Below are 72,089 nucleotides of genomic sequence, written 5' to 3'. Positions count from 1 at the left end.
CATACTCGCCTAGCCGTTTGTCGTCGAGCGGAAGCCATGGACAAAATTCCGGCCGAAACTCGCGTGGTCTACGATCTCCTTCGCGCGGATTTTGACGCCGCCCTCGCCAAGTCCTTGTCAGATCGCAACGAGGAATTAGTCACTGCCTTCACCAAGTTGGACAGCAAGTTGGATCAGCTGTCGGGGCGCATCGACGACGTCAAGCTCGCCATCGGCGTCGATCTTGACGAGCTTCGGGGGGAGATTGGGGCCAATTCGTCTTCTCCATCGGCTCCGGTGTCCCCGAGAGAGCCGCAACCAGGGTTCCAATCAGCAGCGACCAGCGTGGGTCTGAATGGGGCGGATGGATTCTGGCCAGATTTGGAGCAGAGAAATTCGGGCCCGAGGTATGCCCCACCCCCAGCCAGAGGTACACCGTTAGAGGCAGTTCAATCGAGGCAATTGGTTCTAGCTCCTGAAAATTTTCGCTCCCTACTGCCTGATACTCTGAATTTTGGCCCCCGTATGGAGTTACCACATTTTGATGGCTCTAATCCCAAGCTGTGGCAATCACGCTGTGAAGATTATTTCAAATTGTGGGGTATTCCATCCAGTCAGTGGATATCATTTGCTTCTGCTCAATTTGAGGGTCCTACAGCTCGCTGGCTTGAGTCTGTCCAACGCCGTGCTCCTAATGTCAATTGGTCTAACTTCTGTTCATTGCTTCAGTCTCGTTTTGGGCGAAACAAGCATCAGAACTTAGTTCATCAGATGTTTCACATTCGGCAAACTAGCTCTGTTGAGGATTATGTTGAGCGCTTCTCTGAATTATATGATCAGTTGACAGCCTATGAACCGAATCCTAGTGTTGTTCATTATGTTACACGGTTTATGGAAGGGTTGGTACCATCAGTTCGCTTATTGGTTGGGATTCAGCAACCCACTGACTTGGATTCAGCATATGCCCTTGCACTTTTATCTGAAGAATTGGGTGACTCTTCTCTGATTCAGCATTCTGTTCCTGCTAACACCAAACGTTTTGTGGCACCGATTCCCTCTCGTGTGCCTCATACTAGTTTTGGTTCTCAAACATCTGTTGACAAGAAAAGTACTGATGTGGTTCGATCAACTGCTCATGTTGATGATCGTTGGGCAGCATTACGCGCTTACAGGAAATCCAAGGGGCTTTGTTTCATTTGTGGTGAACGTTGGGTTCGGGAACATAAGTGCAAATAGGAAGTGCAATTGCATGTCGTGCAAGAAATGATGGATTATGTTCAGACTATGCCATCTGAGTTCAGTGATACTGAAGAGGAAATCGATGGTGAAGCTAATGCTATCTGTTTGTCAGCTGCAGCAATGGGAGACACATCAGTTCCTGCAACTTGTACGATGAAATTGAAAGTTAAGATGCAGGGCCTGTCTTTGGTTTTCTTAGTTGACTCTGGAAGTACTCACTCTTTCGTTGACTGTACTGTTGCTTCCAAACTCCAAGGAATTTCTCAAATCCCAGTTCGTATGGTTAAGGTGGCTAATGGTGGTTTGATTCCTTGTACACAACAGTTACAACAAGGCTGCTGGAGCTATGCTGAACACACTTTCATGACCAATTTTAAGGTTTTTCCTTTGGGATCTTATGATGGCATTTTAGGACTTGATTGGTTAGCTGCTCACAGTTCTATGCAAGTTGATTGGGCAGAACATTGGATATCTTTCCAGTTGAATGATACTTTGGTCACCTTGTTGGGACAGGATGCTGCTTCTCCATATTGTGCTATCATAGAAGTCTCTGCATTATCAGTTTCTGAAAATCACAGAACAGCCTGACCTTCCTGTTGAGATTAAAGACTTATTGATTCAGTTTGCTCCTGTCTTTGAAGCTCCAAAAGGATTGCCCCCAAGAAGGAAATATGACCACACCATACCTCTCATTCCTGGTGCTCAACCAGTATCCATTCTTCCATACAGACTTGCACCAGCTTTGAAGGACGAAATGGAGAAACAAGTATCTGAAATGTTGCAGTCCGGTATTATAAGACACAGCAATAGTGCCTTTTCCTCGCCCATGCTTTTAGTTCAGAAGAAAGATAAAACATGGAGACCAGTATTTGATTACAGGCACTTGAATGCAATCACTGTTAAAAGAAAGTTCCCTATCCCAGTTATTGATGAACTTTTGGATGAACTTGCAGGTTCTGGGTGGTTTTCTAAACTTGATTTGAGATCAGGATATCATCAGATTAGGTTAGCCCCTGGAGAAGAACATAAAACTGCATTCCAGACTCATTTTGGGCACTTTGAGTTTCTGGTCCTTTCCCAAGGATTGACTGGTGGACGTAACACTTTCATGTTTGCTATGAATGATACCTTATCACCCTGTTTGAGGAAAAATGCAGTTGTTTTCTTTGATGACATCTTGGTCTTCAGTGCATCTTATGCTTTGCATCTGCAACACTTGGCAGAAGTGTTGAAACTATTAATGCAACACCAATGGCATGTCAAATTGTCTAAATGCTCTTTTGCTCAGACACAAATTTCTTACTTGGGACACGTCATTAGTAAGCAAGGGGTTTCTACTGATCCAGCAAAAATTTCTGCTATCCAGGATTGGCCTGTTCCTGAAACTGCTAAAGAAGTTAGAGGTTTTCTGGGTTTGGCTGGCTACTATAGGAAATTTATTCGTCACTATGGCATTGTGAGCAAACCTTTAACCAATCTATTGAAAAAAGGGGTGCCATTTCATTGGACAACAAATGAACAACAGGCTTTTCTAGTGCTTAAGCAGGCTTTAGTGTCAGCTCCTGTTTTGGCCCTACCTGACTTTTCATCCACCTTTGTGATCGAGACAGATGCGCTTACGCGCACACATGCAGTTTTAATTAATTAAATGAGCAGGCAACAAAGGCAATTACAAATCTTGGGGCAGGAGGTAGTGAGAGCAACTCAAATATACACTACTAGAGGGATCGTCAAGATGTAGGGGATGGAGGTGTCTCACTTGGTTTCAAAATAAGATGCACACAAGACAACCACATAAATATAGCAGTGCATAGTACTGACGAAATAGGACATCTTTTTGCCAACATGTATAATTCAGAGCAGCAATAGCGAGCAAAGGAAGATGAGAGGGAGATGGAGAAGCTTAGTGATACGCTTCTCATACGGAGCAAACCCAGCGACCTCCCTGATCAAGTTCCTGATGAAATGCACCCTCTTGGTACCTTTCTACAAACCAAAATGGTAACCAGTCAGAACGATGAGAATGAAAAACTTAAACAGGAGTAAACATCACAATAATATGAATTCTTACTACCACAAAGGATCTATTGCACTTGAGAATGAAGGAATTGTCACATATTCAACAAATTCAGAATCTAAACTGAATTTCATCTACAAAATAAACTAGAATGCCTCAAATCCAGTCTGCTAAGAGTATTTATTTATCTACACTACATAGTCAAAGAAATTTCAAAAGAAAGCCCATGTTGTGAAATCCAGGCAGCTATATGAAATATGTTGTTGGCACACAAGATTGACAATATCTACTTCAGAGTTCTGCAGAAACTCTAAAGCCGACATACTCAAGTCGAAAATAGTCTGGAAGTGCAGACAGAGATGTCAAATGTGAATCAAATCAAATCAGCCTTCCATACAGTAAAACAAACAAACAGCTCTGTATTGTGATCTACTAGTATTAACAAATAGTGAAAATCTCACATCAATGATCTTAGAGGTGTATGTGATACAGTAAAACAAACAAACAAACAACTCTGTGTTGTGATGTACTACTAGAAATATACTTGAAGCAAATAAAACTGACTTGTAACTAAGGATATTCCATGGATAGGAGAGATGCACCGAGTTAACATGATGGGAATGTAGTGAAATTTTGGACAAGAATGACAGTAGGTCAAAAGTGATATAGCAGAAATGTTTGTGGATGGATATATTTTTCTCAGATCCGTATTGAGCAAGTGTAGGAGGTAGGAATTAAGCCAATGTACATAAATTGACACAATTTGCCAACATCTAGCAGTATAAGAACATCAACATATTTTGGAGCATGACCATTATTCTTTTTGAGGATTACTGCAGCATTATAGAAACGGGATTACCTGGTGATAGATGGCATTGTTGCCAGAAGCAGAGCACATGCATAAATTATTGGAATTAAAGTCCTAGGTTTGTTCTTCCTCAGCCACATCAAGGATCCTAACGCAGCAAGGGAGAGGGTCATCACCTGCAGAAGTACAAAAGTAAGTCTTCTAAAATTAGGATAATATAAACAAGGAACCTGACATTATATTTTTCACACTATATAGTAGCATTACAAGATTGGCATTTGCTTCAAGTCCTTGGAATATGTACTCCCAAGTAAAGCCCTCGTGCCCCGATCGAGAGAGGTGTCAGCCGATGCAGGACTGAATCAGCAAAAGCCCAGCCTGAAACCCCAAACATGTCCAATAGATCAATGGTAATCAATATAAGGTTAAATTGCAGCTGGAAATAAATCGAAGTATTGCATCCGTGACAAGAATAACAAACAGGCTAAGCTGACAATATCAGGATGACAAGCTTCAACTTGTACTGTGATTTTTGGACAAACAGAACTGCATAACAGGGAAGATAACTAGTACAAACCATGAAAATTTGAGATGCCATTTACAACCTTTCAATAACTCATGGAATTTCGAAGACAAAAAAATCCTGCTGAATGGCATACAACCCTCGGCAACCAGTTTGCTCTCAAAACTGGTACATGGATTTTAGATAAAGTAAAAAGACTAGTTGAGTGGTCACTCCAAAGAACATATGAATTGTATAAGTCAAGTAGTTGGCAAGAGCACATTGATCAAACAACTAAAAAGTTTCTCAAGCAATGACAGACCAATGAATGGTGGATTGTTTGGGCATGTCAATCATGGTGCTAATAATCCACGACTAGTTACTCACCTTTACAAGTGCTGCTCCCAGATGAACAACAGCTGCTTTTACACTAGTGCCAATCGTGTCATACTCTGACCTGCAAAAGGTAGTATGGGAAACTTATTACTGCTTGTACACCAGTGTTTAATGCAGCAGATCAATACCTCATTTATGGTTCTTATTTCGACGTGTCGCACACGATAGTATGTGAAAGTTATTAGTGGACTACACCCCTTAAACATTGGTACTTATCTTTTAACAATCACACACTAACAACTTTCAGTTCTCTAATCTTGTGTGCTGTGAAATTTTCTTCCAATGTGCATCAGTGATATCAATTTTGATAAGTCGTGAACCAAACAGTTCAGAATCCTTTGACGAACATGGACTACATTGTGAGATTTTGTTGCAATGTGCATCGGTTGAAGATCAAACCTGGACGTCTCCAAGGCTGGTGCCGACGGCGAGGTAGGAGCCCTCGCGTGTCCAGTGCACGGCACAGACGCTGTCCCTCGGCCCCAGATCGCACAGCTTGGTGACCTGGACGACGGTGCCATTAGCAATCTGACCTGAGCGTGATCCATGGATGCAACAAGAAGATGCAAGAAAGAAAGAAAGAAACGCACCTTGCTGCTGGATGCGGACCAGAGGTAGACATAGGTGCCGAGGCCGGCGGCGAGCATGTTCTGCGAGGACCAGTCGACGAGGTTCAGGTAGAAGTCGTCCTGCAGGGACGGCGCGTCCAGCACCTGCACGCCGGCGATGACCACACACCAGTTAGTAGTAGATCGGAGATCGGAGAATTCGGTGCGCGCGAGGTGTTTGCGGGAATGGGCGGGCGGGCGGATCGAACCTTGTGGGGCATCTTGGGGACCTTGCAGGGCGCCTTCTTGGGGGTGGGGGAGCCGGCACCGCCGGCGCAGTCCAGCTTCTCGGCGAAGGGGGAGAAGGGCGCGGAGGAGCGATCCGTCTTGAAGCGGAAGAGGTTGTGGGAGCCTGCCTGTCGCCGCCGGGGGAGGCGTCGCCCCCGAAGAGCTCCGCGTGGAGGAGGCGTGAGTAGGCGCTGCCGTCGTCCCTGGAGCCAGAGCCAGGGGAGGGGCGGTCGCCGAGCGCGAAGTTCATGGAAGCTTCACGAAGGTAGGGTTTGGGGAAAGGGCGATGAGGATTGGTGCGACCGCGCTCTGGAAGGTAGGAGGTGGCAGCTGCGATCTGGAAGGGACGAGCGCGGATCCGACCGCGGCCGTGGGAGAGAAGGGGAGGGGACGGGTTGTCGGCGATCGGGGTTGGGGGAGAGGTCGGAGAACGGCGGCGGCTGGGTGGTTGGGGATCGAAAGATTGAGATGGAGGAGGAGCGAGGGTGGTGGCTGTGGGACGAGAGAGGGAGAGTGGATCAGGGAAGTTAGGGTTTGGTGAGAGGGTGACGGGGTGAGGGCTGCCATTGGATCAAGAAGCATCCGACGGTGGTTGATGCATGATCCGCGTGATATGCCTATGGACCAATCAGAGCGCACCAAATAATTTGAAGATTTTTTTTACCATATAAATTGGTCATGACTGATTACATACAAATTTTTCATTTCATTTTTCAATGCTCAAAATGTGTTCTTTTGTGAAAGACCTATCAAATATTTGTTCAAATGATGTCATATTTTGCACAATTTTACATCTTAGATTAGCAAACAACATTGACAAAGGGAGTTTTTATTTATTTTGCATGAAAAAACAATTTTTCATTTTTTGAGTGCCCAAAATAAGTTTTTTTGTGAAGGACTTGCCATATATATGTTGCAAAATTGTACCAAATCAATTTTCTAAAATACTAGGCCATATATAATGCACAATTGACCAAATGGTTAGGTGTCAAAAGTTTCGATGCACCTCTCATGAAAAAGACAAATTTCCGCTGATTCAGCTAGAAGCGGGTCAAATTTGAACTGCAGCTGCCTCATAGTTTGCTATTTATTTTTTCCAAAAATCATTTCTAGGTACATAAGTATCTACTTAATCAGAGAAACACCAAAAAAATTCCAAGATTCAACCACTGGCTAGGAACGGCCATTCCCGCCGTTTTGACCGCATTTTGAAACGGGCATAAAAAATTCAAAAAAATCAAAAAATTGGGAAACCTTCATTGTGTCATTATATGTGGCCAAGTTCCTAGGAAAAATAACAAACTTGTAATACGACAATTATTTTAAAAAAGTGTTCTCAGAAACGAGCTATCACGTGTGGAGATCAATGGCTTTAAAACGAAATGATCAATCTTATGGCCACATTCATGGCATAGTTTGTTCAAATGATCTCATACTGTGCACAAGGGTGCATATTGGAATGGCAAACAATGTTGCCTAAGGAAGTTTTCATTTTCTTTGGACGAAAAAACCATTTTCCATTTTCCGAGTGCCCAAAAGGAGGTTTTTTTGTGAAGGACCTCCCAAATAATTGTTGCAAAATTGGACCAAATCAATTTTTTAAAATACTAGGACATATTTAATGCACAATTGACAAAATGGTTGGGTGTAAAAAGTTTTGATCCACCTCTCGTGAAAAAGACAAATTTCCACCGGTTCAGGTGGAAGCGGGTCAAATTTGAACTCAACTGCCTCATAGTTTGCTATTTATTTTTTCCAGAAATCATTTCCAGGTACATAAGTATCTATTTAATCAGAGAAACACCAAAAAATTCCAAGATTCAACCACTAGCTAAGAACGGTCATTCCCGCCGTTTTGACCGCATTTTGAAACGGGCATAAAAAATTCAAAAAAATCAAAAAAATTGGGAAACCTTAGCATTTGTGTTATTATATGTGGCCAAGTTCCCAGGAAAAATAACAAACTTGTAATATGACAATTATTTTAAAAAAGTGTTCTCAGAAACGAGCTATCACGTGTGGAGATCAATGGCTTTCAAGCCAAATGATCAATCTTATGGCCACATTCATGGCATAGTTTGTTCAAATGATCTCATATTGTGCACAAGGGTGCATATTGGAATGGCAAACAATGTTGCCTAAGGAAGTTTTCATTTTCTTTGGATGAAAAATCAATTTTCCATTTTCCGAGTGCCCAAAAGGAGGTTTTTTTGTGAAGGACCTCCCAAATAATTGTTGCAAAATTTGACCAAATCAATTTCCTAAAATACTAGGCCATATATAATGCACAATTGACAAAATGGTTGGGTGTAAAAAGTTTTTATCTACCTCTCGTGAAAAAGACAAATTTCCGCCGATTTAGTTGGAAGCGGGTCAAATTTGAACTGCAGCTGCCTCATAGTTTGCTATTTATTTTTTCCAAAAATCAGTTCTAGTTACATAAGTACCTATTTAATCATAAATACATGGTTTGGTGGCAGTACGTCGAGGTTTGGGCGGTGGCTGAGGGCCCCAACTCTAGAGCGCGTAAACTCGCATGCCCGCCGCGTGGTCACTGCGTGACCGTGGCGTTGCCATGTGTTCTGGGCGGCCTAGGCATGTCTAGTGGGTTGGGCACTCCCCAGGTAGGTGCTTGGAAGAAAATTACAACATAAGATTCTCACGAGGAGACCGATCGAAGCTCAAACATGAATTAGCAGCCAAGTGTTTGATTAGCGGTAAGGGAAATGTACATGGCTAATGGGCGTGAGTTTTGGCTGAGGATGATCAGTTACTAACAAGACCGTCTTCACAAATTTTCAGCTCAAAAGGAGGAGCCTAGGTGGTACTTACTTTGCAAAGTACCACACTGGACATAAATATGAATGTTGAAGCTGGGCTCAAAATAATGAATGGATTGAGTTGGCATTCGGTGGAGGATGGTTATTTGGGCATAGGAAAGCACTGTAGAAAATGGATACTATTTGGACATGCCAAAGTGGTACTTCCTTCACAAAGTGCTGCTCTGAACAGAATAGGAAAATGAATATTGTTGAATTATTTTTGAACTAGGCAAGGAAGGTTTTTGACATATTTGATGAAGATATGATCCAAACAATTTATGAGAATTTTTTGGGAATTTTTGGAATAACAGAAATATAGGTTGCTTCACAACCTAGGGCAAAAATTGACACATGGACATGACACATAGGCAAAACTGATGAGATGGCGCCTAGTCATCGCAACCCACCACAATTTACAAGGCTATGACCATCTATAATGGTCGTTAACAACTGGAAATAAGGCAGCGCACTAGCGCTGTTTGCTTTATGACCATTTCGTGTAAGGAAATTACGACCTTTCTGACCAAAATGGTCGCAATGGTTTAGGGTTTGGAGCCCCCCAAACAGCTTTTGACCAATTGATCTCAAATGGTCATAGATCTATGACCAATTCTTCCAGGGTCACTGACAGAAGGTCACTAGTTGGCATATTTCTTGTAGTGTCATCCGGACCTCATGGAGGACTTCGTGGAAAACCAAAACCCCATCCAGAATAAATCGGCCTTGTATGAAGGCGGATTGGTTCGGGTGGGTAATCGCGTCAGCAAGCAGGGTCACCCTATTGGCGTACCCTTTGGCCAGGATCCGGAATATCACATTAATCACTGTGATTGGCCGAAACTGGCGGATGTCGGAGGCGCCCGAGACCTTGGGGATGAGGGTCACAATGCCATAGTTGAGACGCTGAAGATCCATAGCGCCCGAGTAGAATTCCTCAAACAGGGCCATGACCTCCGACTTGATGGTCGTCCAGAACATCTTAAAGAACGTTACGGGCAAACCATCCGGTCCCGGAGCCGAGGAGGGGTTCATCCCTTTAACAGTCGCGAGAAGCTCGTCCTCGGAAAAGGGGGCCACTAAAGCAGCATTGGCCGCATCAGAGACCAATTGAGCACCCGACCAAATGTCGGGGGCGAGACTAGCCCCACCCCGAGGGGTGGGGTAAATAGGGCTTTATAGAAGCCATCTACATGGGCACGGATGGCCGAGGGGCGAACGAGAGGCGTATCTCCATCCCAAAGGCAGTGGATGGAGTTTTGGCGCCGGCGGCCGTTCGCCACCGCCTGGAAATAGGCGGTGTTGGCATCACCCGAAGTACCCACCGCTGGGTACCACGCAAACGCCAGTAGGCCTCTTCATCAGTGTAGATGGTTGAGAGCTGGTCTTCAAGGTCATATCGCAACATCCACTCATCTGGGGAGATTCCGGACGTGTCAGCACAGGCGTCCAGAGCTTGGATAGCCAGCAGGAGGGCCTTTTTTCGCTCTCGGAGATCCCGGCCAAGGTTGGCACCCCAACCCTTCATGAATTGGCGGGCGATCTTGGCACAGAAGTGCCACGAGTCAACCGCAGACATGGCGCGATGAGGGGAAGAGCGGGCAAAGATCCAGCGAGCTGCGAACGCCACCCGGAAGCCGGCCTGGTTGAGCCAGAAGAGCTCGAACCGAAAACGCGGCGGGGTGGGGGGCGCTCGTCGACGGTGGAGAGGAGGAGGGGGACATGGTCAGACCCGATCCGGGTAATCGCCCGAAGCGCGGCCAGGGGGCAACATAATTCCCATTCCGGGGAAACTAGGACGCGATCCAAGACGGGTCATGTCAGGTCAGCCTGACGGTTTGTCCAAGTGAACCTGGCACCCGTCCGATCCAGCTCACAGAGACCTAGCTCCGCGATCCAGTCATTGAATAACTGCATCCGGGGGAGGTTAATCCGGTCATTATTCTTCTCATCCGGGGATCGGATGAGGTTAAAGTCTCCGCCCACAACAACTGGGAGGAGGGAGTTGGAGATCTTCAGATGAAGCTCCTCCAGGAAGGCCGGGGAGCGGCGATGGTCCGCTGGACCGTAGACAATCACGACCTGCCATTTGAAGTTGAGAGCCCGCTCGAAGATCTCCATACTAACGAAGAATTCACCCCGGTCCATGCCACCAACCTCAAAGGTGGCATCCTTTACCCCTAACAGGATGCCGCCGGAGTGGCCTGTGGTCCCACTAGAAGGGAGCCAATGCCAAGTGAAAAGGTGAGAACTAAGACACTCGAGCTCGTGGAGGGAGAACTCAGTGCGCATGGTTTCCTGGATGGCAATGATGTCGATGTGTTCGTCTCGCATGTATTTGAAGAGTTGGCGGTGGCGGCCATCATGGCCGAAGCCGTGGATGTTCCAGAAAAGGGCCCGCATCTAAGCCCCCATAGGGGGGCTGCTTGACCCCAGGACACGGGAGGCGCTTTACGCGCGGAGAGCAGCAGTGCGAGAGCGGATGCGGCTCTGAATCACTCTATCGGCCACCGGAGGGACCAGACCCGCGGGGGTCGCGGTCGAATCCTCGGTAGGCCGGAGCAAGCGCGCCCGAGTCTCAGCCAGCTCGCCATCTAAGATATCGCGAGCCCTAATGGCCGCGATCTGTTCTAAGGGGGGACCAACCTCCCCTCTGAAAACGATGGCCGAGTCAGTGGCCACCTTGGCGAGGTGGCCAAGAGGGACGGCCTCAAGCGCGGAAAAGGAACAACTGGAAGAACTGGGGGGGGGGACAGGATCCACACCTGACTCGAGGTTCCGGACCGCCGCCCGAAGCTCCGCACGCTCAGCGATGGACAGAGCCGGGAGTCAGCCGGACGGGTCGCATCGAGGCGGGCGCTGCAGCAGGACACCGTCACCGGCGTCGATGTGGAGCGGGGCCACCTGGCGTACGCCACCGTCGGTGGAGGGTGGGCGGAGGTCGGAGTGGTCACGACCACGACCACTGTCGCGGTCGGGGAGGTAGGCGGAGCGATGTGAGCGTCGGGGGCCACCGGCGAGGGGAGCGGGGCGACGAGCTCCAGGATGTCGCCAGCCGCAACGCCCGTGGGTGGGAGGGACGGAGCCGGCGCGCCGACGGGGGCGCACCCGCCGCCACCCGTGGGGACCGGGGAGGTCGAACCAGGGGGGCGGGGGGTCTGGGACCGACGGCGAGGCGCGGAGGGCGGAATCGGCGGAGGGGGAGCGCGGCGACGAAGGCGGCATGACGAGCAGGCCCACACTGGAGATGTCACTGGCCGATGCGGACGGAGGCGAAGGGGGCGCGACCGGCGTGGAGGCCAGGTGGAGCGCCACCGCGAGGTCAGCGGCCGACACGTGGGTGCGCCCCGCCCCTAAGCCGCCACGGCCTGAAGGTGGGTTGACGGGCTCGCGGGATGGGGAGCAGGAGTGCTCAAACAAGTCCTCGTCATCCTCAGGGTCCTCGAGGCGTGAGTGGCGGGACCGGCGGTGGCGGGAGTCATCGGCGTCGGCTGGGCCGCCCCCCAAGTGGTTGTCGTCGATGAAGCGGGGGCGGCCGATGTGGTTCGGAGGCTCGGGGCGGATCTTGAGGTCGTAGTCGTCGTCGTTGAAGAAGACCCGAATCGTAGCGTGGAGCTTGGAGGAGTCCAGGCACTTCACCTTGACCCGGACCTCCTCCTCCTTGCGAATAGAGAGCTCATCGACCACCACCACCTTGCCCAGGATCTTGGACATGCTGCGAATGATTTGCTCAGACCGGGCCACGTCCGGCAGGCCTGCGATGAGGAGCCAAGCCGTGTCGAGGACCGCCATGGCCTTGGGATCCCACTTCAGCTCTGAAATGTTCACCACAATCCCGTTGAGGGCCAAGGTGATGTTGTCGCTGCGGGTATAGAAGCCCATGCTCACAGCGTCGGGGAAGATCACCGTGAAGGTGTTGGCAGCAGTGGAGGTCACCTGCCAATCCCACGTGCATCTGCACAAGTGGTTGAGCTCGGCCTCAATCAGCTCCGGGGTGGTGACGGCCTCGCCAACGACAGTCACGAGAGCCAAGAGCGAGGGGGAGGGAGGGGGAATCTCCGGGACTTCGATGTGGAAGAAGCCCATGTCCTCGATGACATGCCCGTACATCATGATCTCCTCCGTCACCGGGCGGTCCGTGTAGAGAATTGCGGGGTGTCCGGCGTCCTTGCAGAGGTAGCACATCGGAGGGTTGGGGCAGGCCACCTAGAAGTGCCCGGACAGGCCGCAGTTAAAGCACGACGGACCGTCCGAGGCGGGAGTGGAGCCCGGAGTTGGGGCTGTCGCGCCGGCGGAGGGAGCGGCTGCCGGGGGGGCCCTTCTTCTTCTTCTTGGCGCCCCCAGTTCCCGTTTGCCCCATTGGGCGGCGGGTGGCCGGGGCGGCGGTGACGGCGGAGAGGGACTGCTGCCGGGGAGATGGAGACCGGTCCCGACGGCGAGACGGGAAGGGAGACCGCCGCCGGGAGGATTGCCGGGACCCCCTAGCCGGAGATCGGCCGCGCTCCCGCGAGTCAGCCCGAGGGGGCGAGCGGCGCGCCGGGGACCGGGAGCGGCGGTCGTCCCGGGCAGGGGACCGACGGGCGGAGCGGGGGGGGGCGGCGGGCGTCACGTGCCGGAGAGCGACGAGCTGGGCGGGAGTCAAGCTCCTGACGGAGGTCGGCCTCCCTCCGGAGAGCATCCGGCGATGGACAAGGATGCGCACGGCGCTTGGGGCAGCCCGCCCCGTCACCCCACTCACGGGTCATGGTCGGTGAGGTAGGAGGGGAGGGCGAGTGGGAGCCGGCAGGGCCGACGAGCCGGGGATGGCGACGGGTAGGGCAGCGTCGGGAGGAACAGGGGGCGACGCGGGTGAGATTGGCTGGCGAGGAAACCCTAGAGGCAGCCAAATGGACCGTCTCATCGGGTCGAGGCCCACCCGGGGGCGAGGCTGGGCCGCGGGGGGGGGGAGGAGGCCCAGAGGCCCGGGCCAGCACAAGTCCAGCGGCTTGCGAGACCCGCGGCGGCCCAGGAGCCGAAGCCCGTGGGGAAGCGCTGGGCAGGCGGCCCACAGGGCGTCCCACCACGAGCGCGGCCCGGTAGGACCAGCCAGGGGAAACCAAGCGAGGGGCGAGGATTTCCCCAGGCGTCGTCGCGGAGGTCGCCGGCGGGGCATGGCGGGGGCGGCGGGGCCAGGACGGGGCGGGCAGGGCGCCGGGACGCAGAGGCATGGCGGCGCCGAAGGCTGAGATGAACGGGCGAAAAGGAGACCACCTGTAGACCACCGACAAGAGCGCCATCGAGGGCGTCGCCGGGGCGCCGGCCGGAGCAGGGGAGGACGGAGCCGACATTGAGGATCTCCAGGAAGCGCGCGAGAGGCCGCGGTCAGCCCGACCGGCGACGCCCCACCCACCAGAGCGGCGACCCCGAGGGCGAGAGCCCGAGCCCAAGGACGTGCCTTTTGCACTCGCCGCCCGTAGGCTGGCGCTGGCGCCGGGCGTCCCCGCGGGCAGCCGGACTCCCACCCCTGGGAGTCGAGCCACCAGCAGGAACAGACAGAGGCGGCCGAGCCGGAGCCTTGGGGGGAGGGGGGGCGCGGTCGCGGCAGACGACGAGGCGCCCCACGGCGAGGTCGGCGGCTTCCGCGAGGTCGGCCCAGACCACGCGCGACGAGGCGGCGGGGGGAGTCGGCGGCGGAGCGGCCGGGGAGGGCGCCGGCGGGCGGATGGGGGCCGAGGAAGGGGATGGGAGCTGAGCCCGCGGCGGAGCCGCCGGGTCGCCCAGCGTGTCGCCAGAGCTCGAGGGATCCATCCCTAGGAGAGATTCGTCTTTAAGGCTGGTAAAGCACTAAGAGTGCACTGTTAAATAGCCATTGATGGAGATGTGTATGGTGTGTGATGCACACTGAATATTTCCCTCGCCTACCTTCTTGTTCTGACGCACCTACCTTTCGTCTTCTCACCGACAGACTGAATCTGGTGCATCTCGACGCGACATTTTTGAGCTCCAAATCTTGTATCTCCTTGTGTGGAGTGTCACAAGAACGTGAGTAACCAGAACAAAACGTCATCTGAATATTGGACCAGTCATCCATCGTTGTGAATCACAGTAAATGTGGGTGGGCTAGTTGTGGGCCACTAGATCATAGAAAAACAGGGAAATGTGCAAGATGAAATACAAAATCACAATTAGGGGTATTATTTGCAAAGGTCAGCCCCCACCTTTAGTGATGACCAACGCCACACTACATATACGACACTTGTCACATGATGAGATTTCTCCCCATATGGGTGAATTTGTGCTTTTTTCGTAAATTCATCTTTGGCACCAAATTGCAAAAAAACAAAGAGAGAAATATGCTGATAAAATACAAAATCACAATTAAGGAGTGACCTTTGCATCACCCCCACATCCTTTAGTGGTGACAAGTGATTCACTACCTATACGACAGTTGTCACATGGTTGGATTTATCCCCACATGGGTGGTTTGTGCTTTTTTTTCAGACAAAAATATCTCTTAAACTGAAAGTCGAAATTACAAATTGTTGTGTTCCTCATATTGAGATCTACGGAACTACTTCCTCTGTCCCATAATATAAGATCTTATTACATCCAACATATTGGACATAATAAGATTTATATTATGGGATAAAGAGAGTAAATAGGAGGTTAATAGATTCGAAAACTGTTTTTGCAAGCAAATTTGTGCTTCTAGCTAGGTCGTCCGCTCGGGCGACTCGAGGGTGAAACCCTAGCGCCGCCTCCAACCTCCTGTCCTCTCGCCCCCCGCCGGATTTGGCCCGCGCAGTGGTAGGCGGCGGCAGGGCTTCCCTGCGCGCCATCTGCTGGCTTCACCCCGTCACCCCAGCCCCCAAGGTCGCAGCTTTCGGTTCTTCCCCGACCCCTTCCCAGCAGCGACGCCCTCCCCTGCTGCTGGCCCGCCGCGGTGCCTACCATGGCCGTCGGAGCTGACCTGGGCCTGTCTGCTCCTCAACTGGCTCCTACTACTGCTCCACCCGCCAGATCTGGTGTTGGTGGAGGCCCCGGTGGCGGCGGGTTGTTCGATCCAGCCACCTCGCGTCGGGACAGGGATGTGACCCTGCTCCCGCTCACGTCGTAGCATCTGCCCCTGTGTCGCCGGATCCCTGGCGGGTGCTGGCCAATTTTCCGGCCGAATCTGCGTTGGGAGGCGATTGAGGCGCCTCCTCTTTCTCCATGGTGCTTGATGGTGGCTGCAGAAGTGCTCCTGGTGGTGGTGGCGGCGGTGGGTGTGGTGCCTAGCTGTGGATGGGATGTGCGTGGTGGGTGGATGTCGGGGCAGCTGCCCGAGACTTGGTGGACGGCGTCGACTTTGCGTCCAGCGGTGTCGGAGGGTGGTGTACTGTGACCTTGGCCACGCGGGCGGCGACGTTGTAGTGTTCGTGCGTCATGGTGTGCTTGGCTCCCCACGGCCCTGTGAACCGATGCATCAATGACCGCTGTCCTTTCTCAGTTCTGTGCCCTTCTCGTCAAATCCGGTCCCGTCGACCTCTTCGGCTTGAGAGTCGGGCGTTGCAGAGGGCGACCAAGGGAAACCCTTGGCTTGCGGCGGAGGGCACGATGTTGGCGACGCCTTTGGCGTCGGTTCCCTCCTTTGAGGCCTGGTCAAGGTCCCCTCCTACCTCCTACCCTCACACTCTGCTTTGGGTGAAAACTTTGTTCCCGTTGTGGACGATGACGTCATTGCTCGTCGCTACCCTTCTTGGAGGCGTCATCTTGGGGGACACAGGTGTGAGGTGGGCACTCTGCTACTGGGATTGGGACAGCTGATGGCGTTTCATGCTCTTCTTCGTCTTCGCTGGCTATACGATCTTCTACGCCGGTCTTCGCCATACAGTGTCGCGTTTCTGCTTACGCTTGTGTGACCTGCAACGCTTCGATCCCCTTCTCGTGCCAACTCAATCATCGTCGTTCATCCAAGCTCATGGTGTGCGCTTTGCCTTCCGACGGTCCGACGCCCTTCGAGCCAGGGCGAGAGGGTAGTGGCCCTCTTCGGAGGCAGACAGATGGCATGTCGACCGTGCTTTGGTCTTATGTGGTGGGCTTTGAGGCTGCCCTCCGATGTTGGTGACTCCTTCAATTTTCTTGTGCTGCTTGCTTTGCTGTCTGGTTGTACCGAAAAAGGGTTTCCCCCCGCTTTATATTATAAAGCACCCACCGAGTCACAAGTTCAACGATACAAAAGAAAGGAAGAAAAAACCATAAACAGCAAAGATACAAGATACCAAAGGAGCCACTAACAAGACTCGAATGCACCAAGCACAAGCTTGAAGATCGAAGCCCTCGGCAAACAGGAGCCAACACACGCCGCGACTAAGCCGAGGTAGATCCCGCTGCAGGAGGATTGTTACGCTCCGTCATCCCCCTTGAGCCAAGCCATCCGGTCCGCCATCCGTCTCTACCTCCGAAGAGAGCCCCCTTCCCTCCAGTCCTGGATCGGAGGACACTACGCCGTCGACAGACAGAGTCACTCACCCCTAAGCTTGCATGACCAGGACCAACAGGTTGCCCGGAGGGGGCGACAAGCACGACTACTGCACCGAGCAGCCGCACCACCAAGCATCGCCAACGTCGCGCGCCGGCGCCAACTTCAACTGCAAGTGGCCGAGCACGGACACCACTGGCGATATCCGGCAGCCACCTCCCGTGCCGAAGCCTCGACCACCACTCCGCCGCTCCAAGGTGGTGTCTTCAAGAAGAAAAACGACGCCGGAGCACCGTCACCACCCAATCCAAAGATTTGGGGCTTTCACCCGGGACGAGGAAGGGAGGGCGAGGGGGTATTGCGAAGCCGCCTTCAAGAAGGGAAACGACGCCGGAGCGCCGCCGGCATTGTGGCCGCAGCGAACAGCCAAGGGGTTTCCCCCAATCCAACCCCCCGAGAGGAAGCACCATCGCCAGATCTGCACCAAGGGCAAACAGGGAAGCCCCAGGAGCCAGCCACACTCGCCGCCGATCCGCCGCCCACGCGGCCAGGAGCCGCGCTCCCCGCATCTGCATCAGCCACCCACCGAAGGGGGCCGACGCGCTCCACCAATGGCCGCCGCCAGGCACCGGCCCCGCCACCGCCGCCGCGCCGTCACGCCCTCAGCCAGCGCCACGCCGCCGCCCGCTAACCCCGACCCGCGTCGGCCCTAGCAAGCAGGGGAAGGAAGGCCCCACGGCCGCCGAGGCTGACCGGGCTTCGCCCGTCAGCGCGAGCCAGCAGCGGCGAGGGAGGAGTCGAGGAGGAGGGGGGCCTGCGGCCGGCGGGGCTCAGCCTCCTGCCGGCTGCTATTGGTGCTTCTTGATCAGTTCACTTCCTGTCTGGTTGTAAGCTGCTCCAACACCATGTATCTTGCGCCGTTTTATTTTTTCTTAACTGCCCTTGTTAATTCAAAGTAAGACTAGGTTCGGGTCTACATACTACTAAACAGTGCTTCACAAACTACTCCCCGCGCGGTGGAGCACTAATTTGCTTTCACGGAATCACTAATGCACTTACGTGGAAGCACCAATTCACGCAGAAGCACACATGCGCTTCACGTGGAAGCACTACCGTTTTTCACGCCGTGCTTCATGCTCCTGACAGACCAAAAACCAAAGAAACAGCCCCGCAAAAAAAACATTTGTCAACAAGACTAATGATTCTGGTTAAGTAATGGAAGGTTTCGATTTGCCAAAAAAAAGAAACAGAAAAAAATAAAAAATAAACATAAACCCATAAAACCATAAAACCATGGGAAAAACCTTCAGGTGCAGAAAGCGCCCAACGTGGGACATGTCGCCAAGAAAGTACATGACGCAAATCTCAATGGATCTGGTCGGTTCAGATTCCAGGTGCAGGTAAGCTCGGCAGCCAAATTGAGTTTCCGCCAAGAAAACCACTTGCTATACCACGAGCAATCATGGGGAATTCCAAGCATGGTAGTTCCGAAGTTACCACACAATGAAGAGTATGACAAGATTATACAGACCTGAAGAAATAAGCGCAAGCACGCCTGCATACTGATCCTGTGAAAATTTTGTTGCTGAGCTATTGTTTCTAAATTGCCTGCAAAATTGATTATTGCTTGACAAATGGAACTCCCATATCAGCCATTCTACTCCCAGAGAAGATGCATCCCCAGTTGGCTAAGAGAACACATGAACATGCAACAATAACAAAACTGAACAATGCAATTTGGGCAACTACTATTTCGAAGCTGGTTCTGTCGGCTGGCTCCCGTGTAACCGGAATAGCAAAGACGATTTTGACATCTGATGCTCTCTCTCAAGTGCCGCAACCACATCCTTCACCATGATGCTACGCGCCACTTTCATGTGTGCTGACCTTCTAACGCCACCTAATGAAAAAACACAACATACTCAGGGTTAAACAAGTGTACATGGCAGATACTCTCAGTTAGGCCTAGTCATGGAATATTTATTTCCTTTATTCAACTCCCAGAGGGTTGCTTCCCTTTGAAAGAGATTGGCATTGCTCTTCTATTTCTTTTACAGAGAAAATCACCACAAACGATCAACTAATCAATCCCAGAAGAAACAGATAAAACTCTTCCTAATTTAACAAGAATGAATTTTCTAATGAGAACAGCTAGGATAAAATAGGCATCGTTTTTATTTACAAGAAACAGACAACCAACGAGTTGAATATATACTCAAACGTAGGTTGTAGCAGTCTAAACCCACATCCCAACTGAACTAAAAGTACGATTCCTCAACAAAACCATACCCTTCACAATTAGGAGTACTACTCATACATTCTTTGGTTTATGGTCCTGGTCCTTGCATTGCAGCTCATCATTGGTTTGTGCTTTGGTGGCAGCTCGTGGTATTAGGTGCCTCCTCGTATGCCCACGCCATACTCATGGGAAAATGCAGGTCCTGCGGATACCACAATTCAACATCGATGTGATCTACCAATCCTGCCATGAACAGCTGTGCTTGTTGCAACAATGTGAGCTTCCCTGCACGACAAAGCAGTGCCAAGATTTTTTTTTTTGGTGACTGTCCACGTCATGCTTAGAGTAATGAGCTCTCCCAGGTGGTTGCTGCACATTGGAGAGGCGAAAACAAGATGCAGGCACTCCTTGCAATACGGCCATGTCAGCACACCTCTTATCACGTTCCAGCCAGTAGTAGGTCGACAGTAGTCTGTTGCAGTTTGGGCCCCAGCTGACCGATCCTTCCACTCCCCTCCACTCGTTCCATGGCAAACGAACCTGCTGCCTCGGCCCAACATGCCATAGAGAAAGGAATTCTGGCCAATAAGTATAGTCCACAGCATCTCGAAGTTAGTTGCTTAGGAGTTGTCCCTCTGCCTCGCCCTGGTTTTGCCTGCCATCGTGTCGACCAATGAATGTGCTTCTATCAAATGGGGATCAATCCAGGACAACTTCATGTTGGTTCAAATGATGACCAAATCAATTCATGCTGCGAATCAACCAGTGGTGCTCCTAGAGTTGAAAGTTGGAAGTTGCCCATGCTTTTGTCTCGGTTTCCTTTTTTTCTTTTTCTTTTTTTTTTGCTTCAGCTATGTGTTGTGCTTTGCAGTGCGCTGGTGCAATATGATATGGACTCTTGTCTCCACGGCAAGCACTTGGGTGTTGGTGAATACCGTGCTGGGCGAACCCATCTCTCATCGCCACATGCTGCGGCAGGGCAGGGATACCCCTTGTCCCCCATGTTGTCCGTCACGGCCATGGAGGTGCCCCCCCCCTCCCGCCTTTCTATGTGGACGATGCCATTGTCTTCCTCAAGCCTGACAGTCCAGTAGTGCGAGAGCACCCCCATGGACACCACCCAGACGCACATGTGCCATTGAAACCAAGGTGAACTCGCTCCTCTTGAACTTCCTATGCATTGATATGAGACATGGCTACTACCTCAAACGGGGACCCTACGCATACCCAGGTACCAAGAATCGACCATGGAGAAGTGAGGAAAGAAGGCCAAGTCCTGGAGGAGGAGAAGCAAGAAGAACATGCCTGGAGCCCAGACTTCCGACCCCTAGAGGACGTGTCATGCCTGAAGAACATGCTAGCCGAAACCACGCCTGCGACAGCCGTCAGATGTCCGGCTAACAACCCGGACAGTCCGGCCTGAGCCTGGACGTCCAGACACCAACATGGACATCCGGCTTGCGTGCAGTTTGGCCAAAAGCCATGTATCCCTACCTCCCACCTACTCTATTTCGTCCCTAGACTATATAAACCAGCGCCCTCTCACTTTCTAGGGTTAGTAAAGCATATTAGAACTACTTGAGAGCTTTGCTCATCTACCCCTTCTCTTTGGAGATCAAGGCCTCCATTAGGAGAAGAATCTCAAGGGATAACCAAGACCTCCAAATCCATAGGATTGGGGAAGATCTATCTCTCAAGACCTCATTTCTCCTTAGAGATTTGGGAAAAACTTTACCTAGCTACTTGTTCATTTTGTTGATTGTGGATCTAGTAGTGTCTCTTTGCTTGGATGCTTGGATAGCACATGTGTGATGTGAATCTAATTCATATAGTGATTTCCTCTCGTGTTTCATGAGTTATTTGAGTTCTTCCTCTTGCTCTTCTCCAAATTGTGAAGAATGGGCACAAATTGGGACTTGGTCCTGCATCGTTTGGTATCATGAGCTTTGGTTGGACAATTTGGAGCCTCTCCCCTCACCCTTCTAGCCTAATTTTGTTTTGTTCTTACCGAATTTGAGAATCCCCACAAAAAAAGCCTCTTCAATTTCTTGCAATTTATCGGTTCTTGTGAGATTTTGTTGGTTTTGGTCCATGGATTTGATGTGCTACTAGTAGTTCTAGCCTCCCTTCGCATTGCCTTAGCCAATTTCCCTGATGTCCCCCCAAAAAATTCCGTTCATCCTCCCCAATTCAAGATCCAATTCCGCCTGAAGAACACCCGAGTTGACCTGCCCGGTCATCTAGCCACCAACCCAGACATCCGACCAAAGCCCGGAATCTGGCTAGCTACTCGGACGTCCAACCTCCCTTTGAAAACTGTTGAATTTTTCCTGGTTTTGACTTGTGCGATTTGAGTTGTTCTTTCGTTTCGTTTCTCGTTACCAAGGTGATTTGGCTGCTCTAGGGACTATTTCACCATCTAAATCAACCATCATCTCCGCCGGCAACAATTGCGTAAATGACAACCACTACCCCCTTTGACAACACAACTGAAAGCAAGGTTGGTTCCCCTCCGACCTCGGGAAAGGTATCCATTCCGTCAACCATTATCTTCCCCTGCCATTGACTTGATAGCCCCACCAAATCTTTGTGACTACCTCATTACCTATCGAGACTAGCTATTTGTGCAAAACTTGTCTTGCGTATTTTGTCAAGGCTCAGGGAAATTGGTAAAAGAAGATATATGTCATGCCCAATATGTGATTCCATCCGAGAGGAACTCGAAGGTCCCACCAAGGATAGAATCGCATATTGGGCGTGACAAGTTCTTATCAGAGCCTCGACCGACCATAGGAGCCCCCTTGATTGATCATAGTTTGGCCGTTGTCAAGTCTAGACGAAAAACTATTTTCAAAGTCTAGTTATACCGAAGAGTAGGGATTCTTTTTACTTCTTATCCCCTTCGTCGCTCTGGTGAGGATTTGTGACATAGGTGTTTTAATTTTAGTCCTCTTCCCCTTCAAAATTTTCTTTAGGATCACGCAGGTATTTTCGCGATCGTTGCGTTGTCAATCCTTCTCAACCGGTGCACTTCTCTTCAAGTTATTCCATCCTCTTCATCTTTTGCAAGATCAATTCTCAGCTTTCTCTCCGACATCTTTTCCCCGTCCCATGTTGTTTTTCTTTTCCCCCCCCCCCCCCCCCTTTTTTTCACAGAGTCTGAAGTCTCGTATGGAGCATCCATTTTATTCGTGATAAGCCTCTTCATTCTTTTCTCAATTGTATCAACCGATGAATTCTCGTCTAGTTCATCATTGTTTGCCTTGCTTTCTTTTCCAGTGGATTCAATTCAAGGTTCGATGTTGATCATATCCCTTTCACTTGTTAAACGCTTTATCATGTTGGAAGTTTTTATCCAAGGCTCTCTTATTATTCACCTCCCTCTATTTCTTCTCCGGGGTGCTTAAGATATCTCAGAAGATTCGTGTTTCCATCCTTAAGCCATTTAAATCTTCCCGGTGCATAATCTCTTTCGAAGCATTCGTTCCAACGGTATTTCTTTTGAGTGGGCCCAAACCCACAGGTTTTTTCCCAGGATCTTACTTGACTTCTAATTCTCCTGGTGTTATTCTCAAATTCTTTTCAGTCAGATGCCTTCTCCAAGATCGCTTTCAAATTATTTTCATCTTTGGCTCAACCTTTATATTCTTCATTCTTCCGGAGTATATCAAAATTCTTCAAGGTGTTTCTCATCGTCATTCTAAGCTTTGAAGACCGAAGAAAATTTTCTCCTAAATCTTGGTATGTTCTCCTGAAAAATCATAGTTCAAGCTTGATGCTATCCCCTCCAATTGTTCCGTGCAGAATTCTTTTCATATCCATCCGAAGCATTTCAGGAGTGCTTTCGTTTTGACTCTAGAGGCCATCATTTCATTCTTCATTCATCTCTAAATTCTTCCAGTGCATTATTCTGATGCATTAGTCAGCTCGTGATCTCTTCGTTATCTTGTATTTAAATTCCCTCAAGTATTTTCATTCGTTTTCTAATTCTTACCGGTGATTCGTTCTCGTTTCTTCAATCGTTTTCAAATCTTACGATGGTTCGTCCAAGATTCCTCTTCCTTTGTTATCCTATCAATTCATTTCGTTCTTCCCAAAATCCTACCGGTGGCTCGTTGAAGACTCTCCCAAGTTGCGCTATATCTCTCTTAATCCATTCTACGAGAATAAGTGGTATGCCAAAATCCACTATTAGTCATCAATTTAAGTTGATGAAGGATAAGCATGACATAATTCTTATTCTTGTTTCATGGAGGTGATCCAATTCCTTATTCCGGACTTTGTTCATGATATCAATTTCTCGGTTCTAAGTTGTTCGTCTTTTCTTTTCCAGAGTTCCAACTTTTCTCGGTTATCACGTCACGAAGCCCAATATAATCATCGCAAGGTTTCATCTTGTTTTTTTCAACCTTCACTTCCTTCCTACCATTTCTTTTCTAACCGGAGATCTTCATGGAGGTCCTACATGGTGGTTCATCAAAGATTTATTTCATTCTTGAAGTGTTGTTGGAGGAGCTCAAGTATTCTTCTTCTTGCATTTCTAAGTGCAATTAATTCTCCATTGTCTTTGGAGGTGTTGTTTTGCATCTTTTACATCCTCTCAAGCAATCAAATTGTTTTTGTTAGTGGCCGGTTGTCACCTCATAATTTTGAGGTGTCTTCCATAAGCCCAGAACAAGCTTATTCTTTTCATTGTTGATTTTCCAACGAGTCCGTTCAAGCCTTCTTTGTAAGGATGCTTTCAAATCCACTTGTGGTAGAAGATGTTGGTTCTTCTCCGTTCATTCATTCCAGAGGCATCGTGTTGTTACACTTTTCCATGTTCTTTCCATCTCATCAAGTTTTGCTTCTCTTTTCAACCGGAGTGATGTTTGAATTTGTTTTCTCTCGTTCCTTGTTTATCTCGTTTCAACTGGAGTGATTGCATGTTCTTTCTTGTCCATTTGTAACCCCTTTCATATGCCTTCGCAACCGTCAAGGTTCTCATGGTGTTCCTTGTTCCTCTTTACTACCGGAGTGCTCTCAACTTCGTTCATCTCCGTTTTATTCTTTCTTTCAAGTTGTTCAACCTCTCAAAGTTCGTGGTTTCACTCGTTTGTCGAAGAAGCAACTTCGTTTACCTTTGCATCATCCTCTTTCTCTTCCATTTCATTCCTAAGATCTCGGGACGAGATCTTCTGTTAGTGGGGGAGTGTTGTGACGCCCCGAGACCGATGCTCCAGTTGCCTTCCATTTATTTTCGTTGTCGCCGTGTGTTTCAATTGTTTGTTGCATTCATCATCGCATCATTCGCATTGCATCGACACTTCGTGTCGTCATTCTTTTAAAAACTTGCATCTGCTCATAGTTCCCGGCTCTCCCCGTTCTCTCCATTGACCATTCTGAGACCAACCACACTCGCACGCGCCCGCGGCACATCTGGAATATTATTTTATAAGTGGGATAAAAATGTTCTCGGAATGGGGTGAAAGTTGGCGTGCGATCTTGTTATATTGTAGGTAGACCGCCTGCCAAATTTCATCGCATTCGAAGTATGTTTGATACCCCAACGGATAACTATAGCAGCACTATAGCTGGATAAAACGTCGAACGATTTTGGTGTTCCGAAATCCGTGCCAAGCTATCCTTCTTCATATCTCAGCACAAACCCTCTCTTTACCACAGTCACAACCCACCTAAGCTCATCTTACCCCTTCCACCGGAACCGTCCGATCGTCATCGAAGGGTCCAAAAACCCCCTCTAACCCCAAAACCTAGCCTTCCCTGCTATAAAAGGAAGGCCTACTCCTTCCCTAAATGGAACCCTACTCATCTGCCTCGAAATCTATGCCCCTCCAACCACTAGCCGCCACCCACAGCCTCTCTCCCTCCACCACGCCAAGCAAATCGAGGCCGCCTGAGCCCATCCGGGCCCGGGTCACCACCGCTGCTCCCCGCGCATGGCGCTTGAGCTCCTCCGCCACCTCGCCGCGCGGCCACGCGCCTCGCCCGCCCCCACAGCTCCCTGTCACCGCGACCTCGCCACCGCTCGCCTGACCCCGCCACCACTGCCTCAACTCCGCCAGCGCCTGCCTCCGCCGCGCTGCTCCCCGCCGCCCAGACATTAAGCCTCTGCCTGCGCCCGAGCTCGCATCACCGCCTCACCTCGGCGCCACCGCCGGCTAGATCCGGGGCCAGGAGGCCGGATACGCCTCCCCAGCCTCCCTGCGCACCGCCTCGTCGCCGAGATCACGCGGCCGTCGGTGCCCCTGCATCGGTCACCTACTGCCCCTGGACCCGCCTGCCACCGCCGAGGACCGCCCAGTCTGCCCCGAGCCGGCCTGTCCACGCTGACCCGCCCGGCTCACTCCGGTCCGCCCCGAGCCACGTATAACTGCCCCATTTTTTCTCTGTTCCACCCCGAGCTGGCCCACGGGCCGCAAGGTGAGCACCTCGCCTAAATCACGCCTAGTGCGCGATTTAGCTATCCCGCGCTCGCAGTAGAAACGCCCAAGTCCCTGGGTTTTTTTTCAACATCATATATGCATTTTGTGATGACCATAACGTTGTGCGTGTTTGTCCGATTGAAATGATTTATATATGCAAGTTGTTCTACTCTTCATGCTCTACATGTTAAGGTTCATGTTCATGTCATAATATTCGCTGCAAAACTGCATCCTGATGTTAACTGCTGAAAACTGTTAAAACATTCAAACTTGCCATGATGGTTGCCACTAATCCCTTGCTCATATGCATGTGATTCCTTCATGTGATTTGGTCTATGTTATGTGTACTTTGATGCCATGCCCTTGGTTGCCGTGTAGGGTTGCTGTAGCATGTCTCTTTCTTGCTCTAAAGTTGCCATCATGATAAAACTATCAATCTGTTGACAGAATGTTCCATTTCGTAAAAATCATAGTAATTAATCTATGCATCATATGAATCTGTGCCTATGGAGTAATTTGTAGAATGCCATGTCTACTACATGCCCATGTCTTTTTCATATATTAAAATTGCTATGCTTGCTGTTATGTGCTTCCCAAGACAGCATCATAATGTTACTGTTTTGCATTCCCAGTTTTTCACCAAGTCCCAATATGTAACAGAACATTGCATTTTGCATGGAGCATTGTAAATTAACCATGATGCTTATGAACCTGAATCTTAAAGATGAATTCAAGTATCTTATCTCTACTTTAAGTGCATATCAAGTTTGTGGCCATCTTTTCCTGTAGCATCATATTCTGTTGCTTGCAATATGCCTGGTTGCTGTTTTGGCAGATTGTTGTTATAACTTGCCTTGTGTATATGTGTTGAACCGTTGCTCCGTTTTGATCATGTCCTATATGGAACTTGCTTAGAATCGCATGTAGTTTCATCATGTCATGTTGCAATCTTGATTTGAGTGTTTGTGGTTGATGTTTGCATGCATTTTTTTGCATCAATGCCATGTTAACTTGTTTAGCTCATATCTTCTACTCCGTAGCTCCGAATTAAATGATCCACATATGTAACTTGACTAGAAAAACGTGTGTATCATCATGGTGCACTTTAACTTGTTGTTTAACAACTTTAACATTGTGTTTAATTCAGATCAGTAGCAAATTTAAAATTTGCATATGGGGATTTTCCGGAATTGTTATGTGTTGTTTCCGGACTCATTTAAACTTGATTTGATGTGGGGTTCTTTTATGCATCTGCCATGAGTAACAACATTTAACCTTGACATGCATCATACTTGGTTGTGCATCGTGCCATATTTATGCTTGTGTGTTTACCTTGTTGCTTGCTTCTTTCCGGTTGTGTTTCTTCTCGATAGTTCCCGGTTTCGTTACGATTGTGAGGATGCGTTCAACCATGTTGGCTCGTCTACTTCGTGGACTCAATCTTCTTCCGAGCGGCATTTCAGGCAAGATGACCATTACATTGGGTATCACTTTTATCTTTGCTTTGCTAGTTGTCTTGATGCTATCGCTATGTCGCGCTACCTAGCACTTCTTTGTCAAGCCTCCCAAATTGCCATGATAAGCCTCTAACCTTTCCTCCATCACAGCAAACCGTTGTTTGGCTATGTTACCGCTTTGCTCAGCCCCTCTTATAGTGTTGCTAGTTGCAGGTGCAGTGCAGGTTGTTCCATGTTGGGACATGGATATCATGGGACATCACAATATCTCTTATTTACTTAATGCATCTATATACTTGGTAAAGGGTGGAAGGCTCGGCCTTTTGCCTGGTGTTTTGTTCCACTCTTGCAGCCCTAGTTTCCGTCATACCAGTGTTATGTTCCTTGATGAGTCCTCCTAACACATGTGGGTATATGGGGACCCCCTGACCAATCGCTTAGGAAAGAACTCTTCCAGCAAGGCCCAACATTGGTTTTAAAATTTGCCAACATAATAATACTGAATTAATTAATTAACTCATAGGGCGTCATGAACTCGAGGATTCTTTGTTCCACATAATACAGGGGGGCAGTGCTGATGGTGCTTGTCCAAACTGAGCGATGTACGCCGCCCCCTGGGCAACCAGGATCTCAGCCAACCCAGCGTCTTGCCCGTCCAGTGTGCCCTGAGAACCCTGAGAACGAGATACGCGCGGCTCCTATCCGGATTTGTCGGTACACCGGGAGGTCTTGCTGGTTTAGTTTTACCTTTGACGAGAGGCATGTCCACCGCAATTCCTTATCATAAGCATCGTGTTCTCCATGGTGTGAGGATGTTCCATCGAATGCGCGTGGGAATTTATAATGGACCACTTGGAGCACCCCTGCAAGGTTAAATCTTTTCGAAAGCCGTGCCCACAGTTATGTGGCGACTTGGAAATTTATAATATCCGGTTGTAGAGAACTTGACACTAAACCCGAAATAAAATACACCAACCGCGTGTGTAACCGTGAACGTCTCTTTTCGAGGGAGTTCAGAAGAGAACACGGTGGGGTTATGATTGACTCGTAAGTAGTTCAGAATCACTTATTGATCATTACTAGTTTGCGACCGTTATGCATAGTTACTCTTCTTACTCTTGTACTCGTAAGTTAGCCACCATACAATGCTTAGTGCTTGCTGCAACCTCACCACTTAATCATTCCATACCCTTTAAGCTTTGCTAGTCTTGATATCCATGATAATGAGATTGCCGAGTCCTCGTGGCTCACAGATTACTACAACAACAGTTGCAGGTACAGGTAATGCGATGATCTAACGTGAGAGTGATGCTTGCTTGTTTTGGAGTTCTTCTTCTGCTTCTTCTTCGTCGATCTTGGGATAGGTCTTGGTCGGCAACCTGGGCTAGCAGGGTGTCATTCGTGTCTTTTTCGTTTGTTTTCATCTGTAGTCGGATGTTGCTCTTTTGTATGGTGTTTGCTATGATGTATCCATGTGGCAAGTGTATGTCTTGTATGTATCCCCATTTGTGTTGTACATGGTACGATGTAATGATATCCACCTTGCAAAGCGTCTTCGATGTGCGCATTTATCCTTGGTGGGACCTTCGAGTTCCTCTTGCATATTTCGTCAAGGCTCAGGGAAATTGGTAAAAGAAGATATAGCAAAAAAAGAGTGAAAGAAAAAGATACAAGCTTATAATCAAAGAGTTGAGCATCATACATATTTGTGACAAGCATACTTGGGATAGGAAAAAGATACGCTTGATCTTGTAGTTTGGTGCACAAGTGCGAATCTAGCCCACGAGAGCAATCAAACTAGCGCCTCTCCAAGTGTTGCACAACACGAGCTTAGTCATTGCTAGGCAAAACTTGAATGCTCATTCCTTGTTTGCACAAGACCTTGCTCTATCTATCCTCTTTGATCTACTTGTATCATATTTGCAATCTTGCTCAACATTTTCAACATCTTGATTCACATGATATTGTGTCACCATTGCACCTTCGGAGTCTCATTGGTGCAGTGCACCCAATGGTCATCCCCATGGATTCTACACCAACACGCACCAAGTGGACCGATGACAAGAGCCCGTGCACGTGCCATTGAAGATAAGGTTAAGTCACTCCTTGAACTACCATTTCCTACATGTGAGGCATGGCTACTACCTAAACGGAAGTCCTATGCCTATTCAGGTACCAAGGAAACAATCATGAAGAAGCTCAGAGCAAAGGCCAAGCTAGCACAGAATCAGAGCGGAAGAAGTACCAAGTGGAGCTGCTGAGAAACTACAGTGACCGGACATCCGATGAATCCACCAGACATCCGTACCACACAAAGAGGGTCGGCGAGGAGCATCCAAGGTCAGGACATGCTCCAGCGACCGAACATCCTGTGCATAACGGAAATCCGGCGAAGGAGCTACGGAAGCTGGGCCAACCTGACTGGACATCCGGTGCTACCTCGAGTGACCGGACATCAGGTAGCTGCCTACATGCAAAACGAGCCAAGTGGCCTTGTATCTCTCTCTCCCACCTACCCTATCTCACCTAGCACTATATATATTTATATCCTAACTCCTAGTTAGGGTTAGCAAAGCATATTAGACTAAATCAAGAGAGCTTTGCTCATTTACCCCCTCCCCATTGGAGAACAAGGCCTTCTTTGGAGAAGAATCCCAAATGATTATAAAGACCTCCCATCCTCTTGTGGATTGGAGAAGACTACCCCCATCAAGACCTCATCTCTTCTTGGATTTGGAATGAATTTACCATTGCTACTCTTTTCACTTTGTTGTTCATGTACCTTTGTGGATCGCTTGTGTGTTTGCCTTGATAGTGGATGTGTAATTGGATCTTGATTGAGTGATTCCCCCTTGTGTTCTTGAGTGTCCTCTTGATCCACTCTAACAGACATCCGGTCCACTACCGGGCATCCAGCACTTCAACAAAAAATCCACCAAATCTTCCACAATTCCGTTTCCATTTCGTTTGTGGTTCTTTGAGCTTGCGGTTTTCGTTTCCTAAGGTGTTTCAGCTACATAAGGATGGCTACATTATCACCATCACCACCATTCTTCACCGCCAATGAATTCTTCAACGACAACGACCAATACACCCTTTGACACCTCAACCGGAAGCAAGGCCGGTTACCTCTCCGACCACGACGAAGGTATCCATTCCGTCACCACTTATCTTCCCTTGCCGTTGCATTGATAGCCCCGAGCCTTTTGCGTACCATACCCACTGAGACTAGGGATTTGAGTATTGTCAGGCCACATTACTTGTGCACTAAAGTGATACGCCATCTTCCATATCTTGGTATCTTCTTGTGTGTCATAAGTTACTCCCGTGCATATCTTACATACTTATCTTGCATATTGGCTCAAGCATCAAGCATAGTGGTAAAGGAAGCATATAAAAAAACAAACTTCTAAGCAAAAGAGAAAGACACCGAGAGCTTATAAGCAATAATAGCTTTTAGCATCTCACATACATTACCTTGTGTTATTATCTTGGTATTATACATACTTACAATGACATATTTGGGATAGAAAGACGACAAGTTTGCTCCTATATGTTCATGCACAAGTGCGTATCTAGCCCATTAGACCAATCGAGCTAGCGTCTCTCTTGCATTTGTGCAACACGAGCTTGGCCATGGAAAATCATTTTTGCTCATTCCTTGGTTGCACAAACCCATCTATCTATCCATGTGTGTGTTCTGTGTTCAACACCTACTATTGATCTATTTGCATCACATTTGAAATTTGTGAATCTTCTTCAACATTTTCAATATCTTGCTAACTATTGCATGATTTTGTGCCACTTATCCTCACCAAGCCACTAAGCTTTATTGGGTATGAGTATTAAGATATGGTACCAATTTCACTATCTTCACATTTCACATTGAGCGATATGAGATACATTCTCAACTTTGGGAAGAGATAACTTTGGTATTGTCTTCTCATTTTCTTACACTTGCTCAAGTCTTGTGATGGATAGGCAAGGTACTTCATCTCCGGTCTTTGATGACCAAGACACGAACGACTACGTCACTGAGCTACACCACTTTGGATTTCAACGCGTTATGAATGATGCAAATGACGCCTTGAATGCTCGCATCGAGAACCTCGCCAACAACCTCCGACAATCCAAAGCTTGGAACAGGGACTATCTCAACGCCAAGATGGCTACGCAAATGGATGAACTTCGAACAATGATAGCCAGCCGCAAGTCTTCATCATCTTCGACTTCATAAAGGAGAAGACGCTCAAGTAGCCATTCTTCGAACCTTTCATCCGACGCAAGTACACTACGACACTGTCCCATCTTCAGAGGCGACCGCCAAGAGCCTCAAGCGTCAATACCTATCCAAGGCAATGGATTGCGAGACCGCATTCTCGAGCATGAACGACGTCATCGTGAAGAGGAAGATCGCCTTCAAGCGCCAAATACATCAGGATGACGAACGATCTCAAGTACAATAAGACCGACATTGACAACTTGATGAACAAGATGTCTGGCAAGAAGAAGAACGCCGCGTGGAGCAAGCAAATGGAGCGCACCGAGCTCTCCTTGAAGCTCAATATAACCTCCAATAGCGCAATAGAAGGGTAAGAGAAGAGGGACAAGAAGAAGCTCGACGTGAGGAAGGACATGAATTGAGGCACATGGCTATTCCACCTCGTCGTCCTCATGACGCAAATCTTGGAGAGCATGAAAACATTCGACATCCTCCACGTCACAAGCAACGCCAACCTTGCAACAATCTTGGACATGAACATCGCTTTGGCAAGCTAAAGTTTTACAATGCCAAAGTTCTCTGGAGGCACCGACCCTGAAGAATACCTCACATGGGCACTCAAAGTGGACAAAATCTTCCACCTACACAACTATGATGAAGCATAGAAGATCGCAATGCCCTCTAATGAGTTCAATGAATACGTCCTCATTTGGTGGGAGCAAGTCATTGACCAAAGAAGAGAACAAGGCGAACCCGCTATCACCACTTGGGATGCCATGAAGCAAGTTATGAGAGCAAGATTTGTGCCTACACACTATACTCGGGATATCTTTAAAAAAACTCCAAATTCTCAAACAAGGCATAAAATCCGTGGAATAATACTATAAGGAGATGGAGACTGCAATGATGAGAGCAAATGTCAAGAAAGTCGAGGAGCAAACAATTGCAAGATTCTTGAATGGCCTCAATCACTCAACAAGTACCGACTTTCAACCATACTCCAACCTCCTCAAGCTAGTACACCAAGCTACAAAAGCGGAGCGCCAAGTGCAAGATGATATCAAGTACTCCAAGTACTAGTCATACACTTCCAGACCCTTCGACTCCTACCCAAGCATCTCCAAGTGCGGCGCCTTACACTCAAGATACACCCACTAGTGGTGGTCTTTCAAGCTCCAAGTCGCCGACGATATCATGAAGTCGTCCTCCTACTGAAAGCACCTACAAGCCACACGCTTCTACATCTACAACTCCTCCAACGGACCCCAACACCAAGACAAGTCAAATTCAATGTTTCACTTGCAAAGGACGAGGCCACAAGACCTTTGAATGTCCTACAAGAAGAACCATGATCATGACCGTGGATGGCGAGTATGACTCCATGAGTGAAGAGGAATTTGAAGCATTGAAACATCTGGCTATGCACCGCCAAGTGAATGAAGCGAAAGATGCTCAAGTTTATTGTGACAATGATACGAGCGTGGCTTTCGTTGTCTCCAAGATTTTAACACTTCAACAACAAAATGATGTCGGCCAACGTTGTCACATTTTCCACACCAAAGCGGGCATTCAAGGACAATCCATCAAAGTAGATGGAGGAAGTTGCCACAACTTGGCAAGCGAAGAGCTTCGTTTCGAGTTACACCTCATCAAGAAAAAGCACCCTCACCCATAAAAGTCCAATGGTTGAGCGACTCAGGGACTATCCCAGTGGAACACACCGTGGAAGTCCCGTTCAAGATAGACGCCTATGAAGACACATTGGAGTGTGACGTTGTCCCCATATCCGTGTCACCTTCTCTTGGGTCGTCCTTGGCAATATGACCGCGGAGTGATACATAGTGGACGCACGAACCATTATAGCTTCAAGTGGAAGGGCAAGGAGTACATGCTTCATCCTATGTCACCAAGCCAAGTCATCGCCGACAAACAACAAGCTTTGAACCATCATTGATTATCTAGTGAGGAAGAGAGCCACCATAAAGTGAGTTAGCGCCACAAGCCAGATAAGAGTGCCCCCATGATGACTGATCAAAAAGACTTGGTGCTATTAGCCACGAAAAGAGATTTGAGGGATGCGGGTGAAAACCCATCAAATGTTCTTCACTTTGTACTCTAGTACAAAGATGAGATCATTCAAACTAATACTTCAATATCTTCCTCTTGCTTTAACCCATGTTTTGCAGCAATTTGAGGACGCCTTTCCATTCGAGTTACCACCAAGACTATCTCCTCTACGAGGTATCGAACACCGCATTGACCTCATCCCCGGCGCCCCTACCGAACCGACCTCCTTACCACGTCAACCCCGAGGAGACCAAAGAAATCGAACGACAAGTTCAACACCTCTTCATGAATGGGTATGTACACAAGAGCCTTGGTCCTTGTGCGGTTTCGTGATAATTATGCCTAAGAAGAATGGAACTTGGCAAATGTGTTCTGATTGTCGCCCATAAACACCGTTAGATCTCGACACCCTATACCACGTCTTGATGATCTGCTACATGAATTGAGTGGTGCTACTATATTCTCTAAAATTGATCTTAAAAGTGGCCATCACCAATTTCGTATGCACATAGGAGATGAATGGAAAACCGCTTTCAAAATCAAATTTGGTCTATATGAGTGATTAGTCATGCCTTTTGGCTTATCCAATGCTCCTAGTAGCTTTATGCGATTGATGAATCGTGTGCATAGAAAATTCATAGGTACGGTGTTGTTGTACAACTTCTTGACGAACTAGTCAACGTCGCATTCTTCTCCAAGCTTGATTTGCGAGTCGGCTACCATAGTGTGAGACCGAAGGATGAAGAGAAGACGGTATTCAAGAACACAGTGTCCGTTTCCACTTTCTGAGTGATGACATATGGCCTCACCAATGCGCCGACCACTTTTCAATGCCTCATGAACACAATCTGCACTGCTTACATCTGTAAGTTTGTCATCATCTTCCTCGGCAATATTTTAGTTTACAGTGCTAACATCCAGGATCACGAGAAGCACCTTACGCATCGTTCTCGAGCTCCTGAGGCGTCGTCAACTTTTCGCCAAGATGAGCAAGTGCTCTTTTGCGCAACCTCGCATCAAGTATCTCGGGCATGTAATTTCCAAGGACGACGTGGCGACTGACACAAGCAAGACGAGCGCGATGAAGGCTTGGTTGGTGCCCAAGATCTCCATTAGACTACACGGGTTCCATGGCCTCACCAGCTACTACAGGAAATCTGTGCCGCACTACAGCATCATCGCTAAGCCATTGACGCGGCTGCTCACAGAGTGCTTCCCTTGGAACGACAATGCGCGGGCAACTTTCAACCTCTTGAAGATGGCGATGATCACCGGACAATGCTATGAGTGCAACTCACACGGTGTTGGCCAAATCGTGTTGTTTATTTGTAGCTTAGGTTTTCAGCCTTCCTATTGTGACATCCCGACTTAATAGGAATGACAGACTACTCATGTCAATAAGGTGCACCTTCCATCCGAAAGGAACCTCAAAGTTAAGCGTGCTTAGCTTGGAGTAATTTGAGGATGGGTGACCGACTGGGAAGTTGATCACAGGTGCGCACGAGTGAGGACAATGATCTGTGGGGTCAGTCTAGATCCCAGGCGCAACAGCCAGGAACTGGTGGGTGAACCGATGGGTTTGGCCAGGGCGTTACAATTGGTATTAGAGTCAACCCTCACGGTAACACCGGCGTGTGCGGGTCAGTGATGCGTATATGGGGCACATGTGGATGTTGGCACTGGCGCGCACAAACATGCCAAGAGAGAACGGGTCTGCTGAGCCGACGAGGACATCGGTTCCTTTGAGGGGGGTGTATGTGATATCCTAGCTTAATAGGAATCATAGACTACTCAGATCAATAAGGTGCACCTTATTTTTTGAGAGCCCATCCGAAAGGAACCTCAAAGTTAAGCATGCTTGGCTTGGAGCAATTTGAGGATGGGTAACTGACCGGGAAGTTACATACCGGATGCTCACGAATGAGGACAAAGCGCGCAAGAAAGACTAGTGTTGGACTTTAGGACCAGACTAAATTCCAGACGCAACGGCCGCGAACTGGTGGGTGAACCGGTGGGTTTGGCTGGGGTGTTGCTCCTATGTAGTTCTTTCCTCTTCTCTTATTTATTTTTAGTATCTTCTCTTGTTTGTTTTTGCTTGGTCTGTTGGCTGGTTCTAATCGTTTGCTTACATTGACATTTCTTCTAATATGAAATGATGCATGTCTCGCGAGTGTTCGAGAAAAATAATGCGGTATGATGCCAGCCAAACCTTCTCTTCCTCCAGGGGGCGTTGAAGAAAAAAGAATTGTTCGCAACAACCTAGCCACATTAGAGGCACACTCATAACCATGGCGCTATCATGGGAAATAACCACTGATGGCAGTGACCTGTTTGACTAGACCGTCCAGTTGGTCAGTAACCACATTTATGTGAATGGTCAAAGTCTACATCTACTCCCCAAGCTGTGCCATGGTCATATTGTTTGTGCCATCAGAAGCCATGACACGTCCTGGTAAGGTAGAGACGTTTCATTGGGGGAGACAAAAAAAGTGGGTGGGGCTGCTGGCAATAGAGGTTAATAGGAGATATAGGGTCAGGACAGGGTAGGGGGTAGGTATACAGAACGAAGGAGAAGGAGATTGTGCAGGAGACAATCAGGAAAGGCAGGAGCATACCAGAGAATAGGGTGCGGATAAGGTTGATTGATCGACTGCTTACATTTGGAAAAGAATGACATCCCTCTTTTATAGACGAATCAACTAACCTAATCCTATAAGATAACAACTCTAATAGATAAGATAGACACTTCCTAATTTAACCAATAGGTCCTTACTAATATAGTATACCTAATAACAGTTAGGTACTCTCTCCATCCGGAAATACTTGTCATCAAAATGAATAGAAGGGAATGTATCTAGATGTATATTAGTTCTAGATACATCCCTTTTTATCCATTTTGATGACAAGTATTTTCGAACGGAGGGAGTACCTGATAGGACTCGGGACTAGTAATACCACTAGCAAGACTTCTCAATTAGAACTGACTCACTAGCAAACACCAGGACCAAGCATTGAAAAATAGCCAAAGGATCACGAGCTTACCAGGACCAAGCATTGAAAAATAGCCTCGCTTTTCAATTTCCTGCTGTTCTCTTGAGCCCTTTCCAGCTTTTGGTGAAAGCTTGTGAGGCGACATGGTACCTGGCAGTGAGTCAGAAGAACCATCGCCTCCTTCACCTCTCAGTTTATTTTTTTCAGCTAGCAATTGCCACTTTGAAAGCATGTCATCTCCCCCTGCTGCAACTCGCACAGCAGCATTTGCAGCTGTTGTTCTCATTTTATCATCTTCCTCCTTGTAAGTCTAAAATGCATGTAAGATCATACACATCTCAAGTACATAATATCTATGTACAGAATAATCATCCGAGACCTGAAAGTGGAAGAACTAACCTTAGCATGCTTTGATGTTCCACGGCTCTCAGCCTTGTCCTTTTCTGAAGAAACAACTGAATTGTCATCTCCCTGCAGTTACGAATTTGGTCAAACAACACCTTAACAGTCCCATACTATCAGAAATTATACAATGGATGCCTGATTCTTTCCATGTAACGACTTATTGATTAATTAAACTGAAAGTCTGCAGTGCACACACAAATTGTACTGCCATATTTCTGTATAACTGCTACAGATGTCCCACGTTAACTGATGCAACAAACATTGGATAGATCTGACATTGATGAGGAACAATAGATGAGAGAAAAACACATGCCAGATCTGTTTGGGTACTTCTAGACACTTCCACTCTAGTGTAGTATTTCTTTTCTTTTCTATCCTACCTACTGTTTTCTAGAGTCTTCTAGTTGTGAGTAGCTATGAGTAGAATGGTGAAACTTAAATAATGTTTTCTAGAGTATTCCAGCGATAAGTAGAAGTATGTGAAGGCTTCCCAAAGCCCTATAAATAGAGGTCCTCACCTCTACTTTGAACGGAGACTATGTACCCACTACCTATAATAGAACTTGTTGATCTCATCTAAGATCTTGGAGTAGATCTTGTGCTCTGGGAGTTCTGGATTGAACTCTTGCTGCCATATCGGCCTACATTCGCCTCTAGAGAGATATCTAGCGCAGCACGTTGAAGTTGTTCCTTCAACACTTGTGTTGTACAAATTGTAGCAGCAAGGTGGAGTTGCTCCTCCACAACCTTTGTGCTGCTTCAGGTGGCATCAGAACCTCATTGACCCATACTAGTTCTTGCTGTCCTCTTCGAGAGCAGCCTGCAGCAAGCAATGGAGCAATTGGAGAAGAGCAACAAATCAAAGAGCTGCGTGAAAATCTTAATCGGAGATTTGACCAGCTGGTTGAGATGATAAGAAAGGATGTCCCCCCTGCTACCAATGAAGGAGATTCATCTAAAGAAGAAGAAGATGCTCATCAAAGAAGAAGGAGAGGTAATCTTGGAGCAAGACCACCACAACAATATGTTGTTCAACGTGCTTCAAGAAGGCCAATTTTATGTTGAAGCTTCTAAAGGTGAAGAATATGATGATGCCCTTGAAGAACCAGATCTCTACGCATATCGGAGAGTACCCAACCCTACATATGCTAGAGATACATACAAGGTGAAAGCTGAGATCCCAACTTTTAATGGAAATGTTGATATTGAAGGGTCATGGAGGTTATGAAGTGGAGACTTTCTTTGAGGTCATGGAGGTTCCAGAAGATCGTAGAGTTCCTTTGGTCACATACAAGCTGAAAGGAGGAGCCGGTGCATGGTGGCATCGCGTTCAAGAAGAGCGCAGGCTGAGAGGAGAACCTCGCATGAGAACTTGGCGGCAAATGAAAAGTCTCTTGAAAGGGAGATTTTTGCCCGCTAATTATGACCAGATCCTATTTATCCAATTTCAAAATTGTGCTCAAGGAAATAGGACTGTTTCAGATTACACGGAGGAGTTTCTAAGGCTACAAGTGAGGTGCAACCTTGCTGAAACTGAAGATCAACAAGTTGCAAGGTACATCAATGGTCTCAACGATGCTATTCAAGATCGATTGATGATGCAACAAATCTGGTCCATTGATCAAGCACAAGCTCTAGCCTTAAAGGCCGAGAGGTCTGTGAGGACAAGAAAGGCAACTAAGGCTCCATATCATCCATATCCTCATGCCGAAGGCTCGTCTAGGAGTCAGCATAATAGTGGAAGAAAAGATCGCTCCACCGACGACCCATCCAGAAGCAAACTAGAGGCAAGGGTAAGTCCAATGAAGGCCCAAAATGCTATAAATGTGGTGAAGAGGGACACATATCCAGCGGTTGCCCACTAAGGAAATTTGTTAACACAACTATACATGATGGTGAAGGCGATGAGGAAGAATACGAATCTGAAGATGCAGAGGGATAAGAGGTTTGACAAGAAGAAAGTGAAGAGGTGGTATGTGTGATTCAGCGTCTCCTATGTTCCACCCCCCAACCTGACAACACACAACGGAAGAAAATATTTGAGAGCAAATGCACGGTGAATGGCAATGTATGCAAATTAGTGATTGATAGTTGCAGTTGCTACTTGGAAGGTTTGTTTTAAATTGTCAACGAACAAATAAATTTTTTACGGGATTTTATTATGCGTTAGTAAATAGTAAGATGAAGAAAAATGCGATATACTAGCTACAATAGCGCCTAAGGGCCCAAAAATTTCTCAAATAGGAATTCTAGGATTCCGTTCTTTTATCACATTGGGATGTTTTGAATTCTTGAATAAACCAATTCAAGAACAATTGGATGCCGACAAAATCATCAAAGAGTGGCATTCTTTATTTCGATTCAACAGTGCCAATAGCTTCTGGATGTTGGCTACTTATCTCCCAGAAGTTGGTGGACCATTTAAAGCTTCATACTCATGATCATCCAAACCCCTACACTATTGGGTGGATCAAGAAAGGAGTGAATATGAGGATCACCAAACAATGCAACCTGCCACTTTCTTTGGGCAAGCATTGTCGCTCAAATGTGTTGTGTGATGTGGTTGACATGGATGCTAGCCATTTTCTTCTTGGGAGACCTTGGCAATTTGATGTGGATACTACACACAAGGGCAAGGAAAATTCTTACTCTTTCATTAGGAACAAGAGAAAGATCATTATTCTACCAAACAAAATTGACGGTAATATCTCTAAGGACGAGGGGAAAAGTATGCTAACTATCTTCCACACCTCTAATGAGTTTATGGAAGACTTGAAGGAGGCAGATTTGTGTGCTGCACGTACTGTAAAAGGAGAAGAGCACCCGGCTGTTGAAATTCCAGCAAAGGTACGTGGCTTATTAGCAGAATTTCATAACATACTTGGGGAGCACAAGACCTACCGCCGATGAGAGGGATTCAACATAGAATCGACTTAATTCCGGGAGCAAGTCTTCCTAATCTTCCACACTATCGAATGAGCCCAAAAGAGCATGATATATTGAAGGAGAAAGTGGAGGAATTGCTGAAGAGGGGGCACATTCGAGAAAGTATTAGCCCATGTGCTGTACCAGCCCTACTCGCGCCAAAGAAAGATGGGTCTTGGCGCATGTGTACGGATAGTAGAGCCATTAACAAGATCACCGTAAGGTATAGATTCCCTATTTCCCGTCTGGATGATATGTTAGATCAGCTTAGTGGAGCAAGAGTGTTCACAAAGCTGGATTGTGGATATCATCAAATCCGTATCAGACCCGAGGATGAATGGAAAACACCCTTCAAGACAAAAGAAGGGTCGTTTGAATGGCTAGTCATTCCATTTGGGCTCTCAAATGCACCAAGTACCTTTATGCACTTGATGAATCAAGTCCTTCGACCCTTCTTATCCCACTTTGTTGTGGTCTATTTCGATGACATCTTGATCTATAGCAAAGATGAGGATCAACACTTTGATCACATTCAAAAGGTGCTAGAAGTACTAAGGGAAAATGAGCTCTACGTCAACTTAAAGAAATGTGTTTTCCTGCAAACACAAATTCTTTTCCTAGGACTCATCATAGCATGTGACGGTATTCGTGTTGATGATTCTAAGATTGAAGCAATCCAAGAATGGCCAACTTTGAAGACCATTTCTGAGGTAAGAAGTTTTCATGGCCTTGCAACTTTCTATAGGCGATTTGTGAAGAATTTCAGCACTATCATGGCACCAATTACTGAATGCCTGAAGAAAGGAAGGTTTCAATGGATAGAAGCGGCTGAAGCTAGTTTCAATGAGATTAAGCAAAAACACAAACTCCTGTCTTGGTGCTACCTGATTTCAACAAGACTTTTGAGCTGGAGTGTGATGCAAGTGGAGTAGGTGTTGGAGCTGTCCTATCTCAAGAAAGGAAGCCCATTGCTTTCTTTAGTGAGAAGTTAAGTGAAGCTAGGCAGAAATGGAGTACCTATCAGCAAGAATTGTATGCCGTTTTCAAAGCGTCAAAAACTTGGGAAGTCTATTTGCTGCCTAAAGAGTTCATTGTTTATAGTGACCATCAATCTTTGAAGCATTTTAGAAATCAAAAGCATGTTGACCGCATGCTAGCAAGATGGGCAGCATATCTGGAGAGGTTTAACTATCTCATCATGCATAAATCTGGAACAACTAACCGAGTGGCCGATGCTTTGAGTCACTGTGCAAGCCTCTTGACTTCTTTTGAGGCTGAACTTCCAGGCATGGATCAAATACAGGAGTTGTATGAGGATGACAAAGACTTTGGCCATGTTTGGGTAAAGCACACAAGGGGCCAACCATTAGGTGATGACTATTTGGTGCAGGATGGCTATCTCTTCAAAAATGATTGTTTGTGCATCCCAAGGAGTTCTCAGCATGATAAACTAATTAGAGAACTCCATTCAAGTGATCTTAGTGGCCATGTTGGACGGGGCAAGACTATCGCTAACCTGGAAGCTCGCTACTTTTGGCCACAACTAAAGATAGATGCTGGAAAGTTTGTTCAGCGATGCCCCATATGTCAAACCTGCAAAGGCCAAGTCGAGAACACGGGGTTATACATGCCTTTGCCTGTTCCTATTGCTCCATGGGAGGACATCTCTATGGACTTCGTCTTGGGCTTGCCAAGAACAAGACGAGGAAGTGATGTTGTATTTGTGGTCGTGGATAGATTCTCTAAGATGGCTCATTTCATCCCATGCCGCAAGACAACGGATGCTCATCATGTCGGAAACCTATTCTTTCAAGAAGTGGTCAAACTTCATGGAGTTCCAAGGTCCATTATCTCAGACCGTGTTAGCAAGTTTCTTGCTGCATTTTGGCTCACTTTGTGGAAACAATTCAACACTGAATTAAAATTTTCTAGCACTGCTCATCCACAAACAGAAGTGGTGAACAAGTTTTTGGATAATCTAATTCGTTGCATTTGTGGAGAAAGAAAGGGGCAATGCGATTTGGCTTTATCTCTTGCAGAGTTCTCCTACAATAACTCAAAGCATAGATCCACAGGAAGGAGTCCTTTTTCCATTGTCTACACTAAAGTTCCAAAGTTATTTGAAGAGATTTGTGGTGCTTTGGAAGCACAAAATCAGAAATATAAACAACTTGCTGATTGCAAAAGGAGGCCAAAATCATTCCAAGTTGGTGATAAGGTGATGGTCTACCTCCAAAAAGAGTCTGCCTATAGGTGTTAAGGGGAAGCTTAGGCAGCGAAGGTATGGGCCCTTCTCTATCATGAGGAAGATAAATAATAATGCTTATGTGATAGATCTTCCAAGCGACACAGGCATATCCAACACTTTCAATGTTGCGGACTTGACTATCTACCATCCAGAAGAAGCGCTCTATGACGATAACTCGAGGGCGAGTTCCAAACAACCAGGGGAGAATGATGAGGAACAATAGATGAGAGAAAAGGAAGAAGAGAGAAAAACATATGCCAAATCTGTTTGGGTACTTCTAGATACTTCCACTCTAGTGTAGTATTTCTTTTCTTTTCTTTTCTATCCTACCTACTGTTTTCTAGAGCCTTCTAGTTGCGAGTAGCTATGAGTAGAATGGTGAAACTTAAATAATGTTTCTAGAGTATTCGAGCTATAAGTAGAAGTATGTGAAGGCTTCCCAAAGCCCTATAAATAGAGGTCCTCACCTCTACCTTGAACGGAGACTATGTACCCACTACCTATAATAGAACTTTTTGTTCTTATCTAAGATCTTGGAGTAGATCTTGTGCTCTAGGAGTTCTGGATTGAACTCTTGCTGCCATATCGGCCTACATTCGCTTCTAGAGAGATATCTAGCGCAGCACGTTGAAGTTGTTCCTTCAACACTTGTGCTGTACACTTTGTAGCAGCAAGGTGGAGTTGCTCCTCCACAACCTTTGTGCTGCTTCAGACATCTAACTCACTGATGTTCCTATCTAATAAAAGACTAATAATAACTGAGATTGAATTGGTGAACCAGTCACACATGCACTCTCAAACCTAACACGTGCCTTTTTTCAGATAGTCCATATTAGTTCCAAATTTGATTTTCTATCGAGCTTCGCAAACATTCAACATTACCAACATCTAAAGTATGTGCTATAAACAAGATATAACATATATGATATTGGCAATTAATGTGTTAATAAGCATGTAAGACAATTGTTAAAGATCACAAATAAATTCCATGCAGAAAATACTAAAATCCACTTCATAAAAAATCCTTCATACAAAAGCATACTTCTATGAATGTATACGTAAATATAAAATTAAATGCAAGCAGAAACATCTTGCAGAACTAACATCACTCTGTTTCCTGATTCTGTTGGCATCTGCCGCCAGCTTCCTGTCCCACTGTTCTCTAGCTTCCCGGTTCACCCTCAGTATATGACTCCGAACATCCGAAGATAAAGGATAATAATGATGTCTTGATTTTTCAACATCAACCCTCTTCAAAAATAAATAAATAAATAAATACACAGATTACATTTTCCGTATGAAATGTCAATGAGACCACAGACCAGCAAATTGAACCTGTTTTGAAAGCCTTATTGTATTGCTTATGAATCCTCGTAACCGCTCCTCGACGCACTGGAGAAAGCTTAAGTTAGATTAGGCATAAGCAAAATCTGGGAAGGGCCTTGCTATATAATCTCTCACCATCGATAGACAACGCTCTACGTCACATCCTATGCTCTTCAGATTATATTTTCTCACTGCAAAAACAATAACATTAGAGAATAGAACACGGAGTTCCTCTATCAATTTAACAACACTTGAATGATAAAGGTATTAACTGATCTCTGCTAATTTCTTTGTCAGAGGCCCCTTCTGTAGAATGAGCCTTTCTTCTTCTAGTTGTACAACTTTACGAGCAGCTTCTGAAACTCGACTCTCTTCCTTAGGAGCAGAGAAAAGTTGCTCCTCCTCTTCCTGGCAAAAGTAACAGTTACAGCATTAAAATTCATTTGATAATGGGTACTAGAAGGTATGCACAAAGCAACACAAAAGAACAAAAGCACATTAAAGAATGTTAGTATGTATACCCTCAGATTAACACCACTAACTGCAGTAACATCATTCAGCTGGTCAATGCTTTGATCATGGAAGCCTCCAGATCCCTTCTGCTTTTTGCTGGCACAATATAAAAAGGCCTCAGGAACCAAGAGCGAGTACATTAAATTGAGTAATAATGGGAATTGAAAAAACAATTACCCAGATGGTGGAGGAGATGAGCCAATTGCTTCCAAAGGTTTCTTCTGCCCAGCAGATGGCTTCTTTTGAGGTGTTTTGGAAGCTGCTCCAGAAGGAGGTGCTTGAGTACTAGGTTGAATCTAATCAAGCAGCAATAATCGTACCATTTCAGCAAAGTGCAAGAATTAGTCAAATTGCTAAGAAATAAACAGAAAACAGACAGCAATGCGTTCATTTTGTGTGCATGCAAATAAAGGAAAATTACACTTCTGCAACCGGATCTCACAGGGTGTTATCTGTTAGGAATATGCAACTCGGTATTCCCATGAGGCCATAGGCCAGTACATATATGCACATACAGGCGTGCTAAAATATGCAGAAAACCCCGTATATAACGGGGATATCAGGGTGTTATTTGTTAGGAATATGCAACTTGGTATTCCCATGAGGCCATAGGCCAGTATATATATGCACATACAGGCATGGTGAAATATGCAGAAAACCCCAGATATAACGGGAATATTAACCCCCCCCCCCCCTCACCGCTCAAACTCATGGTGGATCTATAACACTGAGTTTGGAGATTTGGAGATGTAAAAACGATGCTGTGTTCTAATCTTGACCTGAAAGAAAAAACTGTTAGCTGTAGATCGGAAGGCACATATACTGTAGAGCAATCACCTGATCCTCCACACATAACCACATGAAAGAAGCATCAACACCAATATGCTTGGTGAGCTCATGCTTCATATGGTCACAGGATACTAATAGCACCTGTACTATCGGACATAAAAAGTTGTTGGCGTAGTGACAGAAACAAAAAAATCCACAAGCAACCATCGTAGCCAAGTCACCTTTGATGTCAAAAGGACCATACCTCGCAACTCAACCTCTGCACACGAACAGGAAACTGCAGTTGGTTTCTTTGTCTTCTAGGCAATGAGAGAACCAAGAAGAACATAGTAAGCACAAAGTGACTGGCGATCCGCAGGATCACTAGCCGAAGTAGCATCCGAACAGGCATGAAGCTGTAACGAACTTGAGCGTGGAAGTACAGCAGATATGGTCCCATGAAGATATCTAGAACCTAAAGTGGATGACTATAGTGAACGGAGGTGGGAGCAGAGACGAACCAACGCAGGATATAAGGGATATCCAAATGAGTGATAGCTGGATAGACAAACCCAACAAGATGACGATAGCGCACTGGATCAGGCAAAGACTCACATCACCATCAGAAGCTCGGAGGTGGACAGTGAGCTTGATCAGAGTCTCAACTCAACGGTATGCTCATCAGTAAGAGCAGCACGAGCAAGAAGATCCTGAATGTACTTCTCTTGCGATAGAAAGAACCCATCTCAGATAAAAGAAATCTCAATCCCAAGGAAGTAGCGAAGATGACCAACATCAGACATAAGAAACTGCTCACTAAGACGAGCCTTCACAAAGAAAATGTACTCAGAATCATCTCCAGTGATGATTATGTTATCTACACATAGAAGTGTTTGACCGCGTGACTGAAGGTGGGCCAAGAACACGGGATCATGATCACTTTACCAAAAAAACAGCAATAGTGACCACTTAGGAGAGGCACCCAAACCAAGCACAAGAGGCTTTGCCATATAGAGCGCGACGAAGACAGCATACCATGCCATCAGGAACAGAATACCCAAGTGATGTCTGCATGTAGATTGTTAGTTATATTCTACCATGTATATTTACCACCTGTATGAGGTGTTTTCCTGCATATTTTACCACCTGTACATGTGTGTGTCTATATATATATTGGCCATTGGCCCCCAGGAAATACAAGTTGCATATTCCTAACATGGTATTAGAACCTTCGGGTATTTTTTCGCAGACGCAAGTCGTGCTCTCGATCCAATCTCTCGCGCCACCATCATCCTCTCGACCAGTTGTTGATTCCCCTCGATCTCTATTTCCGTCGGATCCCGTCGATCTAAAGGTTGCAGCTGCCCTAGTCAACACAGCCCTCGTGCGGATCAACTCAGCCGCCAGCTTCTGCTCTCCGCTTCCGGAAGTAGACCCACCATCGAGCCACCCTGCCTCTGATTTCCTGCCGTCGGCCCTTGGATCCTGCTCCGACTTGATTCAGCAACCTCCCATCCAGATTGGGTGCCCGCGTTGCTGCTGGAGCTGCCCTGCCTCTGATTTCCTGCCGTCAGCCCTTGGATCCTGCTTCGACTTGATTCAGCAACCTCCCATCCAGATTGGGTGCCCGCGTTGCTGCTGGAGCCGCGCTGCCTTCAATCTCCTACTTCCGGCCGGTTCACCTCCAGATCGAGCCTCCATCTGCTGCCTGACCAAGCCTGCCCGCAACAACGGTGGCCCTCGCCAGCTGCCTAGACGAAGCCACCCGCCCCGCTTTGGCCTCCTGCATCCATTCATGACAAGCCGGCCAACGCATGCCTGCCTCCTGTGATGATTCTCGCAGACCACTGTTCGTACACTTGTTGTGGCCTCTGTTCACCACTGGTTTGTATCTCAGCTTGATGTTAAGAATGCCTTTCTTAATGGTGAGCCGCATGAGGAGGTATACATGCAGCCACCACCTGGGTATACTGTTCCTGGTGGCATGGTCTGTCGTCTTCGTCGCTCTCTCTATGGCCTTAAGCAAGCCCCTCACGCCTGGTTTGAGCGTTTTGCCTCTATGGTGACTGCCGCTGGTTTTTCAGCGAGTGATCATGTCCGGCGTTGTTTGTCCACCTTTCAGCTTGTGGTCGGACTCTTCTCTATGTCGATGACATGATCATCACTGGCGACGATCCCGAGTATAATGCCTTTGTGAAGGCCCGTCTTAGTTAGCAGTTTCTTATGTCTGATCTTGGCCCTCTATGCTACTTTCTTAGGATCAAGGTCTCTTCTACCTTTGATGGCTTTTTTATTTCCAAGGAAAAGTATATCCAGGATCTTCTTACTCGTGCTACTCTTACTGATGAGCGCATTGTTGAGACTCCCATGGAGCTCAATGTTCACCTAAGTGATACCGTTGGTGACCCCTTGTATGATCCGACGCGTTATCTTCATCTTGTTGGGAGTCTTGTCTATCTAGTTGTCACTCGTCCGGATATTTCTTATCTGGTCCATATTCCGAGTCAGTTTGTCTCTGTTCCCACTTTGGTTCACTATAGTCACCTCCTTTGTATTCTCTAATATCTTCGGGGCTTGATCTCTCACCGTCTATTCTTTCCTCGCTCCAGTTCCTTACAGCTTCAAGCATATTTGGATGCTACGTGGGCTAGTGATCCCTCAAATCGCCATTCACTTCCTGCTTATTGTGTTTTTCTTGGTGGTTCTCTCATTGCCTGGAAGATGAAGAAACAAACTACAGTTTCTCGTTCAAGTGCAAAGGCTGAGTTGCGGGCTATGGCTCTTTTGACGATAGAGGTGACTTGGTTACGGTGGTTACTTCAGGACTTTGGTGTTTCTGCCATTACACCTACTCTACTATTGTCTGACAGTACATGTGCATTGCACGTGACCGTATGAAGCATGAGCTCACCAAGCATATTGGTGTTGATGCTTTCTATGTGCGCGCTGGCATGCAGGATCAGGTTGTTGCTCTTCTATGTGCCTTCCGAGTTACAGTTGGCAGATTTCTTTACGAAGGCTCAGACTAGAGCGCGACATGGCTTCTATCTCTCCAAACTCAGTGTTGTTTATCCACCGGGAGTTTGAGGGGGGTGTTAGAGTTATATTCTAGCCTGTATATTTACCCCGTTGTATTGGAGGTTTTCCTGCATATTTTACCACATGTACATGTATATGTATATTGGCCATTGGCCCTTAGGGAATGCAAGTTGCATATTCCTAACATAGACCTCCTCACACAACTCACCATTAAGAAAAGCACTAACTTGTTTGTGCTACACTGCAAAAGCACAAAAGACGATGTGTGGTATGGTTCACTCCAGTTATACACTACATTTCTTAGGTTCTGGATTGAAGATGAATATCATAGCTAGAGGCCTATAACTCTTATTGTCTGCAAGGTGCATCATCAAGGTCTATAGACCGGCCAAACCCTGGTAGGCTAAGAATATTTAAGTGGAAAAGGTTTGCCCAAGCTCTTACACGACTTAAATGAATTTTGGCACAAATGGAGGTCAACAAACACACAGGTAACAAATGAGCAACCGATTTCTTTTATGGCTATGACATATACACTCAAGGGCACAACAAGTACTAAATCTGGACTTCATTGCAAAAATGGTGTGTGGGAGGGGGGCAATTGACCTGATAACTGGTATGGCCTGTCTCTCTTTGCTCATGACATAATGAGAAAAAAAAAAGTCCTTTCTATTTGTTGTCTTGAGGGGAAATTTCTGGAATACTCACTCACTTGCTAGATGCAGCCTACAGGTACAAATAGATGTACACAAGGGTGGGCTATTGGGCCTTTGAAGATGGGAGATAGATATCTATCATTCCCATCTTGTTACAGGATAAATTACATTCCTTAACTCCTAAACCCTTCGATTAGACAATCTTCTACTTGCTTCCCTGAACTTACATGATTTAATTCTATTATACCCTCATCTAACTTCTCTTTAGTAATGATGAAGCACCAATCTCCACATGCTTCGTTCTATCATGTTGGACTGGGTTGTTGGCTATGTTGATAGCCGATTGACATGGCCAAGTACTCTGCTTCGGCTATCGATCTAGACACAACAGATTGCTTCTTGCTCCTCCATGCCACAAGGTTCCCTCCAATAAAAACATAATATAAAAATTGCAGTGGGGTTTTTGTTAGGAAGAATTAGTATTGGTCTAGGAGTCCTTATTAGACTATGTTTACTTTCCTTGCACCTCAAGTCTTGTGTAATATATGCCCCTTGGGCCTTGGAATAGAGATAAATTGATTCCTAACATGGTATTAGAGCTATAGGTTATTTTTTTAGCACGGGCAACTCATGTTGATCCAATTTTGCGCCACCACCAATCTCCTCTCGGCCGGACGTTGCACCCCCCACGATGTCGCCGTCTTCCTCTGGCCGGCTCGCGCTGCCTTCCCTCCCCCTTCACGCGCCCTATCCAGATCGGGAGATTGGGCCGCCCCGGTCAAACGTTGCGTCAAGATCGGGCTGCTTCGGCACCCTCCAGAGATCAGGCCGACTCGGTCAACGCCGTCGCGCTAGATACCATCGCCCTGAAGATTGACACCGCCCCGGTCAACGTCACACTGCTGAATCCCGTGCAGGTTTCCAGAGCTCGCCCGTGCTCCCACGGGCTGATCTCCAAGTCTGCCTCTCCAAGAGGGTTCTGCTCCATGTGCAAGCCTGCCCGTACAGCTTTAGCAGCATGCATGTTGCTCCCTGCATGCAGCTAGAGGTTTGGGGTGCCTCCTGCCGCCCGCATGTGCTTCTCCAATCGGCTCGTGGCTGCTCATGTTTCTAGTATGCATGCTCCGTGCTAGCTGGATCGCATCTGGGTCAACGCCGCTGCTCTGTTCCTGCCCGTCCGTGTGCGCGCTACTGCGTGCAGGCTGCTGTGCTAGCTACTGCTTTGCTACTGCGTTCGCTCCTGCCTGCTAGCTGCTGTCTTACGCTTCATGCACTTTTCTTTAGGTGTCGCGTGCTCTTTCGCTAGTTTTCTTTTCTTCCGCTGCGTCCACCAAATCTGTTGATATTGTGTGTTTCTTATGCCATGCGAGCCCAACATATCTTTGTCCGTCAACCTTTTTCTGGTCATTGTCCTCTCAATAGAATTTTCATGGCCTTTCTTAGCATTGTTGGTTCTAAGCCCATTCTCTTGCCGCCGAGCTTCTTTCGACATCAGTTTTCATGGGCCATGATTCTTTAAGCAATGCTTCATTCTCTTGATGCGCCATCTTCTTTTGACAGCCCATCTTCTCTTGATACTTCTCTTGTATCTTCTATTGATGCGGTGTCTTCCTCTGATGTGCCATCTCTTTGTTATCCCCTTTGGCGACTCGACAGGTTTTGAAGACTCTTCATGCTACGACGACACTCGCAAGATCCGGATTTGGATTATCATTTTTTTACACTTCTTCAAATGCAATGCTATTGCATACGCTTTGCATTTGAGGGGGGTGTTAGGAAGAATTAGTATTGGTCTAGGAGTCCTTATTAGACTGTTTACTTTCCTTGCACCTCAAGTCTTGTGTGTGTGTGTGTGTATATATATACTAATATATACTAATAAAAGACTCAGTTGGTGATGATGGTGTGTCTGCCATCCGTCATTTCTGACCATTAGATCTGCATCTAACGGCTGTGAGGTAAGTTATGGCATTTTTGCAACAATAGCCCACTTCTCTGCTCCAATTTGCAGAAAACCCCGTATTATCTTGAAAGCAACCACATCCCTCCCTCACCTTATCAAAACAGCCGGAGAAATATATTTTGAGTGAAATGTAATATATTCTTAGTGGTATATGTATATCAAAACAAGAGTATTTTCTTCCAAGTTTGTGAACAAGTACTATTCTACTTTGGATCCGTTGCATCGCACGGGCACATTGCTAATGTGTGTGTGTGTGTATACATATGCCCCTTGGGCCTTGGAATAGAGACAAGTTGCTTTCCTAACAGTTTTCACCATACTGTTTGCTACTACACAGTATCCAGAAGTTGGATTTTCTATCAAGGCAATTAGCCCAATCAGCATCACAATATCCCTCTACATTCAAATGTCCATTGCTTGAACCATAGACCTCTTCCAGGACTCCCTTCTAGATAGCACAAAATTCTATGTGTTGCCTCTAAATGCCCACTTCTTCGGTCATGCATGTAGCATCTCACCACACACAACATATATGTCAGGTATCGTGTGGAACAAATAGATGAGTCGACCAACAAGCCGCCGGTAGCTCCCTCTATCAACCGGATCTCCTGAGTGAGCACACAGCTGGTGGTTTTACTCAATAGGGTTGAAGCAGCTCGATGCTCAAGCATACCAGTCTCACTGAGAAGATCCAATACATATTTCATTGCGAGAACTATTCCTTAGGAGATCTCGCAATCTGAATACCCAAAAAATACTTGAGTTGACCCAAATCCTTAACCTTAAATTCTTTGCTCAACAGCACCTTCAGTCGACTTGTCTCCACACTATCATCTCATGTGGTAGCAATAGCATCCACATAAACTGCAAGGATGGTAATATAACTCTTGAAATGCCTATAAAACATTGTATGATCTCCATTACATTGTTTGTAACCACAAACTTGGTGACTGCTTGAGACCATACAAAGACCTATTCGCACACCTTTCCCTAATGTTCGGGCTACTAAAGCCAGGTGGAATCTCCATATGAATCTCTTCTTAAAGATCTCCATGCAAGAATGCATTCTTGACATCCAATTGATGCAATGGCCAACCAAAGTTAGCAGCACAAGAAATAAGAGTTCTTATTGTACTCATCTTTGCAACGGGTGCAAAGGTCTCATCATAGTCGATCCCATAGGTTTGACTGTAACCCATTGCCACCAGTCAAGCCTTGTACTGTTCTAGTTTCCCTTCATGGGTTTGCTTCACGGTATACAGCCATTTGCATGTAACTAGATTTTTTTCCTGCTGGAAGAGAGAAAATATCCCATGTCTTCTTCTCAAGGATGCTTTGCAATCCCTTGGGATTGCCACAGATTGTAATTAAGCAATGAAGGCTCTATACCCAGGCGACAATGAGTCATATGTTCACCGCCACCGAATCGCCTTCGGGAGTTCACTGCCGTCAGAACCCATGCTCCGGGAAGGATTTTACGGCACACCAACTTCGCCAGGCACAAGTTCAACGCTGCCAAGGAGCGCTGGCTACTGATACCAATTGACAGGACTAGACTATGGATCTGTCAAGGAAATTCAGAATAACAACACAAATCACATAGAAGTAGCTCGCTTCAAGAGGTTGTATTGCTCAATCTAGAAGAACAGTAGCTAGGGTTTACAGCCAGCCGAAATACGGCGGCCTTGGGGACAACCCCTTACGCAAGATATGGATCTCACCGATCCCAAATGGAGTCTAAATAGCGAGTGAAAGTAGCTGGAAGATCCCAAATGGAGTCCAAATACTGATCCCAAATGGAGTCTAAATAGCGAGTAAAGCAAATAAAGCAAAGGAGAGCTTTGTCGGAAAGTAAACAGCACATCTTCTCGAGCACGAGCCATCGGATGGAAGATCAGTGGCTCAAAGGATCTGGTCGTTCTGAAATGGTACGTCGGACAAGAGCCGCTGGATCTTCATCGGATGGTAGAGGACGTGTTATGGTCCTGCTAGAAGGAGGGCGCGAGAGGGCCGGCCTGGGGCCTTTTGCCCACGGCCGAGCAAGATGGAAGGGATTTCCTTCTTAATTCTTGCTTGATTAGATTGATACATCTCCTCCCCTTATATAGAGAGGTTTACTGGACTCCCAAGCAAGCGACCCTTATCTCTAATTAACCCTAAGACTAACGGGCTATACCGCCAGCCCAAGCCCATTAGGCCCATTATGTACTCTAACACTACACCCCACCTGGACATGCAGCTTGTCCTCGAGCTGCAACCTAACCAACTTAACCATGACTCGACGCAACACAAACCTAACACCTAAAAACAAGCCTTTTACATCTCGGCTTGTTTTATTACTCTCAACCTAAAATGGACTAGGACGCTTTATTTTCGACCCCTAAACATAAAGTGGACACCATCCGCACGTCGGACATGCACATGTACAGCCACCTGGATCCCATGGACACCATCTGGACAAAAGGAATGCATGTGTATGGCCACCTGGAAGTGGTCGCAAGAGCGACCAGCAAAGGCGCCCTCGCGGCGGCCGGCGGAATGCAGTGGTGCTATGCGATGTGCCCCTGTCGGTGACACCCTGCCTTCTTCCCACCAGACGGCTGTTGGTCTGCACCGCACAGAGAAGAGTGGAGGGCTTGCGATGGAGAATGACGAGGAGGGGTGCGCCCCCCCAACCGCCGATGTCGCAGACTTTGAGGTCGCTATCCGCGAGGAAAACAGCTTGCCCAAGATCCCTGACGCAGCGAATGAGATCGAGGTCCTTTGCACAGCGAAGCGCAGCTGGGAGGAGCGTCAACTGCAGACAACGCATCTCCCGCACACGCCGAAGCGCTAGGAGGCCGTGCGCAGCAGCCTGCAACCTCACTGCCGCCGACGCGTGGCGGGTAGTGATCCAAGCCGGAAGCGGTGACGGCGACGGCGGGAACTTGATCTGCTGGACGGGGACGCCCTGGGGAAGCGGTAATGGCGACGGCGGAAACTTGATCTGGTGGATCGGGACTCCCGCCGGCGCGGTCGATGCAGGGCCGGAGCTGACCGGCGATGGCTGCTGCAGCGGAGCGCCGAGCGCGACGGAGGCCGCCAAGAACGGCGGCTGCCACTGTAGCCAGGGCGTGGCGGTGGATGGCAGCTGCAGCGGCCCGGCGAGCGCGGCGGGGACGCCCTAGGGCAGCGGCAGCGGCTGCTGCGGCAGAGGCCGCCAGGAGCGGCGGCTGCCACTGCAGCCAGGGTGGGGCGGTGGATGGCAGCGGCTGCGGCTGCTGCAGCGGCTGCGGCTGCTGCAGCGGCCCGGCGAGCGCGGCGGAGGCCGCCTGATGCAGCGGCTGCCACGGCAGCCACAGCGGCGCGGTGGCGGCGATGGGCGGCGCAGCCGGGTGCGGCCCATAGGACCTGGCCAAGAACAGGCGGATCTCCTGGACCGCCTGGGTTAGGTCCCGCAGCGCCCCGGACACCTCCTCTGGGGTGAGGACGGCGGGGGCGGGCGCGATGGAGGATCCCGGCAGCGGAAGAGACGGGTTGGGCGGCGGTGAAGAAATGATCGAACCGAAGCTAGCTGATACCAAATTGTTATGGTCCTGCTAGAAGGAGGGCGCGAGAGGACCGGCCGGGGGCCTTTTGCCCACGGTCGGGCAAGATGGAAGGGATTTCCTTCTTAATTCTTGCTTGATTAGATTGATACATCTCCTCCCCTTATATATAGAGGTTTACTTGACTCCCAAGCAAGCGACCCTTATCTCTAATTAACCCTAAGACTAATGGGCTATACCGCCAGCCCAGGCCCATTAGGCCCATTACATACTCTAACAGGACGGATCCGGCAACGGCAGTAGACGCGAAACAGTGGAAATGTTCAGTTCTTCAGTTCAGATAGGGTTCGAGCCTGACACGTACCTTTCTGGAGGCTTCCTGGCCTAGCTCATGGTTTTTTCCTCAAGGCTATAGGAAAATTAGTTCAATCATCTACCGACACATGGCTCACTCCCAGATGAGTCAAACTTCAATAGGCACTGAAGTTCGTTATTGTTGAAACTGCTGCCCTTGCAATAGGACTTCGCCAACTGCTGGAGCATGTTGTTCATGTTGCAATTGTCTCCATGTATGCACTCTTAAATTTTCTTCCTCGTTAGGCTTTCTCCATCTCTTCTCACTCATAGGTTATCTCTTCGTGTATACCATCAAATTTACATCTTTGGGCTTTCTCCATCTCACTTCACTCATAGGGCATGAAATTGAACTAACCACAACTCTCAATGGTTCATCTTCCTTAGTCCCAATGGTTAACTCTCCACCACTCGACTTAGCATCACCCGTGCTGGGAGAGTGAAAGTCAAACAACAAGCTGAGATCTGCCTTCTCTCCACAGAACGGCTCAGGCACCCTAAATGTCACATCCATGCTCACAAATGTTCGCCATTCACTGGGACTCTTCAATAATTGGTTGAACTAGATATTGCATGTCACTTCAAAATAAGGTTGTTTCATTTAGAATTCAGCAAGTTTCTTCAAGATGAGTATCCAATAAAGATACACTTCACAGCACGTGGGTCCAATTTTCCGACTGAAGGTCTCTGCTCTCTAACAAAGCAGGTGCATCCAAACACCTTTGGTGAAACAATGAACTCATTCTTGCCAAAAGTCATCCCGAGCAATATTTTGGTGGTGTTTGGTTGGGCTTACTTTTGGCTTTGGCATTTCCGCTTATAAAGCCAAAAAAACACCTATTTATGGGCTTTTTGCTTTGGCTTTTGGCTTGTGACTCAATATTGTTTATATGTGACGACCAATCACGCGCTCAGCCTCATAAGGTAACTTCATCATGTATTCACTTATTACGAAGTGGTTGAGACCATTTAAGTTATTCAATGGCACTACCCAGCCCCTCCATTTGTCAGGCATATAAGTCGGCATATTGATATAGAATGAGCATTAAGGTGACAGCAAGCTAGTGCACTAGAGATGATCGCAAAGCCTTTGTGCAACAGCTATGTTAGTATCACAGTACTATGAAGGATCATACTTTGTTTGACAGGATCGAATCTTGACTTCAACAAGCCAACATAGTTTATGTAGTAAAATATAAATTGCATACTCAAATATTTAAGTTTATAGTACAAACTGTAAATTTTGAACCAAATTTATGAGATTAGATGCGTTTATTCACAGTATTCAATTAAGTGGATATAGTGCAGCCTACTGCTATAATAAAATACATATATTTGTATCAAGTAATACCAAATTTTACATGCTGTTATAGTTTATCCTGAGAATCGTGGCCTACTGATTCTAAGAGATGGACCATGTACTGCCGTGATATTACATTCCAATCCATATTGCGGTCCATGACATCCAGCTCTGATAGTACAAAACTACAGCAATCATGATACTGACAATCTTGTACTACTACTGTAATAAAGTTTTTCTAGCTTCGTTGGTTGTTGGCTGATTTTGGTGTTCCATGTGATGCACACACATCTATTCTATGTGATAGCATTATTGCTATATACAGATTGCAAACAACCCACTCAAGCATGAATAACCAGCGTATTGGTATCGAGGCATCATTCCCAAGTTCCCACTGCCAGCAGGCAAGGATCAATCTTCAATATGTCCCATTGGAGCCTCAAGTTGCAAAATTCTTCACAAAGGCTCAAAGTAGGATCAACATAGGAAAGAAGGGGTATTAGTTGAATAAACCTGTTGTATAACTTGTATAGGCCCATATAACTTGGTGTATACCCCAATTCAATGCAATATATAAAATGATTGGCACTGTAACATTAAAGTGCAACAAGTACACAAAAAACATACATCCGAAGAACAATATACTGGTGCATACCTGCATGTTAAGTTCTGCTGGAGTTCCATAAGATGGATGAGGTTGACTTGAGCTTGTTGTTGTCAAAGATTTAGGAGTGGCCAACGTAGATGATTGATTTTCCAAAACACCACCAACCTTTGAAGATAGAAGGCCTGGGTTGACTTGTTTCGCATTCAAGGCGGCAAAAGAGCTCTGTGCAGATTCAGAGGGTTGGTTAGCATTGTCTTTGTTCATATGTACTGTTGGAGTGAAAGAATTAGTTTTCTGCTCCTTGTTTGGTTGTTGCTGTGAAGGTTGATTATTTTGCAATGCTGGCCGTGTGGCCACACTGCCAAGAACACTGGCAACACCTCTCTGGACTGATTGTCCTCTTTGACTGGAATCTGTCATCTGCGGTCTAAGTGGTGCAATTGGACCTCCAACTGACTGTGGAAATTGACGAGAATGAATATTATTTGCCCCTAAGGCTGGCAAAAATGTCTGTGGACGCTGCACATGATCCTGGGTTGCTTGCAGTGGGATTGAGTGGATATTAGGTGGACGGCTATGTAGCATCTGCAACCCTTTCCTATCTGACATGTTACCAGTTTCATTAGGCTTTTGTAAGTTGCCTTCTGAAGCTGCATAACCCATGTTATTCTGCATTTGGCCTGATGAGGACAGTCGAAATTGAGGCGGTCTTGGACTCTCATTTTGCTGACCTGGGACTTGATTCCGTTGTGCCTGAGCAGCCTGCAGCCAAACAAGATGAAAATAACTATCAAAGGAAAAAGAATATGTTTATAAGAGTAAGAATAACAATATAGGGACTGCTTAAAGATATATAGATTGACCTAACTTAAGCAAAATGAAGTGGAATCAGGTTATGTTTCAAATGGACCATGATAAAATGGAAAAGCTTTGTTACCTGCATTTGATATTGTGAAGCAGCTTGCTTGAGCAACTTATCACCAACAATAGTCCTAATAACCTTTAAAAAATGTTCCTTGCTGACCTCATTTTTCTATCAGAAACAAATTAAACTTCAATAAAGTAATAAAAATAATTAGGTAATCTGTTATGCAATGACAATAATTCTTGAACCAGTTGTTTATCTAATTCAAGATGACTGAGTAACAAATACCAACCCGTAACTTTGCAAAAATGGACTGAACTTGTATATCCCTGTCTTTGTCAAGGTAGCGTCTCAAAATCGGGATTAGCATATGAAATGTAACAACAGGAGGTTTTCCCACCATAGCTGGACTACTATTGGTTTGGTTTGTGCCTGGTGGTTGTTGACTCTTTATTTGTTGCATAGGCTGCTGCTGACCAACAGTGCTTTGTTGAGCATTGTTTCCTGGCTCTCGCTTAACCTTTAGCTGGAAACATTCAATTTGAGTATTAGAGTGAAGTTGTTTGTTATCAGCACCTATGGGAACTGCTTCAGGTCCGGACGACTGCTCTTTTTTGCAATATAAATGTTTTTCTTCCTGCTGTTGGCTCTCCTGGTTTCCACTGTCATTCTTTACTGAACCTTGCCACTGTCCATGACTGTTGTTTACTACTGGGTTGCTTTTCTGAGGTAATGTACCTGCAATTTTGCGTCAAATTAGTAAGCTTCTTCACTCCAGTTCAAATACAGTGACAGAGTAAAACTGTAAATACAGCTAAGTTATTGGACGCCAATTCAGTAAATTAAAATGGAAGTGCTTCTAGAGCACCACTGTTGATGCTGACTCTTGTTCAAGTTCTTCATAGCAAACATGAAAAATAAATACTCCAAGAAAAATACCACCATGCATTGTTATTAACTGAGTAACTCCTAACTGATTTTAAACTTCAAAAAATATTTGTTTGAAAACCTCACTGCTAGTAAAAGACCAGTGCATGGGCAGGCAACGACAATACTACATTATATCCAAGTTTTGTATCTAGCCTTCCATACGGAGAAAATGCTCCATTTTTGGCATTAAAATGATGCAAAAAGCTAGGGAACTGCCACTTCAGTCATATGTAGGGTGTATCTAAGAAACACCCAGAAAATTTTAAATTATGCAACTATATTTGCTCCAACTAGGATTATTCAGATAAAACTATGCACAAACTTATCAACCCATACCTAGTTTCTTAGTTTGCTCAAAAAGGTTATGTCTCATGCAAGATACAATTTTCTTCTCTCTCTTCACCCTCTCTCCACACTATTTCAAATCTTGGGTGGCATAGGTTTACATACAGCTGAAGTAACGCATTGTGGAGGCCCTAGATGTTGTACACTTGTTTAAATTCTATTACAGCGAAAGGACGACACAAAATACTATTAAAACTACCACCACGTCGCAATTCCTGAATTAAGTTGCAACTCATGTCCGTCCAAGAAACACATGCAGCTCAGTAAACATTATTGGCCAACATACCCCTATCTAGTGCTCCTTTGATTCATAGGATAGGAAAATTGGAGGATCGCTACGCCCTGCCCATTTGAATCCTATGGAATTGCAAAACAAAGGAAATGGCACAAGTGTGTGTTTGATGGAAGCATAGGGACTTCTCCAAGAGCTCAGACTTCATGCAAAACTCCCTACTCAATAGACTGGGAAAATTACATAGGAATGATTCCTAAGGATTGCATTCTACAAATCAAACAACACATATAGGAAAAATTCTAATCCTATGAAAATCCTGTAAAAATCCTATGAATCAAAGCAGCCCCTATTGTATTTGAATAATTATCGAGGAACATCGAATGGTACGTTGGTATCCTAATGCTCACTGAATACATTTCTCTCAATCCAGACCTAATTAGGAGAACACCATTCTAATTTGACAACATAGTAATTAATTGACTTGTAATATGCTAGAGTATATTCATGCACTAACATTAGTACATAACCATTTCTCTACAATACTCCCTACGTTCACAAATATAATATGTTGTAGCTTTTTTGTGAATCGGATGTATGTAGAACAATGTTAGTGTGTTTGTTCACTCATTTCAGTTCGTATGTAGTCCATATTAAAATATCTAAAACCTCTTATATTTGTGAAGGGAAGGAGTAACAAGGTAAGTTGTCAAATTGAATAACAACTCTTCATTAGTATATGCATGCAGTCAAGGAGACCTCATAACAGACCACCCATATCTCCAGTAATTCAAAATTTTACTTCGTAAGTTTTGTTTCCTCAATGGCATAGATAAGCTTCAAGTACAAACCCTAGTCTCAGCTCAATGCCGGTTCCTAAAAATAAGGCAGCCCTCCTGCCGGATCCTAAAAATAAGGCAGCGCTCCTGCCGGTTCCTCCATAAAAAGAGTCTCAGCTCAACAAAATTCGTCTTCTATTGATTCCAAACATTCCCTCGTAGAGGAGAGTCGGTCCATTGATGACTGGTTCATTTGTCCCAAAGCCACGTGTTGGGGTACTCTAAACCTAAAACTGCAAACCGGCAATAGCAACTTAGGAGCTGCATTCCGCATTATGTTTCTAGATTCCATTATTCATCAAAATTGTAATGCAAGAACCGCGTATTCTGATACCGGGTTCTTGGTTAATCGGGGCGGGCCCAAATTCGATTCTAGAACAGGGAATCGGACTTACCAGCGGCGTGATCCAGCGGCTGGAAGGAGAAGGCAGCGGCGGCACTGCTGCTGCTGCTGGCGCTGCCCTCCACCTCGCGGTTCAGCGCCGCCGTGAAGGCCTCGACGTCGGCGCCCGAGTGCATGCTCTCATCCTGCGCAACCCCAACAACAAGAAACCGCCATTGACCCTTCCTTTCCCCAAATAACTCGATAGAAATGGCAGGAAGGTGGGAGGAGTTCGGTGTTGGGCCAGGCACCTCTTCGTCGTCCTCGAGGAGCTTCATGATGGGATCCATGGCGAGCAGCTCGGACTGGTGAGCGAAGCCCGCCTCTCTCGTCGCCGCCTCGCCTCGCGGCCGTCCCTTGGCGGCCTCAATCTATATCTCTACTTGCAACTTATAATACTCCGTCCACCCTCAAAAAAATGTAATACTCCCTCCGTCTAAGAAAAATGTGGCAGCGATTTTTTTTTGCAAATTAGTCCCTACCTTTCTCCGGACATAATCCACTCCTTCCTTGCCGCCCTATCCTTCCTCGCTTTGTTCTTCCCAAATGGCAACGCCGCACGCCGACGACGGCCGCCTTCCTCCCTCCTCCGTCCCACGCCCCACGCCACCTTGCTCACCCCCCCCCCCCCCCCCCCCCCCCCCCCCCCCCCGATGCCTTGCTTCCCCACGTTACTGCCTCGTTTCCCCGTCGACCATCTGACGGTTGGATTTTTGTCGCCGCCTCGTTCTGCCTGCCCGTCGTCGACCACCTCCTGCCCGACCGGCCGTCGTCGACCTCCTCCCTTTCCATCGTTGCCCTGCCCCACCCCTCTCACATCATCTTCTGCACACTGTAATCGGCAGCCACATTTGCCGAGCTCCTACGCCATCAAGTCGACGCCACAGTCCACACCAAGAAATTGGTCTTGGCAAAAATTGGTCTTCTCCAAACGTGCGCCGATGCTCGACTCCCACCACTTCGCCGACCACGCCTTCATCGTTGGCATCAGCGGCCCTGTTTGCGCGGGATAAATATGTACAGTTGCATCTTGGTTATGAATCTTGTGATGGCTTTTCATCCGGCGAGAATTTGCATCTGAATTAGATAAAGATAGAGAGACACTGAATATGAAATCTAAATTTGGAGGAAGGTGATGTCTGCATTTGACGAAGACGGAGAGGGACTGGATTTGCTTGTGTGTAGCGTCAGTGTATATTTTAGTTGTAGGCTCTGGGTTGGTCTAGGATGGTGTTGTTGATCTTTATCCTAAAATGTGTTCTTAGGCGGAGTAAAATAGTTTTTCATTTTAAATGGTCCTCGGATCCAGGTTACTTCCTTTATAGATTAACTGGAGCAAGGAAGTGTTAACCTAGTGGTACATGTTCCTTAGCCAATCATTCTTTGCTGATTTTCATCAGAAGAGCAACCCCCTTTATTAATTTTCTCAAAATAAGTAGGTTTCTTTGCTATTAATATGCACTTATCCCTTTCTCCAATTAACTACATGACATGCTTCAGTTAACACTTCCTTGCTTCAATTAACCTGATTATTTACTCTAGTCCAGATTTAGCTTCAGTTCAGTTTGGTTAACCAGGTTACTGAATCATGGAGTACATTGTGTACCCAATAGTTATGGAATGCAGAGAATTCGGCAATGCAATCCATTACCGCATTCTTAGCAATTGTCTGAGAGTGATTTGCCTCATTGTCATATCATCATAAGAAAAAGGGAAAACATATTCTTATGTTCTTGAATGAAACTTGACTAAATCTAGTGAACTCTGGTAGGTTTAGCTTGTTTTAGGAACTTTGGCAGGTTTGGTGGGTTTGACTGAATCTAGTGAACTTTGGTAGGTTTAGCTTTTCGAGGACCTAAATTTGTCTCAACATCATAACATAAGAATTTTGACAGGTTTGGCAAATTCTTATTTTTAATCACGCAATACTGTCAAAACTGAAAATGAATTGAATATTCCAGGATCATTTGACTGAATAATTCAGGAAGTTAGCACAATTCCGATTTAATTCAAATAAATCCAATTAATTCAAATAACATGAAATTATTATAATTAATTCAAATTAATCCAAATAATTCAAATAAATTCCAACGAGGAGTTGATATATAAGGATTAGATAAGGCATACATAAGGACATTATATAAGGTCCTCTTTGTCCCCTCTTGACACAAGACATATGCAAGGATTACACAATTCATATTCCAATATTCCTTCTCCTTCCAATTCTTTTCCACTCTATTGCCCTTCTTCTGTAATGGCCTTGGTCTCGGCAATTAGCTTAGTCGTGCAAGATACACCGATTATTTCCCTTCCATCATTCTGATGACGATCCTTGTGCAAATGTGGCATCATGTATTTGTTTTCTCCTGTCTTTCATAAACCATAGCCGATTGCAATGTGACAAAGTTAACAGCTTGTGGGCCACATAGTTATCAAACTCCTCTTCCACACCTTGTACCAATTCCTAGATATTTGTAGGTGATCTGCAGTTGGTTAGTGACTAGAGAGAGTTGTGGAATCAAAGGTCTATAACATTAAACTCGGGGTTGTTTGGCGGTTGCTATGGTAATTGAATGTCGAGATTTGTTTGTTTTACAGCTTCTATAAAAGTTGTGTCATTAGGAAGGACATGTGGTTTTGCATTATCCTGTTGGATGAAGATTGTTGTTCCCTCGTCATTGTCGGGCCATTTGTCTTGAATTGATGGGATAAATTTGTTGATGAGATAATCTCTGCACAAAGGTCTGGTTACTTTCACTTATTTCAGCTCTTTCGTTCCTCTTGCTCTGTTATGACTTGTTCGAACTGCCTCAGTCTCTTCAACAAATGCCCAAGTACCAATCTTTCCATCAAATATCAGCCCCCAATCGTCGTTTGTATTGAGACTTGGACACAACAGTTAAGAACATTACCTTCCCAATGTTATTAGTATTCTACACGGTGCGCTCGGGTTCTGGTTCTTGGGAAGCATAGTAGAAAACAAAAAAAACACGCCTACGATCACCCAAGATCAATATGAAGATGCATAGCGGGTTGGGATCACGACTGAAAGGATTGATATGGTTGACTAGAGGGGATGAATAGGCAACTGCCAATTTTTAGCTTTTCTTAACAAATTAGGGTTAGCAACAAATAGGTTGTCTAGATATGCAACTAGGGGGGCAACCTATATGATGCTAGCAACACAAGTAAGGCAAGCACAAAGTAAAGGTGAGAGATAACCACAAGTGGAGACGGTGGAGACGAGGATGTGTTACCGAAGTTCCTACCCTTTGAGAGGAAGTATGTCTCCGTTGGAGCGGTGTGGAGGTACAATGCTCCCCAAGAAGCCACTAGGGGCACCGTATTCTCCTCGCGCCATCACAATATGCGAGATGTCGTGATTCCACTAGTGGTGCCCTTGAAGGTGGCAACCAGACCTTTACAAACAAGGTTGGGCTCTCTCCACAACATAATTGGAGGCTCCCAATAACACCATGAAGCTTCACCACAATGGGATGTGGCTCCGAGATGACCTCAACCGTCTAGGGTGCTCAAACACCCAAGAGTAGCAGGATCCGCACGGGATTAGTAGGGGAAACAAATTTCTCTTGGTGGAAGTGCATATCTAGGCCTTCTCAAGCAATCCCTAGAGAATCAAGAAGTTTGATTGGCTAGGGAGAGAGATCGGGCAAGAATGAGCTTGAGAGCAACAAAGGAGCTTGGGGCGGAAGAGGTAGTCAACTAAAAGAAAGATGACTCCCTTTTATAGTGGGAAGAAGGATCCAACCGTTATGCTCCCACAACCCGTGCATAAACGGTAGTACCGCTTGGATGAGCGGTACTTCCACTGGCACGGAAGTGCCGGTCACCTAGTTCAACTTGAGCAGATCAGGGGAATGCTAGTGCCGCCTGAGCGGTACTACCGCGCCCTCCAGCGGTACTACTGCGTGGAATTGAATAGCAACCGATACTCGCGGTAGTAGTGAAGGAAATATGCCCTAGAGGCAATAATAAATTTATTATTTATTTCCTTATATCATGATAAATGTTTATTATTCATGCTAGAATTGTATTAACCGGAAACATAATACTTGTGTGAATACATAGACAAACAGAGTGTCACTAGTATGCCTCTGTTGGGGAACGTAGCAGAATTTTAAAATTTTCTACGCATCACCAAGATCAATCTATGGAGTCATCTAGCAACGAGGGAGAGGGGAGTGCATCTACATACCCTTGTAGATCGCGAGCAGAAGCGTTCAAGAGAACGGGGTTGATGGAGTCGTACTCGTCATGATCCAAATCACCGATGACCGAGCGCCGAACGGACGGCACCTCAGCGTTCAACACACGTACGGTTGGGAAGACGTCTCCTCCTTCTTGATCCAGCAAGGGAAGGAGAGGGTGATGGAGATCCAGCAGCACGAAGGCGTGGTGATGGAAGCAGCGGTGATCTCGATAGGGCTTCGCCAAGCTCCAACGAGAGAGAGAGAGGTGTTACGAGGGGAGAGGGAGGCGCCAGGGACTTGGGTACAGCTGCCCTCCCTCCCCCCCACTATATATAGGGCCCCTAGGGGGGCGACGGTCAAGGGGAACTTGCCCCCCAAGCCAAGTGGGGCGCTCCCCACCCCTAGGGTTTCCAACCCTAGGCGCAGGGGAGGCCCATGGGGGGCTCACCAGCCCACCAGGGGCTGGTTCCCCTTCCACTTCAGCCCAATGGGGCCCTCCGGGATAGGTGGCCCCACCCGATGGACCCCCGGGACCCTTCCGGTGGTCCCGGTACAATACCGATTACCCCCGAAACTTTCCCGATGGCCGAAGCTGGACTTCCTATATATAAATATTCACCTCCGGACCATTCTGGAACTCCTCGTGACGTCCGAGATCTCATCCGGGACTCCGAACAACTTTCGGGTTACCGCATACTAATATCTCTACAACCCTAGCGTCACCGAACCTTAAGTGTGTAGACCCTACGGGTTCGGGAGACACACAGACATGACCGAGACGACTCTCCGGTCAATAACCAACAGCGGGATATGGATACCCATGTTGGCTCCCACATGTTCCACGATGATCTCATCGGATGAACCATGATGTCGAGGATTCAATCAATCCCGTATTCAATTCCCTTTGTTAATCGGTATGTTACTTGCCCGAGATTCGATCGTCGGTATCCCAATACCTCGTTCAATCTCGTTACCAGCAAGTCACTTTACTCGTCCGTAATGCATGATCCCGTGACCAAACACTTGGTCACATTGAGCTCATTATGATGATGCATTACCGAGTGGGCCCAGAGATACCTCTCCGTCATACGGAGTGACAAATCCCAGTCTCGATCCGTGTCAACCCAACAGATACTTTCGGGGATACCTGTAGTATACCTTTATAGTCACCCAGTTACGTTGTGACGTTTGGTACACCCAAAGCACTCCTACAGCATCCGGAAGTTACACGATCTCATGGTCTAAGGAAATGATACTTGACATTGGAAAAGCTCTAGCAAACGAACTACACGATCTTGTGCTATGCTTAGGATTGGGTCTTGTCCATCACATCATTCTCCTAATGATGTGATCCCGTTATCAATGACATCCAATGTCCATAGTCAGGAAACCATGACTATCTATTGATCAACGAGCTAGTTAACTAGAGGCTCACTAGGGACATGTTGTGGTCTATGTATTCACACATGTATTACGATTTCTGGATAACACAATTATAGCATGAACAATAGACAATTACCATGAACAAGGAAATATAATAATAACCATTTTATTATTGCCTCTAGGGCATATTTCCAACAGTCTCCCACTTGCACTAGAGTCAATAATCTAGTTACATTGTGATGAATCGAACACCCATAGAGTTCTGGTGTTGATCATGTTTTGCTCGCGGAAGAGATTTAGTCAATGGATCTGCGACATTCAGATCCGTATGTACTTTGCAAATATCTATGTCTCCATCTTGAACATTTTCACGAATGGAGTTGAAGCGACGCTTGATGTGCCTGGTCTTCTTGTGAAACCTGGGCTCCTTGGCAAGGGCAATAGCTCCAGTGTTGTCACAGAATAGAATGATCGGCCCCGACGCATTGGGTATGACTCCTAGGTCGGTGATGAACTCCTTCATCCAGATTGCTTCATGCGCTACCTCTGAGGCTGCCATGTACTCCCCTTCACATGTGGATCCCGCCACGACGCTTTGCTTGCAACTGCACCAGCTAACTGCCCCACCATTCAAAATATACACGTATCCGGTTTGTGACTTAGAGTCATCCAGATCTGTGTCGAAGCTAGCGTCGATGTAACCCTTTACGACGAGCTCCTCGTCACCTCCATATACGAGAAACATATCCTTAGTCCTTTTCAGGTACTTCAGGATGTTCTTGACTGCTGTCCAGTGTTCCATGCCGGGATTACTTTGGTACCTTCCTACCAAACTTACGGCAAGGTTTACATCAGGTCTGGTACACAGCATGGCATACATGATAGACCCTATAGCTGAGGCATAGGGGACGACACTCATCTTTTCTCTATCTTCTGCTGTGGTTGGACATTGAGCTGAGCTCAATTTCACAAGCAAGAACCCCTTCTTGGACTGATCCATATTGAACTTCTTCAATATCTTATCAAGGTATGTGCTTTGTGAAAGACCTATGAGGCGTCTCGATCTATCTCTATAGATCTTGATGCCTAATATGTAAGCAGCTTCTCCAAGGTCCTTCATCGAAAAACACTTATTCAAGTAGGCCTTAATATTGTCCAAAAGTTATATATCATTTCCCATCAAAAGTATGTCATCCACATATAATATGAGAAATGCTACAGAGCTCCCACTCACTTTCTTGTAAACGCAGGCTTCTCCATAAGTCTGCATAAACCCAAACGCTTTGATCATTTCATTAAAGCGAATGTTCCAACTCCGAGATGCTTGCACCAGCCCATAGATGGAGCGCTGGAGCTTGCATACCTTTTTAACATTCTTAGGATCGACAAAACCTTCCGGCTGCATCATATACAATTCTTCCTTAAGAAAGCCGCTAAGGAATGCCGTTTTGACGTCCATTTGCCATATCTCATAATCATAGTATGCGGCAATTGCTAACATGATTCGGACGGACTTCAGCTTCGCTACGGGTGAGAAGGTCTCATCGTAGTCAACCCCTTGAACTTGTCGATAACCCTTAGCGACAAGTCGAGCCTTATAGATGGTAACATTACCATCCGCGTCCGTCTTCTTCTTAAAGATCCATTTATTCTCTATAGCTCGTCGATCATCGGGCAAGCCTGTCAAAGTCCATACTTTGTTTTCATACATGGATCCTATCTCGGATTGCATGGCTTCAAGCCATTTGTTGGAATCTGGGCCCGCCATTGCTTCTTCATAGTTCGAAGGTTCACCGTTGTCTAACAACATGATTTCCAGGACAGGGTTGCCATACCATTCTGGTGTGGAACGTGTCCTTGTGGACCTTCGAAGTTCAGTAGCAACTTGATCCGAAGTACCTTGATCATTATCATTAACTTCCTCTCTAGTCGGTGCAGGCACTATAGGAACATCTTCCTGAGCTGCGCTACTTTCTGGTTCAAGAGGCAGTACTTCATCGAGTTCTACTTTCCTCCCACTTACTTCTCTCGAGAGAAACTCTTTCTCCAGAAAGGACCCGTTCTTTGCAACAAAGATCTTTCCTTCGGATCTGAGGTAGAAGGTATACCCAATGGTTTCCTTAGGGTATCCTATGAAGACGCATTTTTCTGACTTGGGTTCGAGCTTTTCAGGTTGAAGTTTCTTGACATAAGCATCGCATCCCCAAACTTTTAGAAACGATAGCTTAGGTTTCTTCCCAAACCATAATTCATACGGTGTCGTCTCAACGGATTTAGACGGTGCCCTATTTAAAGTGAATGTAGCTGTCTCTAGAGCGTATCCCCAAAATGATAGCGGTAAATCAGTGAGTGACATCATAGATCGCACCATATCCAATAGAGTGCGATTACGACGTTCGGACACACCGTTACGCTGAGCTGTTCCAGGCGGCGTGAGTTGTGAAACGATTCCACATGTCCTTAAGTGTGTACCAAATTCGTGACTTAAATATTCTCCTCCACGATCTGATCGTAAGAATTTTATCTTTCGGTCACGTTGATTCTCTACCTCATTCTGAAATTCCTTGAACTTTTCAAAGGTTTCAGACTTGTATTTCATTAAATAGACATACCCATATCTACTTAAGTCATCAGTGAGAGTGAGAACATAACGATAGCCACCGCGAGCCTCAACGCTCATTGGACCGCACACATCAGTATGTATAATTTCCAATAAGTTGGTTGCTCGCTCCATTGTTCCGGAGAACGGAGTCTTGGTCATTTTACCCATGAGGCATGGTTCACACGTGTCAAATGATTCGAAATCAAGAGACTCCAAAAGTCCATCTGTATGGAGCTTCTTCATGCGTTTGACACCGATGTGACCAAGGCGGCAGTGCCACAGATATGTGGGACTATCATTATCAATCTTACATCTTTTGGTATTCACACTATGAATATGTGTAACATCACGTTCGAGATTCATTAAGAATAAACCATTGACCAGCGGAGCATGACCATAAAACATATCTCTCATATAAATAGAACAACCATTATTCTCGGATTTAAATGAGTAGCCATATCGTATTAAACGAGATCCAGATACAATGTTCATGATCAAAGTTGGCACTAAATAACAATTATTGAGGTTTAAAACTAATCCCGTAGGTAAATGTAGAGGTAGCGTGCCGACGGCGATCACATCGACCTTGGAACCATTCCCGACGCGCATTGTCACCTCGTCCTTCACCAGTCTCCGCTTATTCCGCAGCTCCTGTTTTGAGTTACAAATGTGAGCAACCGCACCGGTATCAAATACCCAGGAGCTACTACGAGTACTGGTAAGGTACACATCAATTACATGTATATCACATATACCTTTAGTGTTGTCGGCCTTCTTGTCCGCTAAGTATTTGGGGCAATTCCGCTTCCAGTGTCCCTTTCCCTTGCAATAAAAACACTCAGTCTCATGTTTGGGTCCATTCTTTGACTTATTCCCGGCAACTGGTTTACCGGGCGCGGCAACTCCCTTGCCGTCCTTCTTGAAGTTCTTCTTACCCTTGCCTTTCTTGAAACTAGTGGTTTTATTGACCATCAACACTTGATGTTCCTTTTTGATTTCCACCTCCGCTGATTTCAGCATTGAAAATACTTCAGGAATAGTTTTCACCATCCCCTGCATATTGTAGTTCATCACAAAGCTCTTGTAGCTAGGTGGGAGCGACTGAAGGATTCTGTCAATGACTGCCTTGTCCGGGAGGTTAATGTCCAGCTAGGACAAGCGATTGTGCAACCCAGATATTTTGAGTATGTGCTCACTGACAGAACTATTTTTCTCCATCTTACAACTGTAGAACTTGTCGGAGACTTCATATCTCTCGACCCGGGCATGAGCTTGGAAAACCATTTTCAGCTCTTCGAACATCTCATATGCTCCGTGTCACTCAAAACGCTTTTGGAGCCCTGGTTCTAAGCTGTAAAGCATGCCGCACTGAACGAGGGAGTAATCATCAGCACGTGACTGCCAAGCGTTCATAACGTCTTGGTTCTCTGGGGTGGGTGCATCACCTAGCGGTGCTTCTAGGACATATGCTTTCCTGGCAGCTATGAGGATGATCCTCAGGTTCCAGACCCAGTCCGTATAGTTGCTGCCATCATCGTTCAGCTTGGTTTTCTCTAGGAACGCGTTGAAGTTGAGGTTGACATGAGCATTGTCCATTTGATCTACAAGACATTTTGCAAAGGTTTTTAGACTAAGTTCATCTAATTAAATTATTTAATGAACTCCCACTCATACAGACATCCCTCTAGTCATCTAAGTGATACATGATCCGAGTCAACTAGGTCGTGTCCGATCATCACGTGAGACGGACTAGTCATCATCGGTGAACATCTTCATGTTGATCGTATATTCTATACGACTCATGTTCGACCTTTCGGTCTTCCGTGTTCCGAGGCCATGTCTGTACATGCTAGGCTCGTCAAGTCAACCTAAGTGTTCTGCATGTGTAAATCTGGCTTACACCCATTGTATGTGAACGTTAGAATCTATCACACCCGATCATCACGTGGTGCTTCGAGACAATGAACTTTCGCAACGGCGCACAGTTAGGGGGAACACTTTCTTGAAATTATGTGAGGGATCATCTTATTTACTACCGTTGTTCTAAGCAAATAAGAAGCAGAAAAACATGATAAACATCACATGCAATCAAATAGTGACATGATATGGCCAATATCATTTGCTCCTCTTGATATCCATCTTCGGGGCGCCATGATCATCATCGTCACCGGCATGACACCATGATCTCCATCATCGTGTCTTCATGAAGTTGTCTCGTCATCTATTACTTCTACTACTATGGCTAACGGTTTAGCAATAAAGTAAAGTAATTACATGACGTTTATGTTGACACGCAGGTCATAAATAAATTAAGACAACTCCTATGGCTCCTGCCGATTGTCATACTCATCGACATGCAAGTCGTGATTCCTATTACAAGAACATGATCAATCTCATACATCACATATATCATTCATCACATCCTTTTGGCCATATCACATCACATGGCACATGCTGCAAAAACAAGTTAGACGTCCTCTAATTGTTGTTGCAAGTTTTTACGTGGCTGCTATAGGTTTCTAGCAAGAACGTTTCTTACCTACGCCAAAACCACAACGTGATATGCCAATATCTATTTACCCTTCATAAGGACCCTTTTCATCGAATCCGATCCGACTAAAGTGGGAGAGACAGACACCCGCCAGCCACCTTATGCAACTAGTGCATGTCAGTCGGTGGAACCAGTCTCACGTAAGCGTACGTGTAAGGTCGGTCCGGGCCGCTTCATCCCACGATGCCGCCGAATCAAGATAAGACTAGTAACGACAAGTAAATTGACAAAATCAACGCCCACAACAACTTGTGTTCTACTCGTGCATAGAAACTACGCATAGACCTAGCTCATGATGCCACTGTTGGGGAACATAGCAGAATTTTAAAATTTTCTACGCATCACCAAGATCAATCTATGGAGTCATCTAGCAACGAGGGAGAGGGGAGTGCATCTACATACCCTTGTAGATCACGAGCGGAAGCGTTCAAGAGAACGGGGTTGATGGACTCGTACTCGTCGTGATCCAAATCACCGATGACCGAGCGCCGAACGGACGGCACCTCCGTGTTCAACACACGTACGGTTGGGAAGACGTCTCCTCCTTCTTGATCCAGCAAGGGAAGGAGAGGTTGATGGAGATCTAGCAGCACGACGATGTGGTGATGGAAGCAGCGGTGATCTCGACAAGGCTTTGCCAAGCTCCAACGAGAGAGAGAGAGAGGTGTTACGAGGGGAGAGGGAGGCGCCAGGGACTTGGGTACGGCTGCCCTCCCTCCCCCACTATATATAGGGCCCCTAAGGGGGGCGCCGGCCCTAGGAGATGGGATCTCCAAGGGGGGGCGGCGGCCAAGGGGAACTTGCCCCCCAAGCCAAGTGGGGCGCCCCCCACCCCTAGGGTTTCCAACCCTAGGCGCAGGGGGAGGCCCATGGGGGTGCACCAGCCCACTAGGGGCTGGTTTCCCTCCCACTTCAGCCCATGGGGCCCTCCGGGATAGGTGGCCCCACCCGGTGGACCCCCAGGACCCTTCCGGTGGTCCCGGTACAATACCGATTACCCCTGAAACTTTCCCGATGGCCGAAACTGGACTTCCTATATATAAATCTTCACCTCCGGACCATTCCGAAACTCCTCATGACGTCCGGGATCTCATCCGGGACTCCGAACAACTTTTGGGTTACCGCATACTAATATCTCTACAACCCTAGCGTCACCGAACCTTAAGTGTGTAGACCCTACGGGTTCGGGAGACACGCAGACATGACCGAGACGACTCTCCGGTCAATAACCAACAGCGGGATCTGGATACCCATGTTGGCTCCCACATGTTTCACGATGATCTCATCGGATGAACCACGATGTCGAGGATTCAATCAATCCCGTATTCAATCCCCTTTGTCAATCGGTACGTTACTTGCCCGAGATTCGATCGTCGGTATCCCAATACCTCGTTCAATCTCGTTACCGGCAAGTCACTTTACTCGTACCGTAATGCATGATCCCGTGACCAAACACTTGGTCACATTGAGCTCATTATGATGATGCATCACCGAGTGGGCCCAGAGATACCTCTCCGTCATACGGAGTGACAAATCCCAGTCTCGATCCGTGTCAACCCAACAGATACTTTCGGGGATACCTGTAGTATACCTTTATAGTCACCCAGTTACATTGTGATGTTTGGTACACCCAAAGCACTCCTACGGCATCCGGGAGTTACACGATCTCATGGTCTAAGGA

At 46.7% G+C, this 72,089-nt stretch overlaps 1 protein-coding gene across 1 annotated transcript; it reads right to left on the bottom strand.

The window, feature by feature from the left end:
* Positions 1-18,560: 18,560 nt before the first annotated feature.
* LOC125551648 (transcription initiation factor TFIID subunit 4b-like) lies at positions 18,561-60,076 on the bottom strand. The gene is made up of 14 exons (XM_048714919.1): positions 59,913-60,076; positions 59,675-59,807; positions 57,226-57,671; positions 57,006-57,101; positions 56,117-56,830; positions 44,032-44,150; positions 43,863-43,950; positions 43,614-43,749; positions 43,477-43,532; positions 43,351-43,407; positions 43,120-43,266; positions 36,837-36,908; positions 36,489-36,747; positions 18,561-18,936 (listed from the first exon to the last, which is right to left on the bottom strand). Exons 1-14 carry the CDS (start codon positions 59,949-59,951, stop codon positions 18,785-18,787), a joined length of 2,514 nt encoding a protein of 837 aa, XP_048570876.1. The 5' UTR covers positions 59,952-60,076; the 3' UTR covers positions 18,561-18,784.
* Between the last annotated feature and the right edge of the window lie 12,013 nt (positions 60,077-72,089).

Source organism: Triticum urartu, chromosome 4 (genome assembly GCF_003073215.2).
Source record: "Triticum urartu cultivar G1812 chromosome 4, Tu2.1, whole genome shotgun sequence".
NCBI lineage: Eukaryota > Viridiplantae > Streptophyta > Magnoliopsida > Poales > Poaceae > Triticum > Triticum urartu.
The sequence above is the reverse complement of the archived record's forward strand: the minus strand, read 5'-3'. Positions and strand labels throughout refer to the sequence as shown.

What these genes read in the sequence shown, in the direction of transcription:
- LOC125551648 (XM_048714919.1), bottom strand. Translation starts at nt 59,951, where the DNA reads ATGGATCCCATCATGAAGCTCCTCGAGGACGACGAAGAG. An exon ending in TCCTCGAGGACGACGAAGAG is followed by an intron (nt 59,808 to 59,912) that starts GTGCCTGGCCCA and finishes GGGGTTGCGCAG; the next exon opens with GATGAGAGCATGCACTCGGG. An exon ending in AAAGAAATTAGCAGAGATCA is followed by an intron (nt 43,533 to 43,613) that starts GTTAATACCTTT and finishes TTGTTTTTGCAG; the next exon opens with TGAGAAAATATAATCTGAAG.